At 48.0% G+C, this 60948-nt stretch overlaps 1 protein-coding gene across 1 annotated transcript; it reads left to right on the top strand.

Annotated features, from left to right (window-relative positions):
• Positions 1-1269: 1269 nt before the first annotated feature.
• On the top strand, positions 1270-51393 carry LOC137901798 (spectrin beta chain, non-erythrocytic 4). The gene is given in 42 exon segments (XM_068745839.1): positions 1270-1414; positions 1521-1672; positions 2426-2599; positions 6668-6759; positions 6866-6946; positions 7085-7200; positions 7352-7464; positions 7602-7789; positions 11615-11732; positions 11880-12038; positions 12338-12640; positions 12878-13028; positions 13194-13330; positions 15090-15239; positions 17952-18320; positions 18427-18641; positions 20445-20582; positions 21570-21810; positions 22173-22331; positions 22915-23045; positions 23123-23348; positions 25547-25749; positions 26472-26562; positions 33634-33780; positions 36015-36278; positions 37808-38032; positions 38398-38487; positions 38591-38869; positions 39012-39142; positions 41151-41355; positions 41441-41686; positions 41785-41919; positions 42646-42890; positions 43124-43328; positions 43735-43819; positions 44104-44300; positions 45685-46682; positions 46826-46886; positions 46979-47238; positions 49577-49747; positions 50664-50706; positions 51085-51393. Coding segments are annotated over 42 exon segments (8148 nt in total).
• Positions 51394-60948: the final 9555 nt, after the last annotated feature.

Here is a 60948-nt window from a genome sequence, read left to right as displayed (position 1 = left end):
TTGCTCGCTATGAAAGTACTTTTGCTTCCGGGTTTAGAGCGTTTCTGGCAGAGCGGCTTGAGACAGAAAAGAGGGATGCTGTCCTGCAGCATCTGTTTGAGACAGAAATGAGGGACGCTGTCCTGCAGCATCTGTTTGAGACAGAAATGAGGGACGCTGTCCTGCAGCATCTGTTTGAGACAGAAATGAGGGACGCTGTCCTGCAGCATCTGTTTGAGACAGAAATGAGGGACGCTGTCCTGCAGCATCTGTTTGAGACAGGAATGAGGGACGCTGTCCTGCAGCATCTGTCTGAGACAGAAAAGAGGGACGCTGTCCTGCAGCATCTGTTTGAGACAGAAATGAGGGACGCTGTCCTGCAGCATCTGTCTGAGACAGAAAAGAGGGACGCTGTCCTGCAGCATCTGTCTGAGACAGAAAAGAGGGACGCTGTCCTGCAGCATCTGTTTGAGACAGAAATGAGGGACGCTGTCCTGCAGCATCTGTGTGAGACAGAAAAGAGGGACGCTGTCCTGCAGCATCTGTTTGAGACAGAAATGAGGGACGCTGTCCTGCAGCATCTGTTTGCTGTTTGGACCAAAGACTGGCACAGATATTTCATATAAGTGCCTGAGAACTGCGTTTACTTCTGTAAAAAGGGTAGAATATGTCTCCTTTAAGGATTTTACTACTATGACTCAACTCATAAAGCGACAGACTGCAGCTTTTAGTGAAATGCAGTGAACTTAAACGAACCACATCTCTGCCAGTTTGGGTGAAGCGGCTGTTTTTAATCCCGGGGCCAAGAGCCACTATTTAATTGAATGAAAATCTGTAATTCCAGTCACACAATTTTAAACTCTTCAAATAAATGTGATTGAAAATGATGAATCCTATAAAGTGGTATTCTTTTTGTTATTTGGTGACATATTCTGCTTCTTCCCTCGGACATGTTTGTCTCAGATATTGACCAGTTCTGTCTTTCGCTCGCTCTGCTTCAACTAGCTTCCGGGAATAGCATTAGCACGTTTAGCTGACGTCACACACATGCGCAGTAAGGACGGCTTGTACCGAAACATGGGAATAAGAGCTTTCATGCGCCCTGATCGGATCATCAATCGGTATAAACTCTTGATCGGATTGAGCTTGATCCGGTCAGACTAATCCGATTTGGGTGTGTACATGAAGCATTTTTATTCCGATCAGATGAAATGTGTCCATGGAAACGCAGCCAGTGATGGCCCCCCTGCCCACGCCCCCGTTCTTGTCTGTTGCAGGCTGTCGGGCGCGATGGCTAATGCGTCTCCAGACCTGGACAACGCGGAAGCCCAGCGCCAGCTCAACAACAACAACCGACCAATCGGCTCAGGGCTTTGGGAGACAGAGTGCACCAGCTCGAAGCTGTTCGAGTGCTCCCGAATCAAGGCCCTTGCAGGTCAGAGGCTCGCAACACGGCCGTGCAGGCGTGGACACCTCAGCGATAGAAGTGCATTTTCTTCTCTTTCACTTTCGTGTAAAGACGATCCTCTCGTTTCCCTCAGATGAACGAGATGCGGTTCAGAAGAAGACTTTCACCAAGTGGGTGAACTCCCACCTGTCCAGAGTGTCATGCCGCATATCTGACCTCTACAACGACCTGAGGGATGGTTACATGCTCACCAGACTGCTGGAGGTCCTCAGCGGGGAGCTGCTGGTGGGAGCATGCACTGGCCCTCAATAGCAAATGATCATTGGTTTTATATTGATAGATTTTGTTTCTGCAAAGTGTTTTTGGGGCTTTGTGCAGCCTCATCATCGATAATAGTAAATTAGCCACGCTGGCTAGCTAGCTGAGTCATTGCTAATTGCACCTGGAGAGGTTTCCTGGGTTTATCTAATTGATCTGAATAGTTTTCGTCTCACCTAACCTGCGGCTACGTCGGTTTGGTACAGGAAGTCGTTTCTGTGGAGCGCAGAGAAGAAGAAACAAGTTTGAAGGAAGAGAGACCAAATTGAACGGTTGAAATTGGTCAGCGGAGTCTGTTTATAGAGGAAAACTGGAGATGGATTATATTCCCGGGGCGATGAAGACACAGGCAGACAGAGTCCAGAGCATCAGGATCAGATCTGATGTGGTTTCCAGGTGTAGCGGAGCCCGGGAAGGGGGAGGAGTCAGGAGTCTGGGCAGAAGAGCAGACTCAAATCAGCATGGTGCGAAAACGAGCACGGAGATGAGCGAACCGAATCGGGGGGCGTACGACCGGACGAATGAGAGAAATGAAATAAATGTGTTACTAAAAATGTCTACACTTTCACTTGTAAAGATTTTACCATGAATTTATGTTTTTATTTGTTTTATATTTTTAAATGTAAATTTGAAGTACACGACCTGTGTACTTGGTAAAAGGTACCTTTGCAATGGTTATAATCCTCCTGAGTACTTCACGCAGTATCTGCTGTCTCCCAGCCGAGGCCGACGCGGGGCCGTATGCGGATCCACTGCCTCGAGAACGTCGACAAGGCCCTCCAGTTCCTCAAAGAGCAGAGGGTCCACTTGGAAAATGTCGGTTCCCATGACATTGTGGATGGGAACCAGCGCCTCACCCTGGGCCTGATGTGGACCATCATCCTCCGCTTCCAGGTAAACACAAACGTCGCTGATGAAAAGACTCGCCATCCGTCCCAACGCAGCGTTCAGTTATGAGATACGTCCAGCAGTCAGTGGGCGGAGCTCCGTTGTCTCGTTGGCTTGACCTCTATGCACAACATTCAGCGTTGGGTGGGAGCAGATCTTTGTTTTCAGTTTTCTGTGTCAGTATTGAGATATTTTTGTCCCCCCCCCCACCCTCCTGCTAAATCCCTGTTAATGTTGGCCACACCTACGGTGAGTGGCGAGGTTTATTCCAGGAGAAGCTGCGCTTCACACGGCGTCTGAATGGATTCTTCCGTTTGGCGCGCTGGTCTCAGCGGGACGGCCTTTTGAGCGCCGTCGCTTCTTGCAGGGTGTCTGAACCCCGAAGCCGCCCACGCTTTGTTTAGCCGACATGCTAGGAAGGCTTTTGGGTTCTTGTTAGTGTCGCCTTTATAACGCTCCCTCTCAGTTTGCTGAGGGGAGCACGTTTAATGTGACACGGTGAGTTTCTGCTCTGATGCAGCAGAACTTGATTATATGCTTTTGTTTTTGTTTTTTTACGAGTTGTGTATTTCAAGGCAAAAAAGCAGAAAATGTCCCTTTAAAAAGAAAGCAGTGACAGATTGTAGGAATAAATGCTGTTTGATTTAATGACATAAAGCCTGGAATACTTTCAATGTAATGAAAGTATTCCAGGACTTCTAGTTTATCGTCTGGCTTGTATCTATTATTTGATCCTTCCTTTGGGATTTCAAGGCTTAAATCGGAAATGAGAATCTGAGATGCCGAATCAGCGCTGGCTTCATTTGGGGGGGGGGGGGGGGGGGTCACCAGCGTGCGACAGCCCTGTTTGGTGAATGTCACGACGCCTCCCAGTCTGCTCTCAGCAAGGACTCCTCTTACCAACACACTCCATCAGATGTGTGTTGGTGTGTGTGTGTGTGTGTGTGTGTGAGTGTGTGTGTGAGTGTGTGGGTGTGTGTGAGTGTGAGTGTGTGAGTGTGTGTGTGTGTGTGTGTGAGTGTGTGAGTGTGTGTGTGAGTGTGTGAGTGTGTGAGTGTGTGTGAGTGTGTGGGTGTGTGTGAGTGTGTGTGTGTGTGTGTGTGTGTGAGTGTGTGAGTGTGTGTGTGTGTGTGAGTGTGTGTGTGAGTGTGTGGGTGTGTGTGTGTGTGTGAGTGTGTGTGTGAGTGTGTGAGTGTGTGAGTGTGTGTGTGAGTGTGTGAGTGTGTGTGTGAGTGTGTGGGTGTGTGTACACTCGCTCCTTGATTGTGCACTGCTTTACCTCTATCCTGTACGAGGCGAAGAAGAAGAGGAGAGGGGATGAAGTTCTTATTTTTTTGTGGTAATGTTCTCCCGAAAGTGTCCCTCACGGTTACCATGGTAGCGCCTGCTCGCTATGAAAGTACTTTTGCTTCCGGGTTTAGAGCGTTTCTGGCAGAGCGGCTTGAGACAGAAATGAGGGACGCTGTCCTGCAGCATCTGTTGGAGACAGAAATGAGGGACGCTGTCCTGCAGCATCTGTTTGAGACAGAAATGAGGGACGCTGTCCTGCAGCATCTGTTTGAGACAGAGATGAGGGACGCTGTCCTGCAGCGTCTGTTTGAGACAGAAATGAGGGACGCTGTCCTGCAGCATCTGTTTGAGACAGAAATGAGGGACGCTGTCCTGCAGCATCTGTTTGAGACAGGAATGAGGGACGCTGTCCTGCAGCATCTGTTTGAGACAGAAATGAGGGACGCTGTCCTGCAGCATCTGTTTGAGACAGAAATGAGGGACGCTGTCCTGCAGCATCTGTTTGAGACAGAAATGAGGGACGCTGTCCTGCAGCATCTGTTTGAGACAGAAATGAGGGACGCTGTCCTGCAGCATCTGTTTGAGACAGAAATGAGGGACGCTGTCCTGCAGCATCTGTTGGAGACAGAAATGAGGGACGCTGTCCTGCAGCATCTGTTTGAGACAGAAATGAGGGACGCTGTCCTGCAGCATCTGTTTGAGACAGAAATGAGGGACGCTGTCCTGCAGCGTCTGTTTGAGCCAGAGATGAGGGACGCTGTCCTGCAGCATCTGTTTGAGACAGAAATGAGGGACGCTGTCCTGCAGCATCTGTTTGAGACAGAAATGAGGGACGCTGTCCTGCAGCATCTGTTTGAGACAGAAATGAGGGACGCTGTCCTGCAGCGTCTGTTTGAGACAGAAATGAGGGACGCTGTCCTGCAGCGTCTGTTTGAGACAGAAATGAGGGACGCTGTCCTGCAGCATCTGTTTGAGACAGAAATGAGGGACGCTGTCCTGCAGCATCTGTTTGAGACAGAAATGAGGGACGCTGTCCTGCAGCATCTGTTTGAGACAGAAATGAGGGACGCTGTCCTGCAGCATCTGTTGGAGACAGAAATGAGGGACGCTGTCCTGCAGCATCTGTTTGAGACAGAAATGAGGGACGCTGTCCTGCAGCATCTGTTTGAGACAGAAATGAGGGACGCTGTCCTGCAGCATCTGTTTGAGACAGAAATGAGGGACGCTGTCCTGCAGCATCTGTTTGAGACAGAAATGAGGGACGCTGTCCTGCAGCATCTGTTTGAGACAGAAATGAGGGACGCTGTCCTGCAGCGTCTGTTTGAGCCAGAGATGAGGGACGCTGTCCTGCAGCATCTGTTTGAGACAGAAATGAGGGACGCTGTCCTGCAGCATCTGTTTGAGACAGAAATGAGGGACGCTGTCCTGCAGCATCTGTTTGAGACAGAAATGAGGGACGCTGTCCTGCAGCGTCTGTTTGAGACAGAAATGAGGGACGCTGTCCTGCAGCGTCTGTTTGAGACAGAAATGAGGGACGCTGTCCTGCAGCATCTGTTTGAGACAGAAATGAGGGACGCTGTCCTGCAGCATCTGTTTGAGACAGAAATGAGGGACGCTGTCCTGCAGCATCTGTTTGAGACAGAAATGAGGGACGCTGTCCTGCAGCATCTGTTGGAGACAGAAATGAGGGACGCTGTCCTGCAGCATCTGTTTGAGACAGAAATGAGGGACGCTGTCCTGCAGCATCTGTTTGAGACAGAAATGAGGGACGCTGTCCTGCAGCATCTGTTTGAGACAGAAATGAGGGACGCTGTCCTGCAGCATCTGTTTGAGACAGACATGAGGGACGCTGTCCTGCAGCATCTGTTTGAGGCAGAAATGAGGGACGCTGTCCTGCAGCATCTGTTTGAGACAGAAATGAGGGACGCTGTCCCGCAGCATCTGTTGGAGACAGAAATAAGGGACGCTGTCCTGCAGCATCTGTTTGCTGTTTGGACCAAAGACTGTCTCAGATGTTTCAGTGCCTGAGAACTGCGTTAACTTGTGGAGAAAGGGTAGAATATGTCCCCTTTAATAATATGTCATAATTATTCGTTTGTTATTGGTTGTGGTGTGTACACGTCTTTACTGTCGTATTGTTTATGAATCAGTAATGATGTCTGCTCTTTAGCATCCAGTGCTACTTTTAATAGGTGACTCGTTTGTGTCCATCTGTTTATCGATTTCATGCTAGTCCGTTGTGGTTTTTGTGCATTTTCACGTGCAAGCCCGTGTCCGTGTGTAGAAACCTTGGTAGCCGCTGAGTCGAGGGTGTCATGTCACTGTGATGTGATTGGTTGAATGGCTGTCCCCAGGATGCATGGACGTCCTCAGCTCTTGTTGACTGTCTTTAGCCTTAACGCTCATTCCTTGTTTGTGTTGAGGGTTCAGGAATGCAGGAATACGTCGCATGAATAAGGCCCATCAATCAATACAGAGTGTGGAGGAGCAGAACTTCGGGTCGATGATAAGATACTCTGCTTGCTGGCCTGCAGATGTTAGCCTTTGTTGCTACGCCTGAGCCTGAACTCTCACTCATTGCACAGCTGAGCAACATCAGAGAGGACAAGAACTCTTTCTTCAACACACGAGAATCAACACAAATTATTGTTTGCAGAAAGCGGTTTATTATAGGGACTTGCAGGAGTATGGCGTATTTCTGACAATGAAAAGCAACATATAAGTAGTGCGGCGAGCTCTTCCACCCAGGGTGTGTCTCTGCTACAAACACATGTTCTCATTCAGATCCAGGTCATCAAGATAGAGACAGAGGACAACAGAGAAACGCGCTCCGCCAAGGATGCCCTGCTGCTCTGGTGCCAGATGAAGACTGCAGGGTGAGCGGAGCAAGAGACAGGAAGCTGTCAAACGAAGCAGAGATTTCATTACCGTGCCTATTGTGCATCGAGTCAGTAAGTAAGTCGAGATTTAACTGCACACCAGGTACTCTGAAGTCAACGTTCAGAACTTCACCACCTGCTGGAGAGACGGCCTCGCCTTCAACGCCCTCATACACAGACACAGGTAGTTTGAATACTTTGAAATAAGGACATTCCAATGACAGGAAAAAATACAAACACAAGATACATAAATGCACCAAGATGTGCAGGTTTAGGATTGCAGCCGTTCTAGCATGACATACGACCATCTTGACTCCTGCAGGCCTGACCTGATAGAGTTCCACAAGCTTACGAGGTCCAATGCAACCCACAACCTCCAACAAGCCTTCAACATCGCCGAGCAGCAACTGGGTCTCACCAAACTCCTGGACCCTGAAGGTCAGAAAGTTTCACAGCGATATCCATATTATTGATAAGAAAGTAAAAAACTAAAACAAAATTAACTAATGTGGATAAAATTGTCACTTTAATCCAGGCAAATGTTAACTGGTCCCCTCCATGTCTCCCGCTCTCTCTCTCTCTGGTATAGATGTGAACACAGAGAACCCAGACGAAAAGTCCATCATCACCTACGTAGTCTCTTACTACCACTACTTCTCCAAGATGAAAGCTCTTATTGTGGAGGGGAAGAGGGTTGGCAAGGTAACAAACAATGCAGAGGTGCATGCCCAGGCCTGTGGTGCTACGAAGCTGTGCTCCAAGCCATGAGTTTAGTTTCATTCAGAAAACATTGTTTAATCCCTCTCGTCCTCTGACCGTCTTCCGTCTGCGGATTTCAGGTCCTAGAGAGTTGCATTGAGGCAGAGAAAGTCGTCAATCGCTATGAAGCTCTGGCGTCAGACCTGCTGAACTGGATTGAAATGACCATTGCGCTCATCAGTAACCAGAAGTTTGCCAACTCTCTGACTGGCGTTCAGCAGCAGCTGCAGGCCTTCACTACCTACTGCACTATGGAGAAGCCCATCAAGTGAGTGCTGCGAGCTGTAAATGATGCCGTTCTGTTGTTTTTAAACTGAAACTCATTCATTACGTCACACACACAAATGAGAGTTTGGCTACTCATGTCTGCACATTTTAATTCATGCATACCCGACACAGAAGAGCATGTTCTTCATTAGCACAGCTTAATAATGCTGATGATCTGAAATGATAGATACGTCAATCTGTCTGGAAAATCCTCATCTAAGCAGAAAGTAATATCTGAAAAACATATTTTGAAACTTTCACATAATTGAAGATGATATTTTGCTCATTGCTTCAGACTTTCCTTTCCATCCCGTCAGAGCAATAGGATTATTATTATTTTTATACATTTAGCTCAGCGTAATGTCTTAGGCGAACATTAGCAAACAATGCATTAGCAGCTTGAAGATCCAACTTAACTGAGATATATAGAGCAGTGAGATATATATATATATGAAACGTATGGCATGCCGTTCAGGAACTTATTATATATATATATCAAAAGTGCTGGAATATATATATGAAAAGTCTGAGAATATGGACCGAACTATGAAAAGTCTGAGAATATGGACCAAACTCTGGAATATATATATGAAAAGTCTGAGAATATGGACCGAACTATGAAAACTCTGAGAATATGGACCGAACTCTGGAATATATATACGAAAAGTCTGAGAATATGGACCGAACTCCGGAATATATATTTTGATATATATATTCGGATATTTTCAGATATATATTCAGACATTTTCATATATATATTCAGACTTTTTCATATATATATTCAGACTTTTTCATATATATATTCAGACATTTTCATATATATATTCAGACATTTTCATATATATATTCTGACATTTTCATATATATATTCAGACTTTTTTCGGTGCACGGGAATATATATATGAAAGCCGCGGTGTAGTGGTTAGGGTTCCGCACTCGCACCCCAGTCGCGCCCGTTCGGTTCCCGGTCGGGGAGCCAGATCGATCTTGTGTCATAAATGGAGTCAGCTCGAAATCTAGTGCCGGCAATCCTCAATGCGGAGATAATGAACGCCCTGAAACAAACCCGCAAGGGCTCTTTTGAAACGCTCCTCTTAGACAGGATGTTTGACTGTATTTGTAATGTAATGCATGCTGTGGGTGTCCGTCTGACGCGCGACAAGTCACGTGATGGCTGGCGTGCCGACAGCTGTTCGTCACGCCCCCTCGCTGGCCAAACTGTTCTGGCCTGATACGGCACTTGACAAGTCACGTGATGGGGTCGGGGCTGCCTGCCCCGGAACATGCATAGCGCCGTATAAAGCCAGAACGGCGCTATGCATGTTCCGGGGCAGGCAGCTTCGACCCCGTCACGTGACCTGTCAAGTGCCGTATAAAGCCAGAACGGCGCTATGCATGTTCCGGGGCAGGCAGCTTCGACCCCGTCACGTGACCTGTCAAGTGCCATATCAGGCCAGAACAGTTTGGCCAGCGAGGGGGCGTGACGAACAGCTGTCGGCACGCCAGCCGTCACGTGACTTGTCGCGCGTCAGACGGACACCCACAGCATGCATTACACTACAAATACAGTCAAACATCCTGTCTAAGAGGAGCGTTTCAAAAGAGCCCTTGCGGGTTTGTTTCAGGGCGTTCATTATCTCCGCATTGAGGACTGCCGGCACTAGATTTCGAGCCGACTCCATTTATGACACACGATCGATCTGGCTGCCCGACCGGGAACCGAACAGGCGCAACTTGGGTGTGGGTGCGGAACCCTAACCACTACACCGCGGCTTTCATATATATATTCCCGTGCACCGAAAAAAGTCTGAATATATATATGAAAAAGTCTGAATATATATATGAAAAAGTCTGAATATATATATGAAAAAGTCTGAATATATATTTGAAAATATCCGAATATATATATCAAAATATATATTCCGGAGTTCGGTCCATATTCTCAGACTTTTCGTATATATATTCCAGAGTTCGGTCCATATTCTCAGAGTTTTCATAGTTCGGTCCATATTCTCAGACTTTTCATATATATATTCCAGAGTTCGGTCCATATTCTCAGACTTTTCATAGTTCGGTCCATATTCTCAGACTTTTCATATATATATTCCAGCACTTTTGATATATATATATAATAAGTTCCTGAACGGCATGCCATAGAAACGCTGCACCGATATATATATATATATATGAAACGCTGATATATATATTTCAAACACCGATATATATATATATATATATGAAACGCTGATATATATATTTCAAACACCGATATATATATATATATGAAACGCTGATATATATATTTCAAACACCGATATAAATATATATATGGAAATGTACATATACCGGATACATTGGTGCAGCGTTTCATATATATATTCTGTGCAGCGTTTCATATATCTGTATCGGTGTATATATATATATATAATAATTTCCTGGACGGCATGCCATAATAGAGCAGTGAGATATATTTATATATATTAACTGAGCTATATAGAGCAGTGAGATATATATATATATATTAACTGAGATATATAGAGCAGTGAGATATATTTATATATATTAACTGAGATATATAGAGCAGTGAGATATATTTATATATATTAACTGAGATATATAGAGCAGTGAGATATATTTATATATATTAACTGAGATATATAGAGCAGTGAGATATATTTATATATATTAACTGAGATATATAGAGCAGTGAGATATATTTATATATATTAACTGAGATATATAGAGCAGGGAGATATATTTATATATATAGAGCAGTGAGATATATTTATATATATTAACTGAGATATATAGAGCAGTGAGATATATATATATATATTAACTGAGATATATAGAGCAGTGAGATATATTTATATATATTAACTGAGATATATAGAGCAGTGAGATATATTTATATATATTAACTGAGATATATAGAGCAGTGAGATATATTTATATATATTAACTGAGATATATAGAGCAGTGAGATATATTTATATATATTAACTGAGATATATAGAGCAGTGAGATATATATATATATATTAACTGAGATATATAGAGCAGTGAGATATATTTATATATATTAACTGAGATATATAGAGCAGTGAGATATATTTATATATATTAACTGAGATATATAGAGCAGTGAGATATATATATATATATTAACTGAGATATATAGAGCAGTGAGATATATTTATATATATTAACTGAGATATATAGAGCAGTGAGATATATTTATATATATAGAGCAGTGAGATATATTTATATATATTAACTGAGATATATAGAGCAGTGAGATATATATATATATATTAACTGAGATATATAGAGCAGTGAGATATATTTATATATATTAACTGAGATATATAGAGCAGTGAGATATATTTATATATATAGAGCAGCAGCAACTGAGTGATTCTCTACCTCATTCATCCTGAGCGCCTGTTTACGTGGAATCCATTTGTGACAGTGGCAGTAAATGAAATGCTACTCAGGATAAATAACTTCAGAGTCTTTCTGTTCATTGATCAACATCTGGAGTGTCTTTTATTTAATCTCCTTTTATTGAGGGTCTCTGCATGTGTACTGGGAAAAAAAAAAACACCATCATGTAGTAGACCCCCCCCCCCCCCCCCCCCCCCCGTCACCTTTACTGGGTGTCCTCAGGCTTCCATTCATGCTGTGTCCTTGTCCTCCATCAAGACGCTAAAGCCTCGCTGACATCTGGCTGATTCAGGATGTCATAAAGGGGGGGGGGGGGGGTGCTGAAAGAGAAGGGGCCTTGTTGTGCACCACTAGCTCCTGTTTTATGTCTTATTGCTCAGGTTTCAGGAGAAGGGGAATCTTGAGGTCCTTCTTTTCACCATCCAAAGCAAACTCAGAGCCAACAACCAGAAACCTTACGTGCCTCATGATGGGAAGCTCATCTCAGACATCAACAAGGTCTCACATCCTGGCGCCGTGCTGATTCTTCTGTTGCTTTGTTAGCTGTCTGTTAGCATGCACATTTGGATTATTGGTGATTTGGTTCATGTGCTATATATATAAATGGACTGTAAACTGTGCTTTTAAAATGTGTGTTCTGTTCAGGCCTGGGCGAGGCTGGAAAAGGCGGAGCATGAGAGGGGCGTGGCACTGCGCAAGGAGCTGATTCGTCAGGAGAAGCTGGAGCTTCTGGCGCAGCGCTTTGACCACAAAACGACCATGAGACAAGCTTGGCTCAACGAGAACCAGAGGCTTGTGTCACAGGTACAGATGTCAGCGCTCCACACAAGCCACGAGTCATGGTTTACCTTAAAATACCTTAAACATGTAGTCAAGTATTGATCTCTTTCATCACTAATAATCTGTATCAATTCTGACTCCTGAATCTGACTCTATTCATTTCGCTGCATGGACGAAACAGAATCTTACTTCCATGAGGAACTATTTATCGTTCCCCTTTGCACAGTTGTTTTGTATGTAAACAATGACCGGCCCATTATCACTGTATATTTTTATCTTATCATCTGGACTCGATTAACTTTTTTTCTTCTCTTTGACCACAGGACAATTTTGGCTACGACCTGCCAGCAGTCGAGGCAGCCATGAAGAAGCACGAGGCCATCGAGGCGGACATCGCCTCGTACGAGGAGCGGATCGGAGTGGTGGTGGAGCTTTCGGCAGAGATGGAGGCGGAGGGGTACTACGACATTCGACGTATCTTGGCACGCAGGGAGAACATCTTGGGCCAGTGGAGCCTGCTGAAGGAGCTGGTGGCTGGGAGGAGGACCCGGCTGGAGAAGAACCTCGCCTTGCAGAAGACCTTTCAGGACATGGTCTACATGATCGACTGGATGGAGGAGACACAAGTAACACGACTGAAAGACGCTCCTCTTATTCGTCAAATAGTTAAAGAAATGGCAGGGATTGAAACATATTAGTGACAAAAGAGTGAATAAAGTTGAAGGGATGAGGGAGAACAAGATTAATTAGAGAAAAGTGTAGAGGTTAACCTCGTGAAAAGGAAGAGATCCTAAATCCCATGTTTGACCTCATCCCTCCGCTCCTCTCTTCTTCATCTCCTCATCTTCGTCTCCTGCTACCAGGTCCAGCTGCTGTCCAGGGATTTTGGGAAGCATCTCCTGGAGGTGGACGACCTGCTGCAGAAACACAGCCTGCAGGAAGCCGACATCGCAGTACAGGCTGAGAGGGTGGAGGCGCTCAACGCCGCTGCACTCAGATTCACAACCGCAGAGGGTATAGAGTCAGCAGCCTGAGGACTGTCACTGATTCATGTCCTGAACTCGATATGATATCAGATTTCTGAACGTTCCCAAAATGAAGGCTGTTACTTCTCATGAAGAGACGGGTAGAAAGGCATGAATGAACCGCTCATCTCTGATCTTTAACGTCGTCTCCCAGGTTATCAACCGTGCGACCCCCAGGTGATCTGTAACCGTGTCAACCATGTCTCATCCTGTCTGGAAGAGCTGAAACAGCTGGCGGCTAAGAGACGGACTGAGCTTGAGGAGTCGAGGCAACTGTGGGCCTTCTTCCAGGTAGGGGGGGTGAGGGGGTGAGGGGGTGCGGATAGAGGCGGGGCCACGCTGTGGTAATTATTCCTCACAAGTAAATGGCACAATATTCTGAACTTCTCACTGGATTTTCAAACATCTGCATAATCCCGTTTACTCCACAGCTCTCGATGTCAGGATTGGGAGGACTATGAATATTTATCATGCTTTTCTTTTTTTATTTGGATAAAGGCCTGTTTTTTGTACCATGTGTCAGAATGAACCATTAAAGCAGTGATCCCCAAAGCACGGCCCGCCTCCACATTTGGCCCGGCCCACTGAACAATACCAGAGATAAAAAAACACAAACAACTAGGAAGACAATCAGAGACTGCAGACCCCGCCTCCAATAGACTATTGGATCTCGTGAGACAGTAAACAGGGCTTCCGGATCAGAGGGGCCAAACCTGCTCTAGCTTGCTGCTCCGGAATGTACTACAAGCCATCTTCTGGACTCTTTTTCCCATCATGCCATTCGTGTCCCTCCCTCTTAAAGTGGCAGTTTACAGCGCAGGCACAATTCCAGATGTAAAAATAATTCTAGAATCTGGATCCAAATCCGGATCAACGCCATTCTCAGGGAGGACCGAGCCACGGACAGAACCTTGCTTGTGTAAACATTTCAAGTCGATTGGGTTACTAGTTTTTGCGTTATGCGCTCGGACAGACAAACAAACAAACAAACAAACAAACGGACCCAATTGCAATGCCCTCGCCTCCCCTTCAGCGAGGGTAAAAACAAAAACCTTTTTTTTTTTTATTTATTATTTTCCTTTCCATACAATAGGAGTAGCCGGTGGGGGGTCAATAATGGTATGGGGTGTAAAGAGGGGTCATTAATTCAATCTTTTGTTTCCTAAAAATGATGTTGATAGTGGAGAATATATTAATATTATTAAGAAAAGCATTCTTCCTTTGTTTGGGACAATTTTAATGATGATCACATACGACCGGAAAGTTAATGTTCCATTTCTTTTTTTGTAACGAACCCGGAAAGGGTTATTTAGTTATTATTTATTTTATTAATGGTGTTATTATTTATTTTATTAATAGTGTTATTATTTATTTTATTAATGGTGTTATTATTTATTTTATTAATAGTGTTATTATTTATTTTATTAATGGTGTTATTATTTATTTTATTAATAGTGTTATTATTTATTTTATTAATGGTGTTATTATTTATTTTATTAATAGTGTTATTATTTATTTTATTAATGGTGTTATTATTTATTTTATTAATAGTGTTATTATTTATTTTATTAATGGTGTTATTATTTATTTTATTAATAGTGTTATTATTTATTTTATTAATGGTGTTATTATTTATTTTATTAATAGTGTTATTATTTATTTTATTAATGGTGTTATTATTTATTTTATTAATAGTGTTATTATTTATTTTATTAATGGTGTTATTATTTATTTCCTGACTTTATTGGTTATTTGGTGGCTGTCTGGAAAGCAATAAATGTTGAGGCCCCCCTCCCATCGTCACACTCTTCCTGTACAAACTGACCCCCCATCAGAGAAGGGAGACGTTATGTGTCCCCCACAGGAAACAGTTTGGGGACCCCTGCATTAAAGCCTTTGGTTTGCACTGTTGAATCATTAACTACTGTTTGCCAGCTGTTTTTTTGTTTGTTTTTAAGTTAGGACTTGGTTATTTCCTTTGTAATTGATTTTCCTGTTTGATTGTTTCAATGTGAATGTTAATCTCGTCTTCGGCATGCTTTTCTGTTAGGAGCTGGAGGAGTCTGGGGCCTGGATCAGAGAGAAGAGCTCCATCTTGGGGGCTCAGGGCTTTGGGAAGGACCTGAGCAGCGTTCTGAAGTTGCTACAAAAACACAAGACTCTGGCTGGAGAACTGCTGGCTCACCGGTCGCTGCTGCAGGTGTGTGCTGGGGTCTAGATTTATTATTTTACACTACTACTACGACTACTACTACGACTACTACTACTACTGCACTTCCTTCTTGTCCCCTGAGGGGTCGCCACAGAAAATGAACCTTCTCCACTTCACCCTGTCCTTTGCATCGTCCTCCCCAACACCAGCCACTCTCATGTCCTCCCTCACTACGTCCATGTCTCTTCTCCTGGGTCGTCCTCTAGTCCTGTCCTTTGCATCGTCCTCCCCAACACCAGCCACTCTCATGTCCTCCCTCATTACGTCCATGTCTCTTCTCCTGGGTCGTCCTCTAGTCCTGTCCTTTGCATCGTCCTCCCCAACACCAGCCACTCTCATGTCCTCCCTCACTACGTCCATGTCTCTTCTCCTGGGTCGTCCTCTAGTCCTGTCCTTTGCATCGTCCTCCCCAACACCAGCCACTCTCATGTCCTCCCTCATTACGTCCATGTCTCTTCTCCTGGGTCGTCCTCTAGTCCTGTCCTTTGCATCGTCCTCCCCAACACCAGCCACTCTCATGTCCTCCCTCACTGAATATGAATGAATGAATATATTTATTAGATAGAATGTTAGAGTACAAGTACAGTCACACAGTAGCATGTATTACAGTACAAGTACAGTCACACAGTAGCATGTATTACAGTACAAGTACAGTCAAACATCCTGTCTCAGAGGAGCATTTCTTGCGGTCTTGTTTCCGTTGAAAGTCCTTCGTACATAAATCATCCACAATTAACAATACAAATTTAACAATACAAATAAAAATAAAACCAATATTCAATAACTCAATTGATGCAAAGTAACATTAGAAAAATAAAATGATTTTACACCACCGATGCAAACTAACAATCTAAAATAAATTACACCACTGATGCAAAATGACAATGAATGACAATAGTTTACATAAATTACAATAAATTACTAAGGCAATTAATATGTGCAACGTAGGTGGACAAAAAGGGGGGGGGGGGGGGTTGAGGGCAGAGCTGCATTGACTATTTTAAATGCCAATCCCATTTTGAGTTGTTTAACCCTGTCTTCTACCCTGAGCCATTTTAGGCTAGCAAAATGTCCAGGAAGAAGGTGGGTCATGGGCCCCAGATTGAGGAGTAGCCGAATCAGTTTGTTTTGGGAGGTTTGGAGCCTGGTTTTCAGGGACATTTTGATGTTTGAATACCAGGAGGTGCTAGCATAGTCAAAGAGGGGCTGAACGAGGCTCCAGCAAGCGTCCGGAGAGCACTTTTGTTGACAAAAGCAGACATTCTGCCCAAAAATCTTGTTCTCTGATTGACTTTTTTGATCACCTTAGTTGCCATACTATCACCAGACAGGTATTTGTCAAGAACACAGCCCAAATAGGTAATCTCTTCTTTGCTGGAGATTACTGTATTATCGACTGTGACCTTGAAATCATTAACATTTATCTCACGTAGAGAGTGTTTAGACCCAAAAAGAATAGATTCTGTTTTACCAAGATGTAGTGACAGTTTGTTATCAGTAAGCCAAGTACGGATTCTGGTGAGCTCAGAGCTGAGAGCTTCCTCAACCTGCACTTTGTCCTCTCCTGAAATCAGGAGTGCTGAGTCATCAGCAAACAGGAACTATTTGCAGTTACAGGCAGCATTCATGTCGTTAATGTATAGGAGGAACAGTAATGGCCCTAGAATGCTGCCCTGAGGAACCCCACAGCTCACCGGGAGGGACGAGGACAAGGTTCCGTTTATGTCCACCATTTGTTCTCGTCCCTCAAGGTACGATTTCATCCAGTTTACTGATGTGCTATCAGAACCAATCGCCCCTAGTTTATTCAATAAGATTCAATAAGATTGAATAAACTACGTCCATGTCTCTTCTCCTGGGTCATCCTCTAGTCCTGTCCTTTGCATCGTCCTCCCCAACACCAGCCACTCTCATGTCCTCCCTCACTACGTCCATGTCTCTTCTCCTGGGTCGTCCTCCAGCCCTGTCCTTTGCATCGTCCTCCCCAACACCAGCCACTCTCATGTCCTCCCTCACTACGTCCATGTCTCTTCTCCTGGGTCGTCCTCTAGTCCTGTTCCCTGGCTGTTCCATCCTCAGCATCCTTCTACCGATATAGTCCCTGTCTCTCCTCTGGACATGTCCAAACCATCAAAGTCTGGTCTCTCTGACCTTGTCTCCAAAACGTCTAACCTTCACTGTCCCTCTTATTGTCTCATTTCTAATCCTGTCCAACCTGGACACTCCCAAGGAGAACCTCAGCATCTTCATCTCCTCCACTTCTAGCTCCGCCTCCTGTCTTTTCCTCAGAGACACTGTCTCTAAGCCGTCCATCATGGCTGTCCCATAGTTCTTTGTAGTGTTGCTTGGTCAGATTTCACAGAACCAGGCTTTGTGCAGGGTCACCGTTGGAGGTCCATGTCATTAGTTATTCCTCTGAGGCTTATATTTTCTTCTGTATGTCTCATTTGTGTATTTTCATACACTTTTCTAAAATTTTAAGATGATGTTGAAAGAATATGATTATTAAAACACACACACATACAAAAAAAAACTTAATTCTGGTAAAATGACCTGTAGATAATAAAATGTATTTATCGATCGATTTGAACAATAATCTTGATTTTAGCCCTGCTCAACGACAGCCATCCGCGCGGCTCGTGTTGCACCTCAATGCATTCAGGCTGAAGTCATTTAGAATGTTAACTGCTAACCCTCCAGAACACCATGAAGCGAGGAAAGCAGATTCTGAGTGAGAAGAGCTTTGCCACGGTGGGCATCCAGGAGCACATTATGGAGGTGAAGGCCGAATGGAAGAGGCTGGAGGACCAGGCTGCGCACCGCCTCGGCCACCTGCAGGAGGCCCTGAACTTCTTCCAGTTCTCCACGGAGAACGACGACCTGGTGGCCTGGCTTCAGGACGCTTACCGCCTCGTCTCCAGCGAAGATTTTGGGCATGATGAGTACTCGACCCAGTCCCTGCTGAAGAAACACAGAGGGGTCAGCGAGGCCGTCGACAAACATCGCTTGCATGTGGTGGCGCTACACAAACACATGGTTGCCCTGCCGCTACAGTACCTGGAACAGGAGGTGGGTGCTTACCTTTTTGGAATAAAGCATTTGTTTATTTCTGGTCCTCACCTCTCCTCCTACCTGCCTTTGTCCTCCGCTCTCTGCTCTCCTGCCCTCCCTGCAGGAGGTGCAGGTGCGTATGGGTGAGGTGGAGCAGCTGTACACTGAGGTGGTCGAGGTGGCGGTGCTCAGACAGCAGTGGCTTCACGACGCCCTCGCCGTCTACCGCATGTTCAGCGAGGTCAATGCCTGCGAGCTGTGGATTGATGAGAAGGAGCAGTGGCTGGACAAGATGGAGATCCCCGAGAGACTGGAGGAGGTGGAGTTGGTGGCGCACAGGTGAGGCAAAGGGAGCGGGAGGAAGACCATTCACGCTGGCAGCAAGCGAAATCAAAGCGCTCGACTGACGCAAGAATAGAACTAGAAAGACAATCAGAGACTGCAGACCCCGCCTCCAATAGACTATTGGATCTTGTGAGACAGTAAACAGGGCTTCCGGATCAGAGGGGCCAAACCTGCGCTCGCTTGCTGCTCCGGAACGGGGAAAGATACAACTACAACTGTAACACATATGAAACTAGAATGAACTATGAGTGTTCACACCAAATCTGAAGTCTCTAGCTCCAGAATTTAGGTCAGGATGGACTCCTGAAAAATGCCGCTTTTAGAACGAAAATTAGCTCTCAGATCCGGATTGTGACCCGGATCCGGCCGAAATTAGTCCTGGTCACAGACCTTTAAGGAGTACTTATGTGTGATTTATTTCAGATCCATACCGCCATGCGTTTTGAAGAAATTAAGAAAAATGTCAGAATGTGCCCTATCTCGCAATGTTAAAGAATCCTTTAAACATTTCTAGAATCTGGATCCAGATCAGGATCAACGCCATTCAAGTCGATTGGGTTACTAGTTTTTGAGTTATGCGCGCGGACAGACAAACAAGTTACCCTCGCCTCCCCTTCGGCGAGGGTAACTAGAGAGACAATCAGAGACTGCAGACCCCGCCTCCAAAAGACTATTGGATCTTGTGAGACAGTAAACAGGGCTTCCGGATCAGAGGGGCCAAACCTGCTCTAGCTTGCTGCTCCGGAACGTACTACAAGACTCCTTCTGGACTCTTTTTCCCATCATGCCATTCGTGTCCCTCCCTCTTAAAGTGGCAGTTTACAGCACAGGCACAATTCCAGATGTAAAAATAATTCTAGAATCTGGATCCAGATCCGGATCAACGCCATTCTCAGGGAGGACCGAGCCACGGACAGAAAAATTTCAAGTCGATTGGGTTACTAGTTTTTGAGTTATGCGCGTGGACAGACAAACAGACAAACAGACAAACAAACAGACAAACAGACAAACAAACAGACAAACAGACAAACAGACAGACAAACAGACAAACAGACAAACAGACAAACAGACAAACAGACAGACAAACAGACAAACAGACAAACAGACAGACAAACAGACAAACAGACAAACAGACAAACAGACAAACAGACAGACAAACAGACAAACAGACAAACAGACAAACAGACAAACAGACAAACAGACAGACAAACAGACAAACAGACAAACAGACAGACAAACAGACAAACAGACAAACAGACAAACAGACAGACAAACAGACAAACAGACAAACAGACAAACAGACAAACAAACAGACAAACAGACAAACAGACAAACAGACAAACAGACAAACAGACAAACAGACAAACAGACAAACAAACAGACAAACAGACAAACAAACAGACAAACAGACAAACAGACAAACAAACAAACAGACAAACAAACAGACAAACAGACAAACAAACAAACAAACAAACAAACAAACAGACAAACAGACAAACAGACAAACAGACAAACAAACAGACAAACAGACAAACAGACAGACAAACAGACAAACAGACAAACAAACAGACAAACAGACAAACGGACAAACAGACAAACAGACAAACAGACAGACAAACAGACAAACAGACAAACAGACAAACAGACAGACAAACAGACAAACAGACAAACAGACAAACAGACAAACAAACAGACAAACAGACAAACGGACCCAACTGCGTTACCCTCGCCTCCCCTTCGGCGAGGGTAACGAGCCGCTAACTATCTGGTTATATCCCACAATGCCCTTTGTTGCAGGTTCGAGAGCCTGGACCAGGAGATGAACAGCCTGATGGGAAGGATCCTGGATGTGAACCAGATCGTTCAGCAGCTCCTCGATGGAGGTCATCCATCCTCTACAGAGGTCAGAGGATGCCAGGACCACCTCAACTGCAGGTACTGGAGCAGCAGCAGCCTTTCAACTGCTCCAAGCCTCTAATGGCGCACAAAGAGCTGCACTGCTTCTGCCGTTGGAAGAACTTCACATCTAAAATGCAGTTAAGGTTGACCTCAACGGGTTCGTGGCGTCAGAATATAAACTCGCTGGAGGGTTGAGCTGCTATTGTCTTAAAATGGCCCAATTGGGACAGCAGTTATTTATGTTTTTGTCCGGCTTTGGGGTCGACGTCTCCGTCCTCCAGCGTTCATTACCTTATATAATATCGGGCAGCGCGGCGGCGCAGTGGTTAGCGCTGTTGCCCCACAGCAAGAAAGGCCTGCGACCTTTCTGTGAGGAGTTCTCCCCGTGTCGCCGTGGGTTCTCTCCGGGTCCTCCGGGTTCTCCTGGTTTCCTCCCACCGCCAAAAACACGCAACTTAGGTCGAGGTCGAGTTCTCAATTAACTTACCTGGTTAAATAAAAGTGAAACGAAAATATGAAGTGTAAAAACCCAGAATGTATCTCCGCTAAGTGTCTCACTCACATCCGTCCAGGTCAGCTCTGGTGCTTCAGCGCTCTGCTCGGTCATGTTCACTGACCACTGATGTGACTAGTAGCATAATGGCCGGGTGGCCGCGAGTCCCGTGACCTTGGCACATGGCGCCGGTCTCAGGGCGACCGTCTGTGCTGGCTCCCTCGGTCGAGAGGAAGCAGCCAAGAGCAAAAGATAAGAGTGAGCTAACAAAATCAGATGTCTCGCCATCGCTGCGTTTATTAAGCTGATTCAGAAAGATCCGAATATCTCTGCTGTCTCTGATAGAGACAGTGTGTTCGCTTTATTGGGTTCCTTATATGTAAGTTCCTTTAAATTCAGGACACTGAATTAGTGAAGCTGTATTTCCCTTTACCGATAGTTAAAAATATAAATAATATAAATATAAATGCATACTCAGCTCGACTGTGTTTTGAATCGACTAAAACGATCTCCCCGTCTCACGGAACCAGGTGGAACAGCATCGTGGAGCTGGTCGAGCAGAAGAAGGACCAGCTGGAGTCGATGTTGCGTCTGCAGAACTACCTGCTGGAATGTGCTGAGATCAAGTCCCAGATCCAGGACAAGAGAAAAGCCATCGATGCGACGCAGTACGTGGGCAGCGACCTGGGAGGAGTCGTGGCTCTGCAGAGACGCCTCTCCACCATGGAGGGAGCCCTTTCTGTCCTGGAGCCCAAGCTGCTGCATCTGCAGGTATAACGAAGAGGAAGAAGAAGGAACGACATTATAAAAGGCGTTCGGGTGGCGGTGTTTCCATAATGAAAGTCGAATGTGCTCATTTGCATATTAAACACTTAATCCACAATAATGCTCACTATTGATAGAACTATAAAATGTAATGTTTTTTTGTGCTATTTATTATTAACAAGCTATTGTTGGTGCTTCAGGAAGTCTAACAATGGTAATCAATAGTAGCACATTGGCTATTTATTCCTATAAATAAATACATAAGCCTCTTGGAAATATCAGAGTGTGAGGAACCCTGAGAAGACGCAGATAATGCAGACGATGATGTGCAGCGTAAAAGCCTATGCTGCTCTTGCGTTGCGACACAGGAAGAGGCGGAGCATCTGGCCACCGCCCACCCAGGTCGTGCCATGGAGGTTCTTGTGCCTTTTGATGGCATCAGTTTGGAGTGGGAGGAGTTGAAACACACCCTGCAGGGCTGCGAGGACTCTCTGATGGTGGCCAGCAGGCTGCAGAGCTTCATACAGGTACACGGGAATGGTCCATTCGGCCGACGCAGCAGTTTACTCAAGAACCGTAGAGCAGTGCACGGTTACACCCGCATTAAAATGCAGTCAAATGCGTCAATCTCAGCTTTATAGTGTGTAGAAAACATTCAACTAGAAAAGCCCTCAGAGCGCACAGACCTCCACCAAGCGGCTCACCCCCCTCCTAACTGGATCTACGCCGTCCACACGGTGATCTGGATCAGCACCAAAAGGTTCTAAGTTGTTCTTGGTGTCTTTATACACCAACATGAAAAGTCAAAGTGAATCAGAGTTGATGTATTTTTAACTGATCTTTTATCCATAAATGGGGTTTTCAATGTTAAAATTGAAAAAGGATTTCCTGACATCATTCTGGACCCGATCTGGATGTAACTTTGTAACGTTTGTAACCGTCTGTAACTTTTTGCTAACAGACAGACAGACAAACAAACCAACGCCGGCGATTACATAAGCCCCGCCTCGGTGGCGGTAACAATAAACAATTATAATAGTAAATGGTAAGTAATAAACAATCAACGGAAGTGATGAGCAGTAAACCATGGTCCTCTCGCCCGTCATCCAGGATCTGGACTCGTTCCTCACGTGGTTGGTCCAGACGCAGACGGCAGCCGCCTCCGATCAGCTGCCCAACGACTTGGAGGAGGCCGAGAAACTCATCAACAAACACGCTGCCCTGAAGGAGGAGGTTGGGCGGTGGGTGACTGGAGAGCCACCACATGTTTGTGAAGCGTCCTTCAGGCGCTCAGACAATCATTGGGTGATCATTGCAGGTATGAAGAGGACTATGAGCGCCTGCAAGCCATGAATGATCTGCTTGAGTCCGAGGAGGCTCCTCTTCCTCAGGCCGCCCTGCAGCAGTGGCTCCAAAAGCTGGATGTCGGCTGGAACAAGCTGCTGGAGATGTGGGAGAGCAGAAGGGAGGTTCTGGTCCAGGCTCATATTTTCCACTTGTTCCTACGAGATGTCAAACAGGCTGAGTCCTTCCTCAACAATCAGGTGAGAGATCAACCGACCCGACGGTCACAGATTCATAAGAACGTGAAACGCGTGAGTGACTTCGGCTTCCTTTTGAGTTGAGTGGAGATTCTGACGCAGAAATAATGCTTTGAGGAGCCTTTGGATAGATTACCCTGATAGTTGACGCTGACGTTCATGTTCCCAAAAGGACGGATCATAATGGTAAGTAGGGTTGCAAAATTCCGGGAATTTTCAAAGATAGAAACTTTCCATTGGATTTAACGGGAATTTAAATGCATAAACATGAAGTTTTGCTCCTCATCGGGAACTTAAATATAGTTTGGGATATATTTAGCATAATCCTGACCAAAAAAAACAGATGCCATTCAAGTACACTTGAATATCCACGACATTCCTCAATCACATGCACATAGCACACTGCTTGCTGCATGGCTATTGAGGCCACGCCCCCTACATGCACATAGCACACTGCTTGCTGCATGGCTATTGAGGCCACGCCCCCTACATGCACATAGCACACTGCTTGCTGCATGGCTATTGAGGCCACGCCCCCTACATGCACATAGCACACTGCTTGCTGCATGGCTATTGAGGCCACGCCCCCTACATGCACATAGCACACTGCTTGCTGCATGGCTATTGAGGCCACGCCCCCTGCATGCACCGATGATTTCTAGAAGACTGGGCCACACTTTTGAGCCCAAAGCACACGACTATTGAAGCCACACATTTGAGCCTGTGGACGACAACAAGTGAAGTAAGTTTTGATGATATTATGGGTTAATGTATTTATTGAATGTTTTATTTGCAAACATCAAATACAAATGTATTAATCTAGTAGAGAGCTTGCTGATAAGTTAGATGCTAAATAGCTAGCATCACTTCATTTACCGTCGACCTCAAATATGGTGCTATTCTCTGATGTTGAGGATCATTCCAGTTGTTTAGCTAGCTGAACTATTTATATATCTCTTCATGCCATCACATTAGTATTCATACAAGCTGTTGCTGTCTAATTTTACAGATTTAATTTACAGCTTAATTCCCCATGGAAATGTTCCATCCCTTTGCAACCCTAATGGTAAAATCAGAATAATTTTGGTGATCAGTTTTGCTGCATAACATATAAACAGCACTGGGGTGACATTAAATTGCTGTGCGGCCCTTGAGCCATTGTTCCCACCGGTTTATATTTAATGAAGAACAACCTTCTTATTCCTGATGCACACTTTATTTTGGCTAGCTTGTGCTCCCACCCCTTCGCAGCACAACCTACGATAAATGCCGGATGAAAGCAGCTGCTATATTTATCATGTGTGACTTGTTTTTGTGTTGCTGCTTTACCTTTGAGGCGACGTTTCAGATCTGGCTGCTGCTGAGGCTGAAACAAATCCTCCTTTTTCCTCTAATCTTTTCCTCTGAAGGAGTCTGGTCAGAGAAATATGCTCATTTCCGATGAGCTGGCGGCGTACCATTTGGGAGCTGGTTGTTTCATTTTGTTATAACTGTCAATGCCTCTCAAATGTACTGGCGTGGTGCCTGACTGACTGTTTCTGTAATTTTTGGGACTCGAGCTATCTTAATTGTCGATAATTAATTTTCTGACATTTTCTTAAAAGTGTATATATTTTCTCATTCATATGTTCTCTGTAGTCTTTGAGAAAACCCAATACACAAAGTAAAAAAAATTAAAAAATAGACTGATTTCAATGAAGCGAGCTAACATGAGCTTAATAGCATAAAATGTAACACCATGTTGGGTTATGAAAGCTGCAGCTGAGACAAGGTTACCTTTCTTTAAAATCCATTCATTCTTTTTCCTTAATAATGTATCAAGATATATATTTTATTATCTTATTGACGACGCTTTCCACCTCTGCAGCGGAGCGTGCTAAATAACGGCCTACAGAATCACTCCTAAACTGAAATGTCACAAGCGTCGCTGGACTTGAGTGCATGTTCTTCTGCCCCAGGGTTGAAACCAGGGCAACATTTCATCAATAAGTATCAAGGGCATTACAGGCCGTGGATCTCTGACTGCCTCTTCCTGTGGTTGTCCACAAACAATAGTAATGACGAGACTAAAGGTGGATTTGCACGGTTTCCATTCTCTGTGCGCTATGGACACTCTGCTCTGTGCTACGTCATTTCCTTTATTTTAATTCGTTCCCAAACCAAAACCTCACTCTCTTTGTGTCTGACCCTGTGTTGTGTAGGAATCGGCGCTCGCTCACGTGGAGCTGCCCGCCACGGTGGAGACGGTGGAAGCCGCCATAAAGAAGCACAAAGACTTCACCACCACCATGGAGCTGAACCTGCACAGGATCAAAGCTGTGATCGAGGCCGGAGAGAGCCTGATCAGCCAGAGCAACATCTACTCCGACCGCATCAGGGAGCGCATCGACACGCTGGCCAGCAGGTAGCAACCAAAGAGGGATGGAGGGCTGTGGTTGGATTTAAGCGAGGGCTCTCTACCTAAAGCACATTTAAGTCATTTCAGGGGAAAGCCTTTATAAACGTTATCAATTACCTTCAGCTGTGGAACCTTTTTAATGCTGCAAAAACAAAGCATAGGAGCATAAAGGAAAATGAGAAGGAATCTGCAGACGTTATAAATAAAGCACAGAGTTTAATTTCACTTTTTAAATGTTGGGTTAGATGTGTGTTGCGTTCCGTTCTATTTTGATGTTGAGGTGGTTTTAGAGCGTGAAGATTGAGCAGCTGCAAAATAAAAGAACATCATCAGACAAAGACCTGGAAGCAGGGGGGCAGGGGGGGGGGGGGGCTTGTCCAGGTGTCACATCTGACCATGAAATCTATGCGATAGCCCAGTCGGTGGTGTGGGTGTGTGTGGGTGGAGGGGGTTGGGGTTTAGTGTGTGTGTTCAACAATAGCACTATGGTGAACCACATGGTGTTTAATTTAATTAGCATAACAGCCGAAGGGTTTAACGTCATGTTCTATAATAAATGCATCAGTGTTGTTTTTGTTTCTGGTAACACACACTCCAAATGAGATGAATGAAGTCTTCCCTTGCTAGTTTCAAAGTTTGAAATGATTTCAGGTCTCCCAGAAATAGACTGCGGTCAGCACATTTTGCTTTGATTGTTGTTTTTAGTTGTTGATTCTCCACTCTTTCAGGGGGAACCAGAACCGAGAGCTGGCTCAGCAGTGGCTGGAGAAACTGAATGACCAGTGGGCCCTTCAGCGGTTCCTCCAGGACTGCCATGAGGTAAGAGGCCGGGTCGCCGGTGATACGGAACGGCTCCAGCTCTAGAAGGTCTCGCACTGGAAGGGTTTACTTTATTTCAGCAGTCTCATTTAGAACTACATCATCCAGGAGGCATCACACTTCCAATCTTTAAGTTGGACCTTTAGGACATTTTTCCTGCTTTGATTATTCCACCGAACAGTTTTTAGCTTCACCATGAAAAGTTGACGGGACACCCACCGAGAGGAGCCGTCTGCAGATTAAAACGTGAACAGATGCAGTTTTAAAAGCAGCTTTCTTGTTGGACGCTGTCGTTGACCCGGTCTCACCTCTGCTCGGCCCGCCAGGTTCTGCTGCCATACCTGCAGAGGCTGGTCCGGAACCCGGTTCAGATTCAGCAACTTTCTCTCTTTGGTTCTCCTGAATAATTCAGCTGCAGAGCTTCTCATCACTAATTCAAAGGAGTGTATATCAATGTGTGTGTGTGTATGTGTGTGTGTGTGTGTGTGTGTGTGTGTGTGTGTGGCATTGCATCAGCTTCTAGGAACTTAAGCTTTTAGCTGCCAGGGTTCGTTCTTCTCTTCCATCCAGACTGGAGCTTCAGAATGTTTTTTTCCCGCTCCTATCTCTCGGAGAGATAATAACCTTGAAGAGTAATAATAATAACCTTGAAGAGTAATATTCAGAATCTTCCTTTCCCCCCATTGCAGACTAATTACATTGGTTTAGTTATCAAATAAACTTAGTGCAGTAAAAATATAGAAATATAGTATTAAACAACTGAAAAATAAAGTACAGGTACTTCAAAATTGTACTCCCAGGATCAGAATCAGTAAATATCTACAGTATATGCATATACATTTACATATACAGTACTTATTGTACGTTGCTGTTCTACAGTCACTGATGACTACAGGATTTATTCATCTTAAATAATAAAACCAACAGAACTTAAAGAACATATCAATACAAACAGTTATAATAATTTCATGTTGTCAGTATAAAGGCACGTCAGAGATTGAATGTATTACAGTTGTTGTAGTACATATCATAACCATGTTTATATATCAGGTGATCAAAGTGAATATATAATAAAAAATATGTTTAAAAGGCTGAAGTTTATTTTGCATTTTAAGGGTTGAAGGAATAAACAGTCTTAAGATCACATTCTTTGACATTGAGTCAAATCAACATTCCTTTTCTCTACCTAAAGCGTATCTTCTTCACGCTGTAAACGAACAGCTAAAGGTTAAAGGTCACGCAGGTAAACCTTGAAAAAGCCCGAGGCTGTCAGTGATGCAGGAAGTTCAGCGCTTTAAAGGGAGGAAATATATTAAATGAGGGTTTGCAGCAAGGAAAACCTTTTTTTTTTACTAAATACTTGTTACGGACTAACATGAGCGGACCCCACTGAGGAACTCACCATACAAAAAACAACCTGGAGCTGCGCACAGGATGAGGGTCGGCTGGAGCCCAACGTAATCTATAGAACAAAAAGAAATACACAGCCGAGAGAGAAACTAAAAAGCAAGCTCTACTAACAAGCGGCGACTGGCTGGTGCCGCAAAGAAAACGGGAACATAAGATCCAGCCACACGTGAACAATCTGATCACAACAAACGAAACGATAAACTAAACACAACCTGGCGAATGGACTGACTGCGGTCGACACGGGCGAGACGAGAACAGAGACGGGAAGTAGCATGGAGACGGACAGCATAACCAGGCGAAATCCAAACAATAATCCGACGGGGAAAAGCGGGCGGAGCAGAGATTATGAGGGCTGGTGGTGATTTGCCTCAATCCGTCTCAGGTGTGTCTGGGGTGACCGCAGCCAATCCGCAGGTCCTGGGTTGACCAGCAGAACAGGTGTGCGTGATAAGGCAATTAAACAGGCACAGCAACATGACCCTCACAGTGCCCCCCCCCCCCCCCCCTCCCCCCTCAACGGACGCCACCCGGTGGCCTACCAGGCTAAAAGTCATCCAAAAGGCCAGGGTTCAGAATCAAGGACGGGGCGACCCAAGAGCGCTCCTCCGTGCCATACCCCTCCCTGTCCACGAGGTACTGAAAACCCCGACCCCGCCGGCGAACGTCCAACAACCGCCGGACGGTATAAGCCGGATGGCCATCGACAAGACGGGGGGGCGGAGGGGGGGTCGGCCGGAGGGCACAAATTGCTGGAGGCAACTGGCTTCAGCAAGGAGACGTGGAAGACAGGATGCACATTCAGCACGGGCGGCAGCTTGAGGCGGACGGCGCAGGGGTTAATAATGCGTTCCACCTCGTAAGGGCCAATGTAGCGAGGAGCCAGCTTCCTGCTGACCGCCTGCAGCGGGAGGTTCTTGGAGGAGAGACAGACCTTCTGGCCCGGTTGTGTGCCGATTCCGGGCCACGGTGCGGGTGCGGGCCAGGGCCTCCCTGGTGTCCCGCCATACCTGGCGGGCCCGCTGCAAGTGGTCTTGGACAGAAGGAACTGCCACCTCACCCTCCTGTGCCGGGAACAGGGGCGTTTGGAACCCCTACTAATGGCGATACCCTGTAGCAGAGCTCACCAGGGAATTGTGAGCGTACTCCACCCAAGGCAGCTGGGCGGCCCAGGACAAAGGTCGTTGATAACAGACGCAGCGGAGAGCCACCTCAAGGTCCTGGTTAGCCCGCTCCGTCTGGCCATTGGACTGGGGATGGTACCCCGACGACAGGCTGACCAAAGCACCCAGTGCCCAACAAAACGCCTTCCAGACCCAGGAGATGAACTGGGGGCCCCGGTCCGAAACAATGTCCAGAGGGATACCATGGATCTGGAACACGTGCTGCGTAATGAACTGCCCAGTTTTCAAGGCGGACGGAAGCTTTGGCAAGGGAATAAAGTGGACTGCTTTGGAGAACCGGTCCACGAAAGTCATAATGACAGTGTTACCCTTGGAGGGGGGAAGGCCGGTGACAAAATCCAGGGCTATATGGGACTAGGGGCGTCTGGGCATAGGTAGCGGTCGGAGGAGTCCAGAAGGCGACCGATGAGATGCCTTGCTGCAGGCACAAACCGTGCATGCGGAGACGAAGGCCCGGGTGTCAGCGACGATGGATGGCCACCAAAAGCTCCGGCATAACAGCGCCAGCGTAGCCTGGAAGCATGTCCCCACTGTAGCACCTCCGGACGAGCTGCTGGTGGAACAAATGTCCGATCGGGGGGGCAGTGATCTGTCACCGGTTGATCACCCTGGGCCTCCTGGATGGTCCGTTCCACCTCCCAGCAAGCGGCGCCCACCACACAAGACGGGGGAACGATGGCTTCCTCCACCCCCTCCTCCATGGTGGGGGTGAGTTGCCCGGAAAGCGCATCAGGCTTGGTATTGCTGGAGCCAGGGCGGTAGGTGAGTGTGAACTGGAACCGGCCCAGAAACAACGCCCACCGAGCCTGGCGGGAGTTGTGGTGGCGCGCCGAGCGGAGGTAGGGCAGGTTTTTGTGGTCAGTCCACACCACAAAAGGTTGCGCCGAGCCCTCCAACCAATGCCTCCATTCCTGGAGCGCCAGAACCACAGCCAGCAGCTCCCAGTTGCCCACGTCATAGTTTCGTTCTGCAGGCGATAGTCGTCGGGAGAAAAACGCACAAGGATGCACCTTGGAATCCTTCGGGTTCCGTTGTGAGAGCACGGCCCCCACCTCAGTGTCAGAAGCATCCACATCTACAATAAACTGAAGGGTCGGGTCAGGGTGAATAAGCACAGGGGCTGATGTGAACAGGCCCTTTAAACGGTTAAACGCGGCGGCGGCTGCAGTGGACCACTCAAACGGTGTCTTAATGGATGTGAGCCGAGTCAATGGGGAGGTGACCTTACTGTAGTCCCTGATGAATCGGTGCTAGAAATTGGCAAACCCGAGGAACCGTTGTAACTGCTTGCGGGAATCAGGGACTGGCCACTCTGCCACAGCTTGGATCTGCCTTGATTTGTCCCTGTTCCACCACAAATCCCAGAAAACTTACGGAGGTGGTGTGAACTCACTTCTCGGCCTTGATGAAGAGCTTATTTTCTAGGAGTCGTTGGATGACTAACTTCACCTGCTGGACGTGTTTCTCCAGGTTGCGGGAGGAAGACTAAAATGTTGTAGAGGTATAAGAAAACAAATCTCTCAGCACGTCGTTCACTAAGGCCTGGAAAACCGCTGGTGCGTTGGTGAGTCCGAACGGCATAACCAAATATTTGAAGTGACCAAGGGGTGTGTTAAAGTCGGTCTTCCACTCGTCCCCCTCGCGGATACGGACAAGGAGGTAAGCATTGCGGAGGTCTAGCTTGGTGAAAATGGTGGCTTGACTAAGTGACCCAAAAGCACGGCGATAGCTTTGAGGCCACGGTAATCAATACAGGGGCGCAAGCTCTTGTCCTTTTTCTCTACGAAGAAAACCCCCGCCCCGACCGGAGAGGAGGACGGACGGATGATGCCTGCTGCCACAGAGTCGGTTACGTACGTCTCCATGGCCGCCCTCTCTGGCTTGGACATATTAAACAGCCTCTGTGAAGGGAGAGGTGAGCCAGGGAGCAGGTTGATAGCACAATCATAGGGTCGGTGAGGCGGCAGTGCCAGAGCACGGGTCTTGCTAAAGGCCTCCGTGAGGCCCCCCCACCTCCACGTCTTCACCTCCGTCCAGACCTCTGCCTTTCTTCTCTCTCTCTCATCCCTCCCTCTCCTGCTTCACCACTGCAGCAACGCCGGGTGGGCAGAAACAGAGCTCAGCTGCCTGGGACTGCGGGGAGGAAGGGGGTGATGGTGGAGGGGGGGGGGGGTTGGTGTGATGGTGGGGGGGCTTGGTGTGATGGTGGAGGGGGGGCTTGGTGGGATGGTGGAGGGGGTTGGTGTGATGGTGGGGGGGAGGGTTGGTGTGATGGTGGAGGGGGGGCTTGGTGTGATGGTGGGGGGGCTTGGTGTGATGGTGGGGGGGGAGGGGGTTGGTGTGATGGTGGGGGGGGGTTGGTGTGATGGTGGAGGGGGGGCTTGGTGTGATGGTGGAGGGGGTTGGTGTGATGGTGGGGGGGAGGGTTGGTGTGATGGTGGGGGGAGGGTTGGTGTGATGGTGGAGGGGGGGCTTGGTGTGATGGTGGGGGGGCTTGGTGTGATGGTGGGGGGAGAGGGTTGGTGTGATGGTGGGGGGGGAGGGGGTTGGTGTGATGGTGGGGGGGGGGGGTTGGTGTGATGGTGGAGGGGGGGGTTGGTGTGATGGTGGGGGGGGAGGGGGTTGGTGTGATGGTGGAGGGGGGGCTTGGTGTGATGGTGGGGGGCTTGGTGTGATGGTGGGGGGAGAGGGTTGGTGTGATGGTGGGGGGGAGGGTTGGTGTGATGGTGGAGGGGGGGGTTGGTGTGATGGTGGGGGGGCTTGGTGTGATGGTGGGGGGGAGGGGTTGGTGTGATGGTGGGGGGGGTTGGTGTGATGGTGGAGGGGGGGCTTGGTGTGATGGTGGAGGGGGTTGGTGTGATGGTGGGGGGGAGGGTTGGTGTGATGGTGGAGGGGGGGCTTGGTGTGATGGTGGGGGGCTTGGTGTGATGGTGGGGGGAGAGGGTTGGTGTGATGGTGGGGGGGGAGGGGGGTTGGTGTGATGGTGGGGGGGGGTGGTGTGATGGTGGAGGGGGGGTTGGTGTGATGGTGGAGGGGGGGTTGGTGTGATGGTGGGGGGGGGGTTGGTGTGAAGTGAGGGGGCTGGTGGGGGGCTTGGTGTGATGGTGGAGGGGGGTGGTGTGATGGTGGGGGGGGTTGGTGTGATTGTGGAGGGGGGGTGTGATTGGGGGGGGGGGGTTGGTGTGATTGTGGAGGGGGGGTTGGTGTGATGGTGGAGGGGGGGCTTGGTGTGATGGTGGAGGGGGTGTGTGATGGTGGAGGGGGTGGTGGTTTATGGTGGGGGGGGGGGGGGGGTTGGTGTGATGGTGGAGGGGGTTGGTGTGATGGTGGGGGGGGGTTGGTGTGATGGTGGGGGGAGGGTTGGTGTGATGGTGGGGGGGAGGGGCTTGGTGTGATGGTGGGGGGAGGGGCTTGGTGTGATTCGTGCAGGAGGGGAAGGATGAAACAAAAGCATCTGCAGAGGAGTTGTGTTGGTAGCTTTAGTCAGAAACACGCCACCTCAGCCTTTATTTCCTCTCACGCTCCCCCCCCCCGGACGCTGAACCCATGCTCTAGTTCAGCGACCAGCCATTTTACTGTTGTGATGGACAACATTTTTTTTCTCATTGTTGCCCTGGCGGTCGTCATTGGTCCAATCCCCGCCCCTCTGCTCTTTGAACGTACAGTGAATGCTCAGCCAAGCAGCAGAGAGGAGAGAGCGAGGGGGCGAGGGGGCGAGGGGGCGAGGGGGGGGAGTAGCGCAGCCTCGGTTTCAGGTCTCCAGTCGGCTTCCAGTCTTGTTGTCGTTCACCCTCCTGCGTGGCCTTTTCCTCTCCGCTCCTTTTGTTCTGCCGTCTCATGCTCGGCTCTCCGGCAGCCGCCTCTCTACCCGTCCCGCTCCTCATTCTCTCTCTCAGTCTACCCAACCCGCCAGCGAGGAGCGTCTTTGCATGTGTGTGACGGCGGACCGGCGAGGATGCGGATACCAGTTAAAGCATGCCGGTGATCACGTTGCTCTCGCTCGGCTTTGGTTAGGAGAGAGAGGCGGAGGCAGGTGAGCGGCTGCTGACGACGGCGAGACAAAGGTGCTGATGCTGACCTGAATAGCAGGTGTGGCGCGTTTTATTGTATATTTGCCTCACGCAGACACAGATTGGACTCTTTGATGGCGAGTGGGGGGGGGGGGGTCGCTGATGCTGCGGGAGCTCATGTGATTTCTTGCGCCCATGCTTGCTGGTGCACGCCTGCTGTGCATCATTAAATATTCACGCCTGCGTGTTTGACCTTGTGTTAATCTAGACGCGTTTCCTGTTTGTGTGCAGCTGCTGAACAAAGTTTCCGTGTGAATTGTGACAGCAATGAAAACATATTTCACACCTGATAAAGGTTGTGAGTGTTTTTTTTTGGTTAAACACATCTTTCTGAACCGACAGTATTTACACTCACACAGCATCTCTGTCCTCCTTTCTTCCCTCTCTGCCTCTCTCTCTCTCTCGCCCAGCTGGGGGACTGGGTGTGCGAGAAGATGCTGATGGCGAGGGACGGCAGCCGAGACGAGACCCAGAAGCTTCACAAGAAATGGCTGAAGCACCAGGCCTTCATGGCCGAGTTGGCCCAGAATAAAGAATGGCTGGATAAGATTGAAAAGGTGAGTTCTTCCGTTTCTCCAAAGGTGCAGCATGTTTGCTCCCTCAGTGAACGGGATATTTGAAACTCCTCGGGACGTCGCTGTCATGGAATAATGGATCATTATTTAACCAGAACTCAGGAGCAGAAGGGACAATCTAATCTCGGGTGTCTACCTTTTAAGATATTTTTGTTTTTATGTCAGAATCAGAGTTATTGGCCAAATATACGAACACATACGAGGACTGTAAGTTATTTTCTCTCTCGACAAACACCATTGATCCACCACAAGCTCATTTGTCTTCATTTTCACGATGAAGTCACGCAACACATCTCCAAGGAACACTCGTCTTTTATTTGTTGGGTTTATACTGAAAAAAACAACAGCAATTCAAGTTTGCTGTTGCTTGTTGTTTGCTTAGCAACTTCTATTTTTTTCTGATAACACTTGTAGGATTTGGCATTCCATTAGGCCAGTGCTTCTCAATTATTTTCTGTTGCACCCCCCCTAGGAAGAAAAAAACATTTTGCGCGCCCCCCCCCCCAAAAAAAACACTCTTGTATCCTTATTAACATACAAAGAAATATGAAAAAGAAAGAAATATAGATCAACTTACAACAAAGAATAACTTTATTACCATTTTTTTTCGTCTGCAACCGAAAATGAGGAAGTCTGGTCTTTCTTCTTCTCCCACCGTAGATTGTTTACAACCGCTCTTGCACTCCCTGCGCGCACTCTGACAATCAGAGCGCCACTGCCAACTACTGGAGTGGATGTGCAATTGCACTTTAATCTCGTAAGGCAAAAAAACATTTTCTCCGTGGGCACAGGCGCCCCCCCATTTGAGAACCACTGTATTAGGCTAATACTGATAAGGACTCAGATCTGACTCGCGATTTAAAGTGTTTTGTTCTTCTTAACTTTGCTGTAGACCTCATCCTGGTTTTTCCTGATTAAATGAACCATAATCAGAATCAGTTTATTGTCAGTGAGGGTTCACAGACTAGGAATGTTTCTCGGTGAAGTCGTGCTACATGTAACAGTATATGACTAAATACAAAAACATACAAGTACACACACATCACAAAACAGCAGCATCAGGAGTGGACCGTAGCCTCCTGCCCGAGGGGAGAGGGTCAAAGAGTCCGTGTCCAGTTGAGTAAAACTTTGAACAGACAAATGAAAACATCATTTGGCTGGAATACGAATCTTTATTCGAATACATGAAGCATTAGTTATTGTATTAGGGTGATTCGTTTGTGGTGTCCTGGTTTTGTCTCCGCTTGCATCCTCTGAGAGCCTCCAGTCTATTTATAGAATCAGGTTAGACCCTCTTTCTGCTGTGAAGGTCTCTGAAGAGCATCGCTTGTTGTTAGGAGAGCGCCATCTGTATTTCACCGTGTTCAGTGTGTGCAAACGCTTTCTCAGTCTTTGGTCGCCATGGTGGCAATGCTCATGGTGTGTGTGCAGAGGGTTGGTTTTTTTGTGTGTTTCAGTTTGGGTACATCAATGTCTCCAAGAATAATCTGCCCCTGCATCAGGCAGATTCTAGCTCAGAGTAAAATATCTTTATTCTGGAGGAACCACACACTTGAGATGATGCAATTAACTGGAAAGGCTTCAACATTCTCAACAGATGCCTGTTCTGACCCGTTTTAGACGAAGCAAGTCCTTTAGGTTCGTTTTAATACGGACCTTATTTCACGTTTAGATAGACAGTATTGACTTTAAGAAACAGAACTGACTGCTGACTCATTTCCTGGATGTATTCCTGGACTTCCTGCAGCACACTATTCTCTGTGGCTCACACACACACACATACACGCACACGCACACACACACACACACACACACACATGCACACACACCGTCCAACCAATGACTTTCAATAGGACTGGGAATGGATTTCACTGTGAGGGAAGCTAAACAAAGGGAGCAGGTGTACATAAGGATCGGTGGTGGTGTGTGTGTGTGTGTGTGTAGGTGTGTGTGTGTGAGAGAGAGAGATGAGGCTGGATTTAAGTCTCCTTCTATCTCCTCCTCTGGTTATGATTACCTTTAGATGATCTCTTTTTTTATGTGATCAGGTATCAATAACTATTTTTCTGCAGCAGACGGAGTTTGCTGGTGTAACAGAAGCATCACTGCATCCTGTCCTCGGTATTTACCTGAAGTCTCATGTGCTCGAGATGTTCCCTCATCGTGGAAGCATGAAAACCGTGTGTTTGTGTTTCTCCTGCCTCCCAACCAATCAGGAGGGCCAGCAGCTGATGCAGGAGAATCCGGAGCTCCGCCCGGTGGTCCGGAAGAAGTTGCAGGAGATCAGGGAGTGTTGGCAGGATCTGGAGAGCACCACCCAGGCCAAAGCCCGCCAGCTCTTTGAGGCCAACAAGGCGGACCTGCTGGTGCAGAGCTATGCAAGCCTGGACCAGCGACTGGGCCAGCTGGAGGGCCAGCTGGTCTATGTGGACCAGGGACAGGACCTCACCACGGTCCACAAGCAGCTGAAAAAGCTGCATGTAAGTCAGACTTAAAGCCGTCAGATCCAGGATCACGAAACCTTTTTGAGTTCTGAAACGCTGGCGAAGCAGAGAGACGAAGCCACGTAATAATGTAGCGTTGAACCTTTTTATTTGAGTTCATCTCAGCTGTGAACGTAACGCTGCTGCCTGACTCGCGTCTTATGAAATATGAACACATCATCGTTCAGGATGCCTGCGAGGCTTTCCATTCAGCGTTCATCTCATTTCAGGAAAGTCCTCTTTTCCTTCACACCAGCATTCATTTTGGATTTGTGGTCGCGGCTTTTCAAACGCATCAGTATTTGTGAGCTTCATTCCAGGATCACTTTACAAATGATAAAGATTGAAGTATGAAGGAACCAGGAACAATCTAGAACCTTCTGGTGCTGATCCAGATCACCATGTGGATGGTGCAGATCTAATTATGAGGGGAATGAGCTGCTCGGCGGAGGTCTGCGCTCTCTGAGTGCTTTTCTAGTTTTCAGATTCAATCTCTGGAGTGGTGAAAAAAAACAAACATTTTAGACAGGAAAACTAACGAATTAGCTTTGATTTATCTGGTAAGCTTTTTTTTATTTTATTTCTCTGTTTTTTATGACATAGAGAATCATTCAGAGCTCCGGGTGATCAGACTGAACAATGAGCACTGTAGCGATAATAATCTGTGTTGCTATTGGAGCAAGCTAACGTTATACGCTAAAGGTCAGGCTAATAACCTGACCTTTTGTGTGCGTGTGATTCTGGGCCGTTGCTCTTCTCTGCAATGGGTCAGCTCCCTGACACAGTGACCCGGGTCATCTCTTCATTACATCATCATTTCACTAGAGGTGTCTCCCCCCCCCCCCCCCACACACACACACACACAGCTTCTTTAACAGGCTGCCATTAACTCTGCGTTACTACATCATCCCAACTCCAAACCAAACTCCACCTCCCAGCATCCATCCTGGCAAGGCCTACAGTAACCCTCATGTGTATTCATTATTCATTTGCTGCTCTGAGACTTTACTTTCACGTTTACTGTTTATTAAACGATGACGTTTCACTGCACTTACATTAAAGATATTTCCAAGTATAGAGTAGAAACTTTAAAACATTTCTGTGATGGTGAATAATAATTCTACTGTAATCATTTTAAAGACTTTAATCTCACCTACTTTATTTCCAGACAGCACAAGCAACCAATGATGAATTCCTCTTTATTTTGCCTTTACGGGCGGCGCACTTGGACAGAACGTTATCGGTTTATTTCCCCCGTAATGCTCATCTTGCTGACTCAGACTTAATGCATTTCTCTGAGAAGAGAAAAATCTCAAATTTAAAACTAAATGTTGAATTTAAACTTTAAATTAAAGACTTTACTGTTGTCTGCGTTCAAATATTTTCTTTGCATTTCCGTTGCATTCCGCTCCATGCTTCGTACCGTGGACCGTTCCACACCGATCCCATCTCCTGTCATCTCAGCCTTTGTCCTTCACCGGTTCTGCTCCTCCTCACCCTCCTCACCCTCCTATTCCCCCCCTCAGACCATGGAGACTCAGATGGAGGAGTGGTATGAGGAGGTGGGGCAGCTCCAGGCTCAGGTGGCCACCATTCCTCAGCAGACGCAGATCAAGGAGACGGTTGCCGGGCGTCAGGCTGCCGTGGAGGCCAGGATGGTGCGTCTGATTGAGCCGTTGAAGGAGAGACGACGCATCCTGCTGGCATCCAAAGAAGTTCACCAAGTCGGACGAGACCTGGAGGACGAGATCGTGAGCTTCATAGACCAACACACACACACACACACTAATCCAGGGGGGTGGGCAAACGTTTTTACTCGCGGGCCACAATGGGTTCTTAAATTTGACAGAGGGGCCGGGCCAGAAACAGATGAATGGAGTGTTTGTGTGAACGAATATAAATGACATGTAAAAGCCATGACATGGAAGGGTTTGGCCTTTTACAGGTAGAAATACAGAGAAAAGGTCAAATGAATGAGGTTTCTAATAAAATGTTATTCAATGATATTATTTGGACAAGTCCGGCGGGCCGAATATGCCCCCCCCCCCCCCGGGCCTTAGTTTGCCCATGTCTGCACTAATCACAGGTAAACAAGTTGTATGTTATTGTGCTTTAGCTGTGGATCCAGGAGCGGCTCCCGATGGCCATGTCTCAGGAACACGGCTCCTCTCTGCAGGCAGTCCAGCAGCTCATGAAGAAGAACCAGGTGAATGCCCTGTGATGGTTACTGTGGCAGTAACTTTATACGTCATTATGGTCATAGAAATAAGGATCACGTCTAAAGCTACCTTTCTTTTCCTCTACTCCAGACCCTTCAGAGGGAGCTGCAGGGCCACAGCGGCCAGATCGAGGACGTCCTGGAGAGGGCCGGGATCATCGCATCCATGCGCAGCCCTGAGGCAGACTGCATCAGGGCAGGCCATGACCAGCTGGCCCAGCTGTGGAATCTGCTCTGGGCAGAGACGGAGAGGAGGCAGCTGGTCCTGGACGCCATGTACCAGGCACAGCAGTATTACTTTGACACAGCGGAGGTGGAGGCCTGGCTGAGTGAGCAGGAGCTGCATATGATGAACGAGGAGAAGGGGAAGGTAGGTGTGAGATCGGCAGAGAAAACAAAAAACGCAGTCTTTCTAAGTGGTCTCTCATCGTCAGCGAGGACAGACGACCTCCTCCCCAATAAGTGTTATTAACGCTAACTTAAACTCATCCTCCATTCCTCCTTCCGCCCAGGATGAGCCCAGCACGTTGCAGCTGCTGAAGAAGCACCTGAACCTGGAGCAGACCATCGAGGACTATGCCGAGACCATCGGCCTGCTCTCACAGCAGTGTCGGCAGCTGTTGGAGATGGGACATCCAGACTCGTGAGCATAGAAAGACACAAAGACACAACCCAACACGGACACTTGCATCGCAGCAAAACTCATTACAAGAATTTGCTTTATGGCCACACTAAGAAATGTTGGAAATTGAAAAGTTATCGATCCATCCATCCGTTTCCGGGAGTCGCTGGAGGTACCTGGTTTCTCCACACTCCACAGGAATTGAACCCAGTACATTCTTGTTGTGAGGTGGCAGCACTATCTACTGCGCCACCTTGCCGCAGAAATGATTTGATTAACTGTAACTAAAAAACCTTTTCTCAGTCGGTGGTCACCAGTTACGGCACTGAACGTGTCTTCCTCTTCCTGCGAGTACCGCTTCAGCCAATTACATGGCAGGAAGTCGGTGACTGAATACTTGCAGACACGGTCGAGGTTGAGCTGTTGTCCAGACCATCAGAATAGAACATCAAAGTGCCTTTGCTGCAGAAGGATTGTTGGTCATGGTCGAGGTTACTTTATTTGTACCCGTAGGTAGGCTTGATTTGCTGTGAGATGAGCTAAAACATCCAATTTCCATTTAAACCAGCAAACATACATATAAAACTTATACAACCGGTAAATGTGCTCAAAGAACATTTCATCAGCCCCAGTAACCAAGATGTCATAAAAAGGTTTGCTAACCACAATAATAAGAAATAACAACAACACAAGATTAAGACTATGATTAAAATTAAACCCGATAAAAAAATGAAGGATTAAAATACATGAGGAACTGCAGACTAACGCTGATTCAGCAGACTCACCGCAGTCGGGACGAAGCTGTTTTTGTACCTCTGAGTTCGGCACCTTGACATAAAAACCTCCACCCAGAGGCCAGAGAGACTAAATGACCGTACAGGGGGGGGGGGGGGGGGGGTGCAGGTCATCATGTAACACGGAGGAGGCGATCCTCTGCACCTGCCGACTGTACAAGGATGCAGGGCTGCTCTGAGCTTCACCAAGCAGACGACTTGACCATTTAACAATAACATTCAACCCCTTTTTCTGTTTCAGAGTAGCCTGGCCAAACCACTACACCAAAGAAAAGGACACAACACTCTCAATAAAGGAGTGATAAAACATCGTCACGATAGTTCAGTAAAGGAGTGATAAAACACCGTCATGATAGTTCAATAAAGGAGTGATAAAACATTGTCATGATAGTTCAATAAAGGAGTGATAAAACACCGTCATGATAGTTCAATAAAGGAGTGGTAAAACATCGTCACGATAGTTCAATGAAGGAGTGATAAAACACCGTCATGATAGTTCAATAAAGGAGTGATAAAACACCGTCATGATAGTTCAGTAAAAGAGTGATAAAACACCGTCATGATAGTTCAGTAAAGGAGTGATAAAACACCGTCATGATAGTTCAGTAAAGGAGTGATAAAACACCGTCATGATAGTTCAGTAAAGGAGTGATAAAACATCGTCATGATAGTTCAATAAAGGAGTGATAAAACACCGTCACGATAGTTCAGTAAAGGAGTGATAAAACACCATCATGATAGTTCAATAAAGGAGTGATAAAACATTGTCATGATAGTTCAGTAAAGGAGTGATAAAACACCGTCATGATAGTTCAGTAAAGGAGTGATAAAACACCATCATGATAGTTCAATAAAGGAGTGATAAAACACCGTCATGATAGTTCAGTAAAGGAGTGATAAAACATTGTCATGATAGTTCGGTAAAGGAGTGATAAAACACCGTCATGATAGTTCAATGAAGGAGTGATAAAACACCGTCATGATGTTTTATTATTTTATTATTTATTTTTTATTTATTTTAAAGCCAGCCTCCTCAAGCAGTGGAGTCGCTGCTGACCCCTCACTGACCCCTCACTGACCCCTCTTGCTCACTGCTTCACTGTCTGGACTCTGGAGTGTGAGAGATCCCGATAAGGTCCCGACTGGCTGCAGGGTCATCTCTGCTAATTATCTCTCATGATTGACTTGTCGCCGTGAGTAACGCTGTCCTTACACGCCGTCTCTCCTCCTTCCAGTGAGCAGATCAGCAAGCGCCAGTCCCAGATCGATCGTCTGTACGTGTCCCTGAAGGACCTGGTGGAGGAGAGGAAGAGCCGCCTGGAGCAGCAGTACTGGCTCTACCAGCTCAACAGGGAGGTGGACGAGCTGGAGCAGTGGATAGCGCAGAGGGAGGTGGTGGCCAGCTCACCTGAACTGGGCCAAGACTTTGAGCATGTCACTGTGAGTGTGTCGACAGATCAATCTGTTGCTATTTCCTTTAAAGACAAACCTTAAAAGAACAGCCGTGTATTTGCTGCACCTGCAGGTCCTGCAGGAGAAGTTTACCGAGTTTGCCTCAGAGACGGGCGGCGCGGGGCAGGAGAGAGTCACGGCCTTGAACCAAATGGTGGACGAGCTCATCGATTACGGCCACTCAGAGGCCGCCACCATCGCAGAGTGGAAGGATGGGGTGAATGAGTCTTGGGCAGACCTGCTGGAGCTCATGGAGACCCGGACACAGATGCTTGCTGCGTCGCATCAACTTCACAAGTTCTTCTCGGACTCCAGAGAGGTGAGACGGATGGCGAGCCCGACTGAGGCGAAGCGTGTGGAAATGCTCCGCAGCACGACGTAGAACACTTCCTGCACCGATTCACGCTCCTTCTTCAGGTTCTGACCCAGGTTGAGGACAAACATCGGAGGCTTCCGGAGGTTCGGGCGCGACAGGACAGCACCGCCAACACCAGCACCCTGCAGAGACTCCTGCACAGCTTTGAGCAGGACATACAGCTGCTGGTCACGCAAGTATAGTAACACATGCACAAAAATGGCCGCTCTATTATTCACTGAAGGATCACCTGCGTTGTCTTTAAAAGTACATCCTGTGGTGTTTGAAATGCAATTGAAGCATGTGCAGATGAGTTCCTGTCAGTCCACTCAGGCCTTAGAAAGCAAAGAGCGAAGGTCTATGAGTTCTGTTTGTCTGACATTATTAATAAAGTTAAGGCTTTCGGTAACTTGTATTGCTGCTCCTCCTCCACGCTATTCTCTAATACGATCACCTCCTCGGCTCGGCGGCCTCCTCCTCTGCGTGTCTCTTCTTATTGCTAAATCTTTATTCTGACAATCAAACCTGAGCCACAAGTTATAGCCCTGTTCATTCTTTAGTTTGGCTTAAAATAATAACCGAACATATTGTTACATTGTGACAATCAATATGGGTAAATATCAAAGCGATAGCTTTTGATGCATATTGTAAAAAACATTTAATTATTTGCATCTGCTTCTATGAGCTAAAAGTCCCTTCTTGCTCTGCTCTGAATTTCGCTTCAGTTTCTTTGTCTTGCACCTGGGAAACAGGTCGGCGCCGCTCCGCGTCGACTCCGGCGTCAGAGCCGGTAGCGTCTGTGCCCTGACTCAGCACATCTGTTTGAACAGCTGGAAAAGAAACGCTCCTTCCATTTTTACCTTCTGTTTCTTCTTGTTCAGCTTTACTTTCCCTAAAGTCCCCCCTCTCCCCGGCTTTGCCAGGTGCGTCAGCTGCAGGAGAGCGCCGCCCAGCTGAGGACGGTGTACGCCGGCGAGAAAGCCGAAGCCATCGCGTGCCGCGAGCACGAGGTGATGCAGAGCTGGAAGGAGCTGCTGACCTACTGCGAAGAATGCCGGGTGCAGATCACCACTGAGACGGACAAGCTGAAGTTCTTCAGCATGGTCCGAGATCAGATCACGTGGATGGACGCCATCGTCTGTCAGATCGGGACGGGAGAGAAGCCGAGGTATCACCCACAGTGGACATCGAGAGTTTACCTTGCTGTGGGGTGTTTACACTGACACCAGAACTATACTAATAAACAACTTGTCATAGAAAATGGCTGGCATAAATTTCACATGAAACAGCATATGATATATTTTTATATCTTTCAACCATAAAAAAAAAGTTCTAAATCACTATCTGATTACAGGTTTCCTTACAGTCGGTCCAGATGATATGGTGGATTCACAAATTTAGGAATGCATCATTTTAGTGTGGTCCGCGTGGCAGCCGGTGGGTTTAAGCGCACTGTGGTTCCGACAGGGACGTGTCCTCGGTGGAGGTGCTGATGAATTACCACCAGAGTCTGAAGAGCGAGGTGGAGGCTCGCAGCCGCTGCATCCTGCAGTGCGTCGAGACGGGAAAGACCCTGCTGGCTGCCAGAAACCCAGCGGCTGAAGAGGTGACATCATGGACATTACTTCAGTCTGCAAGGCAAACTAGAACGATGTTAAATACCGTTATTTATTCGCCAGAACTCATCACAAAGTTCTTATTTTGATCATTGATCCGGGTCCTGTGGAAAAGCTTCCATTTTTGTGACATAAAATAATACAAAACACATTTTTTTTAAAGTTGTTAAATGTGATTTTCAGTGAAACGGGGCAGTAGAGGCGCTCGGCTTCTGGCTGCCTACGAGCAGCGACTGCTTCATTCCCAGCTGTGTCAGTCAGTCGGTGGTTTTCACGCAGGTGCACGGAGCAGGAAGGAGAGCATCCCATGTGTCACCGATTACTCTGCAGCAACTCCTCCTCTGCAAGATCTTTGGCAGCAGTTGTGATTCTGATTTCGTTGATTGTCAATCTTAGATCAAGGAGAAGCTGGACAAGCTGGTTGCTAAGCAACGTGAGCTGTCTATGAAGTGGGACAAACACTGGGATGTCCTGCAGCAGTGTGAGTGCACTAAAGTGTTTCGTAAATATAGACAGATGCACGTCCACAGAGTGATGGACATACAACGTACAGTGGAACCTCGAACAAAGAAACGGAGTTTAAAACGCCTCTGAAGTCGGGACAGATTGTCGGAATTCGAACACACGAGTGGAGCCGAGCGACCCGAAGACACGAATTATGTTTGAGAACCGAGGTTCCACTGTACGTACAAAATAAGCAGCGATGTCTGAGAGCCGTTCCCTTTGTGCTTTTGGATATTATTTCACCGTCTCCTCCACCCTCAGTGTTGGAGGTTCACCAGTTTGCCCAGGAGGCGGTGGTGGCCGAGGCGTGGCTGACCGCTCAGGAGCCGTTCATCAGCAGCAAGGAGCTGGGCTCCAGCGTGGATGAAGTGGAGCAGCTCATTCGTCGACACGAATCTTTCCGCAAAGCTGCCGCCACCTGGGAGGAGCGATTCAGCTCCTTAAGACGAATCACCTCGGTAACAATTAAAGGGAACGCCGTCTAAAAATACAACCACAGACCTCTACTATGTGAATACGCTGACAAAAATATAGAAAGATGTCTTATCTCTGCTAACAGATCTCTGCTAACAGAGCTCTGCTAACAGATCTCTGCTAACAGATCTCTGCTAACAGATCGCTGCTAACAGATCTCTGCTAACAGATCTCTGCTAACAGATCGCTGCTAACAGATCTCTGCTAACAGACCGCTGCTAACAGATCTCTGCTAACAGATCTCTGCTAACAGACCGCTGCTAACAGATCTCTGCTAACAGATCGCTGCTAACAGATCGCTGCTAACAGATCTCTGCTAACAGATCTATGCTAACAGATCTCTGCTAACAGACCGCTGCTAACAGATCTCTGCTAACAGATCGCTGCTAACAGATCGCTGCTAACAGATCTCTGCTAACAGATCTCTGCTAACAGATATCTGCTAACAGATCTCTGCTAACAGACCGCTGCTAACAGATCTCTGCTAACAGATCGCTGCTAACAGATCGCTGCTAACAGATCGCTGCTAACAGATCTCTGCTAACAGACCGCTGCTAACAGATCTCTGCTAACAGACCGCTGCTAACAGATCTCTGCTAACAGATCTCTGCTAACAGACCGCTGCTAACAGATCTCTGCTAACAGATCTCTGCTAACAGATCTCTGCTAACAGACCGCTGCTAACAGATCTATGCTAACAGATCTCTGCTAACAGATCTCTGCTAACAGATCTCTGCTAACAGATCTCTGCTAACAGATCTCTGCTAACAGATCGCTGCTAACAGATCTCTGCTAACAGATCTCTGCTAACAGACCGCTGCTAACAGACCGCTGCTAACAGATCTCTGCTAACAGATCTCTGCTAACAGACCGCTGCTAACAGATCTCTGCTAACAGATCTCTGCTAACAGATCTCTGCTAACAGACCGCTGCTAACAGACCGCTGCTAACAGATCTCTGCTAACAGATCTCTGCTAACAGATCTCTGCTAACAGATCTCTGCTAACAGACCGCTGCTAACAGATCTCTGCTAACAGATCGCTGCTGCAGCCCGAATCACAGGTGAGCTGGGTGGTGCAACCGTTTGATGTCACACACAGAACGTTGCAACGTTGCAACGTAAACAACAATTGCCGCCAACGTGCAAAATATCTTTATATAAAAATATAACTAATGGAATATGTTTATGAAATGTGACTAATATAGTAAATAATAATAATGATATAGAGCTAACATGCCATTATAGTCAGGGATCCCTTTAATGTTGTTATCACAGTCATTAAATACACACACCCTGGGTAGAGTAGTTTTTAGTGCTTTATTATGATAATAACTGTTTGATTCTAAAGTTCTTTTTTCTATCTACAGGTAGAACAATTGAAAACAGAGCAGAGTAAACTGCCCCCGACCCCTTTACTGGGGCGTAAAGTCTTCCTGGACCCTCAAGATGCCTCGTCCTGTCCATCGGCCCTCCCCCATCTCCCAAGCTCCCCCGTCAGAAGACAGACCATCTATGAACAGAACCAAGCCAGCTCTCCCCCGTCGCCCTCTCCCGCCTCGCCGACACCCTCTCCTTCACCTGTGGCTCGTCGTCTAGCGTCGACAGTCGCCAGCTGCACGCCTGTGATGAACGGCTCCAGCTACCGCCACACTCTGGAGGCGCGGCACAGTGGCGTAGTGGGTGTGGCTGCAGGACTGGGCAAGCCCTCGCCCACCTCCATAGCTTCAGTCGCCACGGCGGCCATGCTAGTCTCAGCCAACCAAGCGCGGGAGAGCGCCAACGCTACGAAAAACCAAGCGAAAAAAGTCACGAGTCACCTTGAGCCGACGCCGGTGGCTAAAGCTGGGGAGGTGAAAGCATCCCCTTACCTACGGCAGCCCAAAATCAAACACATGGACGATGCGGTGACACCGCTGCTGGTGGCCAGCCGGCTGGAGAGGGGGAGGGAGAGGGGGAGGGACAGAGAGATAGGGACGGGGACGCAGAAAGCAGAGGTGGCTGTGATGGCAGAGGTGGTGCTCCAGGAGCCCACCAGAGGAGCACGGGGGTCCAGGACCGCCCCCTTAGGCCACGCCGAGCCCCAGGTCCAGACCCACGCCTACCACCGGGACAACAGGATAGAAAGGCAGCTGTCCAGTGAGCAGCTGATCCAGGCACGCAGGAATGAGCTACCGCAGGAGGTGTGGAGGGAACACGCCGAGAGGCGGGACAGACGGACACTGGAGCGGCAAACATCCAGCGAGCAGGAGGGCCACGGGGGTCACGAGGGCCGGCGGAGAGAGAGGGACCGACACCGGCTGGAGAGACCGGATTCCAGCGAGCATGACACCGGGAAGGAGCACTCAGACCGGCGCTCGGGAGGAGGGTGAGGCTCAGCGTGCCCCGAGGCGACCGAGGCGGTCCGTGGTCGCTTCCAGCGGCGGCTCAAGCAGAATGTTTAGTTCATCCTTTATTTGATCCATGAGCATCCGTTCCAGTGTGATTCTATCGTTTGTGGGTTTTTTGCAGTGAAAAGAGGTCCACCATGGCAGAAATAGTGGAACAGCTGCAGGAGAGGGAAGCGGCTCAGGTCAGGAGACGTAAACGTTGTGTTGTCAGAGCAGTAAGAACAAAACGAGCATGATTACATCCCGGCTACTGCCCCCCACCCCACCCCCCCAGGCCCGTGGTGAGGTGCCTCGCCTTCCTAATGGCCTTCCAGAGAAGTCTTCCCGCCTTGATCGACCTCGAGCTCGGGATAGACCCAAACCACGGCGGCGACCGCGACCCAAAGACGCTGGGGAGATGACGACGCGGCGGTCCAGATCCGCTCCGAGCCAGACCAGCCAGGCGTCGACCCAGCCCCCGACACACAGCGCGCACCACGAGGGCTTCCTCTTCCGCAAGCTCGACATTGAGAGTCTGAAGAAGAGCACCAACAGGTGGGTCTTCAGCGTCGTAACGCTCGGCGTGACGGGATGGAGGCTGTCAGGCGGACGGAGGGTTGAAGCTGGTGTCATGAATATCAGACTGTATGTGCAGCTGCTCCGCTCGTTTTGGATGGTTCCATCATTTGATCTCCCACCGGCGAGACCGAAACCTTCTAGTCTTTACTCTGTCGCGTCAGATTATCTGGTGGAAGAGTCGCGTGAACTGCAGCACAAGCTTCCTGTCTGCTTCACATGACATCACTGCCCTTTATCCTGGGTCAACGATGACGGCAGCATGACTCGTGCATGCTAAGCTAACAAGCTTGCTCCCCGCACTGACGTTTCTGACATGCTAAAGCAAAGCATGACTTGTCATCATTGTAGAAGGCGTAGCGTAGCCCCAAGCATGGAGGTTAGCAGTCAGTGTCTATTTCGTTAGCGAGATAGCATCTCTATCCTGCAAAGTGGACACCGAGGCTATCTTAGATGTTTCTGTCGTCTTTCAAACCATTTCAACATTAAACTTGTGGCGTATTTTTCGGTGTATTTAATGGCCACAGTATGATATTACAGTCCAAACAGATAAACTACTGTTTGTGGTGTTGCTGTTTACTCACGCTCAGGAATGCCTATAAAAAGATGGCTTCCAAAGGTCGTCAGATGTGTGTCGTTCCAGGCAGGTCGTGGCCTTTAACCAGTCACTGCGGTCCTTTTGGGGTTTCTCTTCGCTCATTTGTGAGGTTGGAGTTCTGTCGCTTCCTCAACGACGAGCAGCAGCACAAACATTGGCGTGTCTAGCGGGACTGAGAGGCACGACATTATCCCCGTACCCGCCTGGAGCTGCAGAACGCTTGATGTTTGTCGCCTCTGATGTGGAAACGTCATGCATGATGCTTCGTGTGGCTCCTAATCTAACACGAGTCCACGGAACAAAGCACAGCAGGTGATGAACGCCTTGAGAGTGGAGGTTAGCTGGAGCTGACGTAGCGCACACACACACACACACACCCTACCAGGCCTCCACAAATGACTGCCCTGCTTCCCTCAGAGAGACACCGACGGCCGTCTCTCCCTGCACTGCCCTCTAGTGGCTGGGTTGACCAGGCACAGCTAAACGCTCATCCCACGCCGGCTATGGATGAATGTCTCACATGTACATGCCCTGTTATGTACATAGCAAGGTAAAGCATAATTCTCACGGCTTGGATCTCGACAACATCCGAACAGCTCCTGGCTCTCAGCTCTGATTGGAGGAGGAGACCTGAAGGGGCGGGCCCCTCTGGCCTTCTGTCTTCAGTCAGCGCTGAGAGAGGACGCAGTTAGTCTGTGAGGAAGGGTTGAGATCCAACCTTTGTGTGCAACAGAGGTGCACTCTGAGTGTGTTCACATGCACGTTAATATTGTGGCATTGCCCAAGGATCGTCGACGTGCACGTCACTTTAACCTGCCGCTGTTCATAATTAAGAGTCTCTTTCATCCGTTCCTCTCATGCTAAAACATTTTACTGATCTAATATCCTAATTAAAGATGTCCTTTCTGAATAGCCTCTGCTGTTGAGAAAGACCCGAACAATAAGGGCAACAACGTTTTCAACCACGTAGCTCGTACACAGTGGTTCGCATTTCTTTCTTTGTCAAGTAGTATCAACAAAATATGACCTTTGCTTCTATCTATTTGACCTTTGTTTGACTCCTGTGTCTCTTCAGTCAGAAAATTAAAATCACGTTACCTTTATATTCTACAGAATTTAACAGAATACATGATAGCACTAATATTAGCGACACAGACACCTAGCAATCACACACACACACACACCATCGATTGATTCTTGAAATGAGGATGAAAAGCTGCCGCTTGCTCTGATAATCGCTGGATTTGGGCGTAAACACTGAGTGGAATCGGTTGTGCACGTGAACAAGCTCGCGGTTGTGCACGTGAACAAGCTCGCAGCTTCTTGCCTGTGAAATTCTGCCGCTGCCAAAATGACATTTAACCAAATTGTCCGTCTCCTTTCCTTCCTTGATGCCGGCTGCTCCCTCCTCGTCTCCCACAAGGTGAGTCATATATGAACCCTGCATGCAGACGCCCCCCCTCCCCCCCCTCCCCTCCCCTCCCCTCCCCTCCCCTCCCTCCGCCCGCTTGTGTTTGTTCAGCAGTGTATTAACTCCTCCCTTTTGGTGCCGGTTCACCCCGCCTACCTACCTGCCTGCTCTGGTAAGGTGAGTGAGGTGTTAGCTTAGCGAGAGCTAAGCTCTTTCTGACTCCTCCTGTCCCCCCCCCCCCCCCCCCCCACCCTCCTCTTCTCCCCCACTCTTCCTTCCCTCTCACCTACCGCCTTCCCACACCACAGCAGGTCGTGGGTCAACCTGTACTGCGTCCTGAGCAAAGGGGAGATGGGTTTCTACAAGGACGCCAAGAACACCGCCGCCCCGTACAACAGCGAGCCGCCGCTCAGCCTGTCGCACTGCCACTGCGACGTCACCAACGGCTACAAGAAGAAGAAGAACGTCTTCACACTCAAGTGAGCCGCTGCTTCCGTTCTTCTTAGACCCGAGATACGGAACTGTCGTCCTTTCATCATCTGAGAGTTCTCGTTGACTTATTTAGCATCTTCTGGAATTGACTATGGACCGTATGCAAAAGTTCAAGTCGCATGAAAGTATTACAGTTTGGTTGTAAACGTAATGGTGGAGCTCGAGAGGTGATTATATATGAACGCTTTGGTGATTTATATCATAAAACGTGCGATTGTAATACGACGTGTGGATTTTTAAGATGTAAGGAAATGTGTCTCTCAATTGCATTGTGGGAAATGAAACAGCGTTTCTGAAGCTTGTCCTATGCTGTAGTTTGGAGAATTTTGGCATTGTTGCTTTAAAATAAATACTTTTAGACTATCTTTTTGATTGATTTTATTTTTATTTGTATAGCACCTGATCATAACAAAGTTATCTCGAGGCACTTTCCAGATGGAGCAGAGAAAAACCTGCTCTTATAGAACCCAACTTGTCCCACATGACCAAACACTTTGGTGATGAGGCAAGTCAAGACTTCCCTTAAACAGGCAGAAACCTTGAGCAGAACCCAAGACTCATAGTGGGCGACCATCTGCCATGACCGGAGAAAGATCGAGAGATCAGTTAAGTCAGTAGATCTGCTGACATCACCAACAGCCAATCAGCTTCTGAGATCCCCATCATCGTCATTGGGGGGTCCTCCATCTTTGTGGAAGTGACGTGCAATAATTCTGTTGTGCCCCTAAAATGTCGAACCCTTTTCATGGTTTCCTTTGTCCACTGAACGTGTTTTGCACTCAGACGTCAGTGTAACTCCTAATCTCGTTGTAAATCCACTATGCAATGACAATAAAGGCTTTCTATTCTATTCTATTCTATTCTATTCTATTCTATCTCTTAACTCGTGTCCTCTTTTTGCAGAACAAAGGATGGAAGCGAGTTTTTGTTTCACGCAAAAGACGAGGTGGGACATTTATTCTTGCTTCTATTTATACATGTGACTTTATTTTATGGATAAGGCGTGTGACACCTGCATCAATGGCACACAAGCCCTATGAGATGTCGCCATGACGACGTTGCGTCTCTCTGATCCGGATATCACCTTCCTCAGCTGAAACTATTTGGAATCTGCGTTATCTCATCGGCGCATCAGCGAAAGTGCTGCGTCTGTGATCACAGACATGATGCAGCCTTCCGGATATATGTGTATATATATATATATTTATATTTCAATCTTCCAATTAGAGATTATGTTTTGGATCCAGATCTGTTTCGTGATCACATAACCTTCTCCTTAATAACAAGTAATCAATCGGCTGACAACTGTGATCCCCTCCTGCAGGAGGACCTCAAACTCTGGGTGAGCAACATCACCGCCAGTATTTCAGAGCACGATGAGACTGCCAAATCGGCTCAGCCTCAACCAACTACCTCATCCACTGACGAGGGCACGCGCTGCGACGGCAGCAAGGCAGACAACCAATCAGAGCGAGGGCTGGACCGGGCGGAGCGGCTCGAAAGGGCAGACAAAGAAAAGGAGAAGGAGAAGGAGAAGGAGAAGGAGAAGGAGCCAGGTGAACGGTCAGAGAAGTCAGACCGAGGTGGCAAGTCGGATAAAAAGCGCTCTGAAAAGTCCAGCAAGAAAAAGTGACTAGAGCGATGGGTGGGTTGGGATTAAAGCATATGAACTCCTGATGGGAGGCGGGGCCATAGACTGGTAGTAAACACCCCCCCCCCTCCTTCTCTCCGCCTCCAACACCGTCAGCAAAACGGTTGTAATTGGCTGGAAAGTGCCGCACAGGACAGAAGGATCGACCCAGCCTCTCCTACAGGACGGATTAGGAGCAGGAGACGTCTCTCTCTCTCTCTCTCTCTCTCTCTCTCTCTTCCTCTGTGTCTCTGTGAGAACACAGTCGCTGAATCTCCACCGCTGCCTCTGGTGGCCGTCTCTGATGCTGCTGAAGCTCGGCAGCATGAACGCCAGAGAGACGTGCATCATGTTAACTGATAAGCTGTTACTGGGCGCTGCTCATTCTGTTCCATGTTTATTTTTTCTATGTATCTGTGAGTTCCTCGTCTGTCCGTCCAATCTCCTGTGTCTGTCCGTCTCTCTGTAAGTCAAAGACACGTCTCATTGAATCACAAGGGAATTAAATTATGCCAAAATGCTTAACAGACATACAAACGTGGACTTTTTTTTTTACTGTTTTCGTCAATCTCTCAAAGGAATTTTGAATCCAAAGTGGTTTCAGAGCAAGGAAACCGCATTCATCCTCGTAGTCAGCTACAGCAGCGTTCTGCTTCCGGGAGGACGGAAACACGACGATTTGAGACAAGAAAAGAGTCGAGCTCCGTGCAGGGTTTATGAACGTAGCTAAGAAATAAATAGAACGGCAGCCAACACAATGAAATCTTCCTGCATTTTAATGTTGGAATCAGCCCAGAAAGAGCGAACAAAGCAGCTCTCCTTCATTACGTAGAGGATTAGGGAGTTTCCTGCAATGGTTGAACTGGTTTGAAGCGTCACTGCAGCCAGCTGAGCTCACAAGTCTTAATTTAGATACACAAACGTGTACAGTTCTTGGACATGAAGTAATCTGATGGTTGATTTCTCTGGGCCTCATTTGCTGTAATTGTCAATTCATTTCATTTTAATTAAAGTTAAAAGGAGGCGGCATGGTGGTGTAGTGGTTAGCGCGGTCGCCTCACAGCAAGAAGGTACCGGGTTTGAATCCTTTGTTTGTTCTCCCCGTGTCTGTCTCCGGGTTCTCCGGTTTCCTCCTGCCTCCAAACACAACATGCATTTGAGGGGAATTGGCTACCCCGGATCGCCCACAGTATGTGCATGAATGGTTGTTTGTCTGTGTGATGCGCTGGCGACGCATTCGGGGTGTGCCCTGCCACATGCCCATAGCAACCTGGGATTTGCGGGTCAACTCCCTCGACCCGCAAAGTGGAAAAAGCGGAAGAAAATGAATGATGATAAAAAAAAATGTTTTTTTGCATCAGGTACGCGTTTCCATAAATGACATGTTTGGCTTTTGGTCAAAAGCACAAGATCTGCTCCTGGCATGTCTTTAGCGAGTCTCCGGCTGGAAGCAGACCTCATCTACTCTTTCCTTCTCTTGCATCAGACGACTGGTTGGAGCTTCTGTTTGACAAATCGTTTGCATCCTTTTATATATAGAATAGAATATATGGTGTGTGTGTGCGCTGCTCCTCTCTGCTCCCAGGGTCTCCATAGCTCTCAGGTTATTTCTGTTAGTATGTGCTTACACTACTGTGAGCTTCATGTTTGAATCTTTTTGTCCCCTCAGACGCCGCCTCAGTCTTCCAGACACGTCTGATCCACTACAGACGGACACACACACACACACACACACACACACACACACATTAATACGTACACACAGTGGCAGAGAGTATCAATGTGGTCTGGACTGTCCAGATCGACATGATTGCATGTTTGGCTTTGAGAAAAACCACCCATCACAAAAAAAAGCTTGTCTTTGCTGCCCGCTAAATCGCTGGCTTTGCCATGTGAATCATTTTATGACCGTATTATTATACTTGTCTGCACCTGTTTTTTTCTTCTTCTTTTTTTAAAGTAGTGCTTTATTCTCTTAAGGCTTTTTAGTGTCTGTCCTGGTTTGTGTTCATCTCAAGACGTGTCTCCAGAACTGTAACTTTCTATCCTTGTTTCATTTCAACACACTTTATGCATCTACGTTACATGTGAATGCCAGATCAATGCAATCATTTACATGCATGTTGGACACAACAAACGGATTTAAAAGTGGTGAATTTTGAAAGAGCAAATCTTCCACGTGTAAAGTGACACATTTGCAGTCCTCTGCGGTCAGATTATGAATGCCATATCTTTATACTCTGACCCTTAGAGCAGGGGTCCCCAAACGACGGCCCGCCTCCACATTTGGCCCGGCCCCCTGAACAATACCAGAGACCAAAAGAAATACTTTTTCTTTTATTATTATTATTATTTTCCTTTCCAGACAACACGTGTAGCCGGTGGGGGGTCAATAATGGTATGGGGTGCATCTAACAGGGGTCATTCATTTGATCTTTTGTTTCCTAAAAATAATATTGATAGTGGAGAATATATTAATATTCTGAAGAAAAGCATTCTTCCTTTCGTTTGGGACCATTTTAATGATGATCACATACGACCAGAAAGGTATCTGTGCTGTTCTGTTCACAACAACCTCCGTCTGCCAGCCGAGCTCAAATGATGAATAAAATTACTTTTGGTTTATTAATATTATATCATAGTGTTTTTTTTCTTGTTGCAAGTTAATGTCGATTGCTGTTGTTGAAGATGTGTTGAGGTGTTTGTTGTTTTTGTTCGGAAGAGAATTGCAAACAGTATAAACATGACAAGATTTTAAAAAAAGAAAAAATGGATTAAACCTGAAACAACGTTGATCTTTGGCAGGTGAAACCTTTACAAAGATTTTGGCAGAAAAAACTTTGCTCTCAAGTGTTTTATGGAATTATAGGCATAAAAATGTGTTAATGGTGAAACTGGTCTGGAAAAAATTAGCTTTCTTGAGCCAGTGTTGGAGTGAGCTCATGTGTACCAAAAATGGATATCAAGCGTATCCACACATCCTCTATAAAAATACACCAGGACAAAAAGTCTGTGTCTTCATGTCTTCAAATCCCAACTTTCCTCTATGCAGTCACACGTTGTAGCATGACACAAGCCACCGAAAAGATGAATGAATGGACTAATAAAAACAAGTTGAGAGACAGGTGTGAATCCTTTCTTTGATTTGATGAACACAAAATTTGAAATATGTGAAATGTGTTTTGTGTGTCCTTTTATATGTTGTAGAGAACTGTGGTATGACGAGGGGGTCGTTTGTGTCCTACAAGGAGAACCACAACTCACAAAGTTAACACAGTCCACGTTAAACCTCATATGCTTGGTGGGAGTCCCGTGCTCTATGCTGTACGGTCTATCCATAACCGGGCCATGGGGATGGACAGACTAACAGATGAGGTGAGACAGGAAGCTCCTCTGAGTATGATGTTTGCAGATGACATTGTGATCTGCAGGTAGAGGAGAATCTAGAGAAGTGGAGGTCTGCTCTAGAAAAGAGAGGGATGAAGGTGAGCAGGAGTGGGTTAGCCTCTGTCTCATTCCACCCTCTGCAAAGGCAAAGGACAGGACTAGAGGACGACCCAGGAGAAGAGACATGGACGTAGTGAGGGAGGACATGAGAGTGGCTGGTGTTGGGGAGGACGGTGCAAAGGACAGGGCTAGAGGACGACCCAGGAGAAGAGACATGGACGTAGTGAGGGAGGACATGAGAGTGGCTGGTGTTGGGGAGGACGATGCAAAGGACAGGACTAGAGGACGACTCAGGAGAAGAGACATGGACGTAGTGAGGGAGGACATGAGGGTGGCTGGCGTTGGGGAGGACGATGCAAAGGACAGGGCTAGAGGACGACCCAGGAGAAGAGACATGGACGTAGTGAGGGAGGACATGAGAGTGGCTGGTGTTGGGGAGGACGATGCAAAGGACAGGGCTAGAGGACGACTCAGGAGAAGAGACATGGACGTAGTGAGGGAGGACATGAGAGTGGCTGGTGTTGGGGAGGACGATGCAAAGGACAGGACTAGAGGACGACCCAGGAGAAGACACATGGACGTAGTGAGGGAGGACATGAGAGTGGCTGGTGTTGGGGAGGACGATGCAAAGGACAGGACTAGAGGGCGACCCAGGAGAAGACACATGGACGTAGTGAGGAGGACATGAGAGTGGCTGGTGTTGGGGAGGACGATGCAAAGGACAGGACTAGAGGACGACCCAGGAGAAGACACATGGACGTAGTGAGGGAGGACATGAGAGTGGCTGGTGTTGGGGAGGACGATGCAAAGGACAGGACTAGAGGACGACCCAGGAGAAGAGACATGGATGTAGTGAGGAGGACATGAGAGTGGCTGGTGTTGGGGAGGACGATGCAAAGGACAGGGTGAGGTGGAGAACGTTGGGTTGCTGTGGCAACCCCTGATAGGACAAGCTGAAAGTACAGTAGTAGCTGGTCTACATGGAGGCAAGACACTACTAAAAATATAAAAGCTACTGTATTAACAGATATTTGTAAGTGCTGATACTGATCTAAAATATACTCAAAAGCCAAGCATCATTCGAGGTATCTTTAAATAATTACATTTTCGTTTCTGAAACGGCTATTTTAATACAAATGGAAAAACAAGTAGATTAAAAATAGTCCTTTTGAAATTGAAGACAGTTTATTTTACGTGGTCAAAAATGAAGGATTGGACTTTAGAAAGAATGTAATAATAAATTAACCAGAAATCAGTAATTAAAATAATTTTGTCGGTTCCAGAAACCGGATGTAATTATCTGGCTGCAAAACAAGAGCACTAAATGCAACGTCAGCCTGTCGGTGTGTGTTTATTTAGATAAATCGTAAGAAAAATCCTGAATGATCATTGTTAACATAATAGAATGTTGGAAATGTGCTAATGAAAGAATGATCAGTATTCCAATGATTGATTGTTCAATGTTCTCACAGACACTTTGTTGTCACTTCCTGTGCCACCAACCAACTTACCGAAGGAGCAGCAATAATCACCATTAGATACGCGTTTTACTAAAACATACAAATACAAATACAAATAAAGGTTTTGTGCGATATGAGAAATCGTGCCGTCAGAGATTTTATTTCGAAAGGTACATATTACACAGGAAACGGAAATGAGAGACGGAATGATTTCAGAGACGGACCGGTCGCCCGTCGTTACGTTTAGACGGAAGAAACACTTGTTCTCGTCTAATCCACCTCATTTTGGTTGAAGTTATTATTTAAACACGCGGAGCGCTGAGAAATGACGGAACCCGCGGGCTGAAGGCTGACGTTTCACGGGAAGGAAAATGGAGTCCAAGTTCAGAAGCGACGTGTCGTCAGCGGTTGAAGAAGCCATTCAAGCGACCGTGTCTGTTTTCAGGGATGTCTGCGCTCAGGAGGCGCCAAACACGAAGTGGGGCGAAGCGGTGTTCGGGGAACTTCGGGGTATAGAGAAGCGTCTGCTGCTCCGCATCGACGAGCTTCTCGCGGAGCTGCTTGATGAGAACGAGGCTCTGCGGTCCAAAGTCGAGCAGCTGGAGAGCACCGAGGCCCGGGCCCTGGAGCAGGACGGCCCGCTGGAGAGCACCGAGACCCGGGCCCTGGAGCGGGACGGCCCGCTGGAGAGCACCGAGACCCGGGCCCTGGAGCAGGACGGCCCGCTGGAGAGCACCGAGGCCCGGGCCCTGGAGCAGGACGGCCCGCTGGAGAGCACCGGCGACGGCGGCACCGAGGCCCGGGCCCTGGAGCAGGACGGCCCGCTGGAGAGCACCGAGGCCCGGGCCCTGGAGCGGGACGGCCCGCTGGAGAGCACCGGCGACGGCGGCACCGAGACCCGGGCCCTGGAGCAGGACGGCCCGCTGGAGAGCACCGAGACCCGGGCCCTGGAGCAGGACGGCCCGCTGGAGAGCACCGAGACCCGGGCCCTGGAGCAGGACGGCCCGCTGGAGAGCACCGGCGACGGCGGCACCGAGACCCGGGCCCTGGAGCAGGACGGCCCGCTGGAGAGCACCGGCGACGGCGGCACCGAGGCCCGGGCCCTGGAGCAGGACGCGGGTGAGAGGCAGCAGGAGGAGTTGGGCTTGTCCTTGTTTTCCCGGTCGTGCTGCTGATAGTTGTTGTTTTTGTGTGTATTCATTGAACGATGTCGACAATTTGGCCATTATTTGTACTCATTTTCATATTTTTCCTGACTTAAAACCTGAAATGCAAACATTTGCATCATTTATACTCAACAGAAATACTGCAGAACACGTAGAGTGCAGCCCGGTCCTCCAGCATAACCCGAACCCGAATACTGTTCAAACACACAAAGTATGTTTCCCATCAGAAATAACGTAAACTAGATGAATCCGTTCCTACGCAGATTACTGCTCATTTACACGCCTACAAGTACATGAATGTGTAACTACGTGTCTCTAAACAACAGATAATAAGTGTAAATAGTATAAAAACATAAGCATAATAAAAGTACATTTGAGCCAAATCTATCATTTACATCCTGTTTAGGCAGCGGAGGGGGGAGGGGGGAGGAGGGACAGAAGGAAAGGGAGTCCTCGTTAAAATGTCTCGCTAACTGTCCTCCTGGGTTCTTTGATTATTATTCTTTTTAGCTCAACCTTCTTAAATCTCTAAATGGTTGATGTCTCCGTCCCGAGACACGGACGCCGTTTCCATGTTGGCGGATTATTTCCGTCTTTAATTCGACAGTCGTTCTCGCTGCTTTCCTCTTTCCTGTTTCAAGATGAGAGCTCAAAAGAATAAATCCAAAAACAAATGGCAGATCGTCTCAAACTGACCCTCCTCCGTTAGACTCCGCCTTCGTCCTCGGCTCCACTCTTGTTTGAATTCCAAAGATCTGTTTGACTTCCGAGGCGTCTTAAACTGGTTTAAAGCCGAGGTTCCGCTGCGTGCGGTGTTTGTGTGCCTCTTCCGTACGATAAGTGAACGGTCACTCGTTCAGTCGCTCCTGCGTCTGATTGGATGCAGCACATTGTGCTGACCTGTTCTGTTCTTTGTGGCCTCGTGTCCCTCCGTGTCTTGGGAACGACGCAGGAGGCCCAGCGGTTGTCGACGCCGGTGGTTCTGCCCCGGTGGCTGCTGTGGAGGAACCCGCCTCAAGCGCCCGTCTCGTGTCGGCGGGAACCGAAGTATCTGTCCCCGGACCCGGATCTATCCCTCACCCTGCAGTCGCCGGCCAAGTCATCGCCAAAGCCCCCCCGCTGTCGAATGCCGTCTCTAAAGCCGAGGAAGCAACGCAGTGGACCCTCGAGCCGGACGCATCTTGTGGTTCTGCACCTCAGAATGTTCACAGACCAGAGTCCAGGACCCCCGCTGGTGTTGGTCTGCCACAGGAAAAGGTTGGGCGTCTTTGAGCTGTTGGTATTTTAACTACGACATTCGGACTTGTCTGGAGCGTTTGTGACGCGGTTTACACTTGTCTGCTGATTCGGGAGCGTCTCTGGGGCTCATTTCAGAGCGCAGGCTGCGTGGTTAGGTCTCCTGCAGCAGCAAATCTAATTCTGACGCGCGCGGTGTCGCTGTTTCATATCATGCCGGTCACTTTAAGGTAAGCCGCATTTTTGTTGACATCAAATAGTTTCATTTTTTGATAGGACTGTGTTGAGGAGGCGCCATCCAGGAGGACGAGGAGGAAGAGGAGAGCGACTTATAAAGCTGCAGAAGGTACGCGTAGGTTTCGTTCAGTTGCTTCTCGCGTCGTCCGTCAGTGACGGTAAAGTTTGGTAAAAAAAAATACATCCCTCAGATCTAAAAATAATCGATTCATTTCTGGTGTTTCTCCCCCCCATGTCCAGTTTCCACTGAGGAGAAGACAAAGCTGCCAGCTGGAACACAGGAAGAGGCCAAGAGGTTCTCCTGTGACCAGTGCAGCAGCAGTTTCCAACGGAAAAGTGACCTGAAGAACCACGGCAAGGTCCACAAGAAGGCCTTTCCCTGCGAGCAGTGCGGCAGAACGTTCTACGAGAAGAAGTCTTTGGGAACTCACCTGTCACGCCATGAGACGGCCAAAGCCCCCCTGCCCTTCCCCTGTCCTCACTGCAAAAGATCCTACCGAAAGGAGGAGTCTCTTCAGAATCACCTCCAGCACCACCAGCGGCTGAAGCCGCCCAAGCCGTTCGCCTGCGGTCAGTGCGGGAAGACGTTCCGGATCAAGCAGTCCCTGGAGAACCACCTCCTGCGCCACGACAGGAAGCAGCAGACGGTGAAGTGCCCGCTTTGTGACAAGACGTTCAAGTCGCCGGTCCACGTCAAGTGTCACATGCGCGTGCACTCGGAGGAGAGACCGTTCAGCTGCGCGACGTGCGGGAAGGAGTTTAAGAGCAAAGACACCCTTCACTTCCACCAGACGGTCCACTCCAACGCCAAGAAGTACACGTGCACGATGTGTGACGAGAGCTTCAAGTACGCCCATTCCCTGACCGTGCACAAGAGGAAGCACACGGGCGTGACTCCGTTCACGTGCGGCGTGTGCAACCGGTCGTACCGGACGGGAACGGCTCTCAAGAGACACAGCAGCGTTCACACCGGGGAGAAGCCGTTCACCTGCCACGTGTGCGGCGCGAGGTTCAGCCTGAACAACAACCTGAAGAGGCACCTGCGCATCCACACGGGGGAGAAGCCGTTCACCTGCCAGGAGTGTGACAAGAGCTTCTCGGACAACACCAAGCTCAAGTCCCACATGCTCGTCCACGGCGCCAGGAAGCCTTTCATGTGCGACCTGTGCGGGAAGACCTTCCTCTTCAACTGCAGGCTGCAGATACATCAGCGGTACGTGCACGCAAACGGGAACGAGGAGGCGGCCGGCGCCCCGGACCCCAGGAAGCGCAACAAGTCTCTGGTCAAACCGTTCAGTTGCAAAATGTGCTTTAAGGGTTTCAGTGCAGCAGGTTCCCTCAAACTTCACGAGAAAAGCCACAGCGAGCACAAGGAGTTCAGCTGCAGCTTGTGTGGGAAGTCCTTCCACAACAAGTACTCCTTCGGCTACCATCAGAGGAGCCACTCGGGGGAGAAGCCCTTCGTCTGCGACGTGTGCGGCAAGAGGTTCTTCCACGCCGGCAGCCTGAAGCAGCACGAGAGGATTCACACGGGAGAGAAACCGTACAAGTGCGACCAGTGCGGCAAGGCGTTCAGGACGGACGGGAACTTCTACCGGCACCTCCGGATCCACACGGGGGAGAAGCCGTTCCAGTGCGTGTACTGCCACCGGAAGTTCCACCAGTCCAACCAGCTCAAGTCCCACGTCCAGGTCCACACGGGCCAGAAGCTCTACTGCTGCCAGCAGTGTGGGCGGGGCTTCTCCGATCCGAGGCAGCTGAAGAAGCACAGCTGCGACGCCCCGTAGACGCCCCGCAGACGCCCCGCAGACGCCCCTCAGGCCCAGCAGACGCCCCTCAGGCCCCTCAGACGCCCCTCAGATGCCCTTCAGACGCCCCGCAGACGCCCCTCAGACGCCCCTCAGATGCCCCTCAGACGCCCCGCAGACGCCCCTCAGACGCCCCTCAGACGCCCCTCAGATGCCCCTCAGATGCCCCTCAGATGCCCCTCAGATGCCCCTCAGACGCCCCTC

This window comes from Brachionichthys hirsutus, chromosome 11, assembly GCF_040956055.1.
Source record: "Brachionichthys hirsutus isolate HB-005 chromosome 11, CSIRO-AGI_Bhir_v1, whole genome shotgun sequence".
Taxonomy (NCBI): Eukaryota; Metazoa; Chordata; class Actinopteri; order Lophiiformes; family Brachionichthyidae; genus Brachionichthys; species Brachionichthys hirsutus.
Note: the sequence above shows the minus strand (reverse complement) of the source record. Positions and strands in the feature narration are given on the sequence as shown.